This window comes from Siphateles boraxobius, unplaced genomic scaffold (assembly GCF_051911475.1).
Source record: "Siphateles boraxobius isolate OS27281-9 unplaced genomic scaffold, OSU_SipBor_1 22, whole genome shotgun sequence".
NCBI classification, from domain to species: domain Eukaryota; kingdom Metazoa; phylum Chordata; class Actinopteri; order Cypriniformes; family Leuciscidae; genus Siphateles; species Siphateles boraxobius.
The window spans coordinates 24,370,613-24,442,701 of record NW_027508833.1 but is presented as its reverse complement, the minus strand read 5'-3'; the positions used below and the strand labels follow the sequence as shown (position 1 = coordinate 24,442,701).

General features: G+C 40.5%; 1 protein-coding gene across 2 annotated transcripts; it reads right to left on the bottom strand.

Annotated features, from left to right (window-relative positions):
• Positions 1-16,012: 16,012 nt before the first annotated feature.
• On the bottom strand, positions 16,013-67,745 carry bcl11ba (BCL11 transcription factor B a). 2 transcript variants are annotated; one of them, XM_077239245.1, is made up of 5 exons: positions 67,549-67,745; positions 64,861-66,787; positions 52,836-53,219; positions 19,006-20,856; positions 16,013-17,053 (listed from the first exon to the last, which is right to left on the bottom strand). In XM_077239245.1, exons 2-5 carry the CDS (start codon positions 64,916-64,918, stop codon positions 17,031-17,033), a joined length of 2,316 nt encoding a protein of 771 aa, XP_077095360.1. In that variant the 5' UTR covers positions 64,919-66,787; positions 67,549-67,745; the 3' UTR covers positions 16,013-17,030. The 2 variants fall into 2 exon arrangements, with proteins under 2 accessions (XP_077095360.1, XP_077095358.1); XM_077239243.1 differs by having other exon boundaries at positions 16,013-20,856.
• Positions 67,746-72,089: the final 4,344 nt, after the last annotated feature.

Genomic DNA, 72,089 nt, shown 5'->3' with positions numbered 1-72,089 from the left:
TGCTCAGGGACGTGAATTGGCTCGCTCGAACTCCAAGTATGGCAGTGCCACACTGTAAGATAATCTAATTGGGATGATGAGTGTGAGGTCAAAACGATGAATGAAAAATCACTTGTCTCTCTACAAGAAGCCTCAAACATGTTGTACACTGCCAGTAAGCTGTGTATCATGACATGATATTGAAGGTTTTGCTCAGTTTCTTTTTAAAAAAAAACTCAAGGTTAGAGTTTATGAGAGGTGAGTGGTTCTTAAATCAGTGTCTCAATGTGCAATATATCATACCGTGACTTAGAAAACACCTTTCAGATGGCAATGCAGTTCATGAGATGTTTTCCCCCATGCAATTCAGAGTAATAGAGGACAGGTTATGCTCTTCTATTCACACTGTCCTCAACCCTCAACAGAACTGCAAGTGTGTGGCGCAGAGATGTCAAGGCTCGAAGCGGAGATAACATAGAAATAGCCATCTCTGTGCACGCATCTTACAAGACATCACCTCACACACAGGGAGACGCCGGCATGATGTATGTTATTGCTCGAGAGTACTTGTCTATTTTTCAGAAGGCTCCGATTGACAGACTTTCCTTTTGTATCAATACGAGGCTGACTACTTTCTTTTCGCTCTCTAAGAGTGTGAGTTGAAGGTTAAGGGAGTCTGAAACCTCACGTATGGATGTCAAAAGTGCTGTTTTATTCCTCGGTACAGCCGAGCCAGGGGCTAAATATCCATAGAGCAGACAGAAAATTAATAGGCATCGACATTTTTCTATGTATGTTCTGCAAGATGGGTTCAGGCCCATCAAGGCCATCTGGTCTTAATAGAACATCAATTGATGTGAACAGGAAGAGAGACCAATTTGTTTTCTCACCGGGGGGTTTGGGGCCGATTTGTAAATCTTATGTCCGCACTCGCACACACTTGCTAAAACAGTCTTCCTCATTCTTGGCATTGCAAGTCGTGGCTATACAGTAGACAAGCCTGAGGATTCATATGTAACGTGTGTGTGTGTGTGCGTTCCTTTAAGTGGACGCAAACGAGAGAGGGCAGATTCCACACTTCCTTAAGACGTTCTCCGGGCTATTATGAAAGGTTGTGTGCGTATGCATGTGCGCGCATGTGTGTCTGTATGCATTCAGGCGTCTGTTGAGGGTTTTGCCATTGTGAAAGGGGTTGAGGGAAGGCATGAATACCCTCAGTCAGCCAGCTGGCAGTCTCGGGTCTTTGTACAGCCCAGCTTTTCATATTGTCTGCTCAGTTTACAAATAAACATGGCTAGGGATGAGGCCTACAACAAACAGATAGCCCCATTCATTGTGCCTGACAAGCTGCGGGGAAAGCCCGGGTCCCTGTTTCCACAAACCACTCCATTTTAACACACGCATTCAGCCAAAAAACGTCTCCTCCTAGCTTTGTATGTATACATTAGATGGCATGCACATCATTTTCATCACTCACTTCCATCACCTCTCTATCTGGGATGTGTAAATTTTGTTTCTTACATAGTGGGGTGGTAAAAATGTATGCTTCTAATGTAATACTTTATATAAATAATATTGTTTATTTATTGTTTTTTAAATATTTTGAAGCATTGTATTTTATTTTTGTGATCAATTACATCAGCATAACAGTTTTTGTCAAATGTTGAACTGAAAAATTTAAATTCAGAATTTCAGCACTATATGTTGTTTTGCTTTAAAGTTTCATCCAGAAATCATGCTTTTTGAGACCCATTTCATTTTTCTTCCTTTGAACCCACATTAGTTTTTTTTTTTTTATAGCAGAGTGGCCAAGCAACTATTTTCCAATAAATAATAATGAATGGTGAACATGACAGTCGAGCACGATTTTCAAGTGCAAAGCACATGAGCTTTTAAAGACTTTGAATACAGTGGAATGTGAATAGTGTAGAAAACTTTTGTTTACATTTCAATGGTGATTCTTTGGGTTTTTTGGAGCTCAATTCACTTCTCATCTCCATTCGATATATTTGTATCAAAAGGAGCACCATGAACATTCATCAAAACTTTGACATACAGTCATACATGCATGGACAGGAACTGAAGTTTATGTAAGATCTGATCCTGTTCTGCAGAATGATTTGAGACTAATCAAAGAGCAGCTTGTGCTTCAGTTGAAGCAGAAACATCTGACTGTCTTTACAAAGGAGTCACATGATCAATGTAACACATTTGCATATTTAATGAGTGACCTAAAAATAGTACAGAATCTTTACATTTTACATTTATTAATTTAACAGTCGCTTTTATCCAAAGCGACTTACACTGTTATGTAAAATTGTTGTTTACTTGCAGGTTTAAATTAGATTTTATATTCCATATTTTCCATATGCCCTCAGACTTTTGGATCCCACTGTACAGTTGAGCTTTTGTTTTGTATTGCATTAGCCTCATTAATAGCACATGGCCGGCTAGGAGGTTTAAGCACAGATAAAACATGACAAAAGACCTTTTGAATCAAATGCTCTCTTTTCACACACTCTTAAGTACATCCACCCCCCTCTCTCGTTTTTATTTTTTTAAGGGAAATAATAGCTGGTTGTATGGATCCGCCTCCTGGCCAAGGGAGCTACTTTGTCTTAATTACCTCAGGACGGGTGAGTGGCCCCTGAAGCAATCATCTCGGTTTGTTAAAACAGCCGTTATCTGCTTTGGTAAGGTCCATAAATAAAACATAGCCCAGATTACAATGTCATGTTCCTTAGGACTCCAGAACCTGGGAACCGATCACAACAACAACAGCAAAAAATCCCTGAGCGCTGCACACACACACACACATGCAAAGAGAGATGATCTCTGTACGTTGTTATCTGATGTCAGCTTGTCGAGACTGTCAGCGCTGAGTGATCGAGAGCGAGCTGATTGTGAATATCCACAGATGTAAATAACCTCTTTCACTAGTTCAAGGTGGGCCATCTGTCCACTGTCATTTATTTAGTTTATTGCTATGAACTGAGAGACAGCACCAGTGTCTGCTGCGGGCAGGAAAAGCAATAAATAATGACCTTTCTGTCTGAATTATAATCACCAAAGTGTTGCCATGGCACAGATCTGTGGCACTTGCTCTTATCAGCAGGGAAGCATCCAATCATATGTCGGACATATGGATCCTGCCCAGCCCTGGTGTTGGAAATGGCTCCTTATGGAAATAGATTCCAATAAAATACACCATGCACATTTGGGTCTGGCGTGAGTTGTGGAAAGTGTCTTCAGATGCATGTACAGATGAATCCTCAACAGAAAGTGGCATTAAAGCAAAGTACTGCATGAGAAATTAAACGTCTCGGTTACTTATGTAACCCTCGTTCCCTGAGTAGGGAACGGAGACGTTACGTCGGATGACGACGAATGGGGGTTTCGCTTAGAACACCTATAGACTTCGAGTATTACAAAACGAGCCAATGGCGATGAAATGCCATGGGTCTGCGGAATTTGCATAGTGTATCTCCGCCCCACCGCGTGGGTATAAAAGGAGAGATGCCGGCAACGGCAGATCATGTCTTCGCTGAGGAGCCAAGACTGAACTCAGGCGTCTACCCAGCGGTACAGCGGAAGTGGCAGGGAGACATAACGTCTCCGTTCCCTACTCAGGGAACGAGGGTTACATACATAACCGAGACGTTTCCTTTCGTAGTCACTCCGAGTTACGTCGGATGACGACGAATGGGGGTCCCTGTGAAATCACGCCACCTTCACAGCTTGCGAAAGTCTGATCCCCCTGTCGTGATACTTGCACGGACGAAGGAGTCCTACTCAACACAGGAATACCAAGGTACACTGGGAAGCATATCTCAGAGGAAATATGCCGCAGCATGCCTACCCGTAGGGAGGACTTAAGGATACACATATGGCCGGAGGGCTACATATGGAGGAACGCTGGAGTGACCAGCCCGTGGGGTGGCAACTTTCAACTCCAGGAGAGGCAAGGTGGCTTGCCGAGGGAAAGACACATGCTCAAGGAGGCTTACAGTGGAAATACACATGTGGGGGTTACTCAGGGGAGGAACCATGCACACGGATGCACCTAGCCGACGCAAAGGCAATAGCAGTGGCGCCAGCGTCAACAGTGCTGGAGGAACTCAGGGCTTCAGAGAGGAGGCTCACCTGAGGAATTATCGCACGTATCCAGTCCGTGGAGTGGAGTGGCGAGCAAGCGAAGACACCTGAGCGCGAATGTGTTGGGTGTCGCCCAGCCTGCAGCTCTACAGATGTCTGCCAGCGAGGCGCCATGCGCTAGAGCCCAAGAGGAAGCCACACTCCGGGTGGAGTGGGCTGTCACCCCAAGGGGGCACGGTCGGCCTTGCTGTTTGTAAGCCAAAGCAATGGCGTCCACTATCCAGTGGGACAACCTCTGCTTTGAGAGAGCCTTTCCCTTCAGTCTCCCACCATAACAGACAAGAGCTGGTCTGAGGTCCTGAAACACTGCGTTCTGTCTACGTAAGCGCGGAGAGCGCGTACTGGACAGAGCAGTGCCAAGGCTGGGTCTGCCTCCTCCAGGGGCAGCGCTTGCAGGTTCACCACCTGGTCCCGGAAGGGAGTGGTAGAAACCTTGGGCAAATACCCAGGCCGGGGTCTCAGGATCACGTGAGAGTGACCCGGCCCGAATTCCAGGCACGCTTTGTCAACGGAGAATGCGTGCAGGTCCCCTACCCTCTTGATGGAGGCCAATGCAACCAGGCGCGGTGTGTTCATTGACAGGAACTTAAGCTCAACTGATTGCAGAGGCTAAAAGGGAGCCCTCTGCAGGGCATTTAACACCACTGAGAGGTCCCAAGAGGGAACGAGAGGGGGGCGACGAGGATTCGGTCTCCTCGCTCCTCTCAGGAACCTGACGATCAGGTCATGCTTCCCCAGAGACTTACCTTCAACTGCTTCGTGATATGCGGCAATTTTTCGGCCACATACACTTTCAGGGTGGAGGGAGACAGCCTTCGCTTCACCCATCTTGCAGAAAGGAAAGCACGACACTGATCGAACATCTCCTGGGGTCTTCTCGGTGAGAAGAGCACCAGTTGACGAAGAGGTTCCACTTCAACGCATAGACATGTCTTGTGGACGATGCTTTGGCGGAAGTGATGGTAGCCGTCACCGCTGGTGGAAGGGTACTCAAACCTGCCTCGTCCCGTCCAGGAGTCACAAGTGGAGCCTCCAAAGATCGGGTCGAGGGTGCCAAGGGTGCCCCATCTCTGAGAAAGGAGATCCTTCCTCAGAGGAATTGGCCAAGGAGGTGCTGTCACGAGGAGTAACAGTTCAGAGAACCAGGTCCGGGTGGGCCAGTACGGCGCAACCAGAATGACCTGCTCCTCGTCCTCCTTGATCTTGCACAGGGTCCGTGCGAGAAGGCTCACTGGGGGAAACACATATTTGCGTAGGCCCCGCGGCCAGCTGTGCGCCAGTGCATCCGTGCCGAGCGTGCCCTCGGTCAGGGAGTAAAACAGGGCGCAATGGGATGAGTTGTGGGAGGCAAACAGGTCACCTGTGCGTCCCCGAACTGGTCCCAAATCAGCTGGACCGACTGGGTATGGAGTCGCCATTCGCCGGAGATGGGCGAAACCGTGACAGCTCGTCGTCTGCAAGGTTCCGATCTCCCGGAATGTAGATAGCACGAAGGGCCCTCAGGTGCTTCTGACTCCACAGGAGGAGGTGGCGTGCGAGTTGCGACATACAGCGGGAGCGTAGACCACCCTGACGGTTGATGTACACTACTGTCGCAGTATTGTCTGAACGGACTAGTACGTGTTGACCCTTGAGCAACGTGCGAAAACGGTGCAAGGCAAGGCGCACTGCCAGCAACTCGAGGCAATTGACATGCAGAAGGCGCTGGGGTCCTATCCAGGAGCCCGCGGCAGCATGTCCGTTGCACATTGCGCCCCAGCCCGTGGAAGAGGCATCTGTGAAGACAACAACATGCCGGGAAGCTCGTTTCAGGGGCACTCTGGCCCGTAGAAAACTGAGGTTCGACCATGGGGTGAGTACTGACGGCAGGTCGGAGTAACTGGTACTCAGAGGGTGCCGTGTTGCCATGCCCACCTCGGGACTCGGTCGCGAAGCCAAAGCTGAAGCGGTCTCATATGAAGCAATCTGAGCGGCGTACCGCGGCTGCAGATGCCATATGCCCCAGGAGCCTCTGAAAAAACTTCAGTGGAACCGCACTCTTGCGCTTGATAGTCTCAGGCAAGTCAGCAATGGCTGAGTGGAGAAGGCGGCTAAGTCCATACCGACAAACGAGCTCCTCTGCACGGGGCAAAGTTACTCCTTTTCCAGTTGACCCGAAGGCCCAGACGAGCTAGGTGCCGGAGCACTGGGTCCCTGTATTCGCAAACCTGGTCTCAGGAGTGAGCTTAAGACAGCCAGTCACCGAGATAGTTCAGGATGCGAACCCCGTGTTCCCATTGAGGAACAAGGGCTGCCTCAACAAGCTTGTGAAGGCGCGAGGAGACAGGGCTAGCCCGAATGGGAGAACAGCGTACTGATATGCGCGCGCCCTGACAGCAAAAAGTAGTTATGGTCTGAGTCGAAGGAGAACGGAGACATAAAAGTAGGCGTCCTTCAGGTCGATCGCTGCAAAGCAATCCTGTGGCCGCACACATCCAGAAATGCGTTTGGCCAGGAGCATCTTGAACGGCAGCCTGTAAAGGGAGTGGTTCAGATGCGTAGGTTCAGGATTGGCCGTAACCCACCAGACTTCTCCGGGACCTGATAGTTCGGGCGACCCAGCGGGACAGGCTGGGAAGCTCTAACCAAGCTCCCAGAACTGAACCAGCGGGGTCATGCGAACCACAGACATCCCCCCGGAGGGGCAGCAAAGCGGAGTGACCGGTCCAGGCGTGGTGGCATAGCGGCCCGGTGCGGGGGCGCGATCATTCTCCGCGTCCTGACAGAGGAGACCAGGGAAGGACCAGCGTTCCACGGGGGTCTGCTCTGCCAGGGGTCTGGCGACAGAGGGGGACGAGAGTGGTGAGATCCGGAGACGGCACGCACTGTCGTCCACGCCCTCTGGGACAGAGCGGGACGGGAGTGGCGAGGCCCGGGGGCGGCACACACTTCGGTCCGGTTCTGTGTGCTCAGAGACGGGAGAGTAAGTTCTTTGGAGAAAATGTATTCTTCTCCGGCCTCCACCGGGGAAAGGAGTGGTCCTGCTACCAACTCCTGGAAAGAACTGAGTCCCATCTCTGAGGAGCCCGTCTCAAGAGCGCCGCTTAACCCAGCGTAAGCAGGGGGGTGGGACTGGAGAGGGCTGTGGCGTCCGCCTGCGGCTTCCAGAGCGGGCCCGTTTTGAACGGGCGGGGTGGGAGCCGCGGGAGGGCGCCTTCGGCGGTGGTCAGACCGAGGGATCTGAGCGGACGGCGGGGCCGTCGACTCTCACTCTTGCGAGTTCACCGAGTCTCGACCTATATATGACGCAATGATCACGTTCCCAGAGAGAACATGAGTCATCCACGAGCGCTGTTCAAGCATGATCAAAGCCCAAACACACTAGACAGCGCTCGTGCCCATCAGAGTCTGATACCAGTCCGCTGCAACCAGAAATGCACGGGCGAGCCGTCTTTAAAAAGCTCTTTTTTGAGAGGAGAAAAAACTCCGCGATGTTGAAGCGCACAGGGAGACACACACACACTGGCAGATCACTGCACAGATCAGCAGGCACTGTGAGCTCGCTGCAGATCACCGTCACACCAACACCGGAGAGAGAAGCTCGTCTCGTAGAGCGAAGTCAGAGATGACTGTGGAGTGAAGAAATAATCTTGGCTCCGAAGCGAAAACATGATATGCCTTTGCCGGCGTCTCTCCTTTTATACCCACGCGGTGGGGCGGAGATACACTATGCAAATTCCGCAAACCCATGGCATTTCATCGCCATTGGCTCGTTTTGTAATACACAAAGTCGATAGGTGTTCTAAGCGAAACCCCCATTCGTCGCCATCCGACGTAACTCGGAGTGACTACGAAAGGGAACTTTATATTACCATAATGGATATGCAGTGTTGTCATATTGGAAAATTTGTGATTTAAAAGAAAATTTAAACATGTAAAAGTTTCTTTAAAATTTTTGAATAAATAAATAATATTTTGATTATTTTATTTATTACTTTTTATATTATTATAATTGGTCACTGAGGAATTAATAATTTATTAACTTATTTGTAATTATTATTTTTAATATATAAATATATATGTATTGTTATTGTTAACATTATTATATTGTATTATTAATTACGGATAATCAAAAATATATTATCATTAAAATACTGTATATTATTAATCAAATATTTTATTATATAATTAATATATATATATATAAATCAAATATATTATTCATATGTGTGTGTGTGTGTGTGTATATATATATAATATGTACAGTATATTGTATTTATTTATTTATTTATTTTATTAAATAAAGAGACCAAAAAATTTAGCCTTCCATTTTTTCCCGCACATTTCCGAGTAGAATCATTTCTCAGCTTTCATTTAAAATAGTCATCATAAACTCCTCGATCTTGCAGGGTATAAGAATTATGAAAATTATCTTGGCTTATCAACTTTTGTTTCATAAAAGGAAAGTGGAACCAGGTATGTGCAGGAAACAAATTTTAGCAAGAAAATGTATGGCTCTGAGATTCAATCCACTCTTGAAAATCTGCATTCGACAGTAACCTAGAGAAAAACTGGCTGATTTCAATCTCTTGCCTGTGATGTAAACCGAATCACAATCACAGGAAATGAATCCAATCATGGAAGGGTGGTGCAACAATCTAGGTCAGTTTTGGAAATGACTGTTACAGGCAATAAGATTAAGGAGCGCGCCGATTCGAAAGACGAATCAGTAAATCAGCTCTGAATGAGTAACACTTTGCTTCTGTTCTGTGTCTTCTGTGTAGCTAATGTTTATTTTTCCTGCTTATTTTTTTTATGATGAGGGCATTAGAAAGAGGCATTATGTATCTTTGTATCAACACTACAGAGGATGAATTAGAAAAATATATATTTCCCCCATCTCTCGTTCGCTTACACCCCCCTCCCTCCACACACACACACACACACACACACACACACACACACACACACACACACACACACACACACACACACACACACACACACACACACACACACACACACACACACACACACACACACACACACACACACACACACACCTTCCTTCCAATTTCTCCAGCTTAACTTCATTGTCTCAAACCCTTTCTTTCATCTTAAGACAAAGATTTATGTAAATCTTCGGGCCCGGCGTTAATGCGAGCCGCAGTGTGAGAAATAGCATCCCTAAATCGCAGTATTGTTGTTGAAAATGACAAGGCAGCCCCATAATCCCACAATGCGATCATCCAAATGTGTCATAATGCTCTGTGTAGGCAGGGAAATCTGAATATCAAAAAGACACCACGCACCTCGCCAGAGCTTTCAGTTCTTTAGAACTGCTTTTTTAAAGAACTCACCCTGTTGTCACTTAAGGAAAGGCAAAAAGTATAGAAAAAAAAACTAAAATGTGACATTTGAGTGACTGGTTTTGGTGTGCTGTTAAATAAATTTTCTTTCTTTGTCTCAATGTCTCAGTCTCTTTTTTTTCAAGAGTGACCTTCTCAATCCACATCTAGACACAGTGTTTTTCTTCATTGACTTTGATTAGAAAAGTTTGATAACTGACAGGATCACTGATATTTATTGAAGTTTGTGTGTCCTATATGGCGCTATCAGTACATTTCTAGATAACATTGTTTCATTGGATTTTTATTTTATTTATTTATTTTTTGCTTAATTATTTAGACAGGTATGAAGCGGAAAGAGTTGAATCAGAATGGCCTGGTTTCACAGACAGGGCTTAGATTAAGCCAGGATTAGGCCCTAGTCTAATAGGACATCTAAGTAGGCTAGCTTTTATAAACGTGCCTTAACAAACATTACTGATGTGCATCTTGAGACAAAACAATGTCAGTGACATATTTTAAGATATGTCAGTGCAAGTTGCTTTCAGTTAAAACAGCTCAAATATGCATTTTAATTCACGTATGTGCTAATTGCTGCATCAAAGCTCTGAATATTCCCCCTGGTTACACAGACAAGGCTTAAGATAGTCCCAGACTAGAATGCATGATTGAGCTGTTTTAACTGAGAGCAACTTGCACATGCATATCTTACAATATATCAGTGCCATTGTTTTTTCTTAAGATGCACACCAGTAGTTTTTTTAAAGGATGTTTATAAAAGCTACTTAAATGTCCAAATTGAACTAAGGCCTAATCCTGGCTTAATCTAAACCCTGTCTGTGAAACTGTGTTTTCTCAAGCAGAATTACGGATGCATTTATTGTTTAAATGATAATAAGAGTTTTTATGTTTTACTATTTACACTTTACTATTTCAAATATTGAAAATATGTCAGTATATTCCTAGATAACCTTGTTTAATTCGTCCCTAATTACAATAAAATATTCAAAACTGATTTTCTTTTTACAGTTATATTATATCTTTATGCGCTGCTTTCTTGTCAAGTGCCGATGTTTATGCATCTGCTGCAATTCCGAACGACTCTGACTTGAAATGCTACATTTGTTAAGCCTCAAATTGATTTAAACATATTTGATTAGTTTCCTTGTCATTTGTCATGCCGATCTGTCTGTCAGAGCAAGAGAAGAGGAGGAGAGAGCGACTGCTTTTGGAAACAGCCATGAAACAGCCATGCCAATCAATTGGACAAGGACAAGTTGGTTGAATAATAATATTAATAATTACAACACAAGTCTAGGGAATCCCTGATTTGCCATGACTCCCTCATTGAGCTATCTTCCACAGAGACTCCTTCATTATAATAATTAAGAGCACCATTCCTCTTTTTCTTTTCTTTTTCTGCAATTCCCCCTGGATCAGGTACAAGTCCAAAAAAGAAAAAAGAAAAAAAGCAAGAGAGAGAAAGAAAAAAGATTCCACACCTCACTCAGCTCTATTTAGCAGTTTGGATTTGCCCCCTCCCCATCCGACAGTAAAACCTCGGGCCGTCACTTGAAGCCCGGTGGGGGATTTTGTGGGAAAGAATAGCCATGTTGATCTTGAAGTCTTAAGTCTCACCGTACCTGTCAACACTCTGGCTCAGCAGTGAAGACTGTGGCTTAAGTCACTTGAAGTTGCCTTTTAATGAGAGGGGAGGTCTGCACACGCTGTCAGACTGAGCCGAAATAATTCCATACCTTCTGAATAACCCAAGCGTGCCTTTTAATCCTGCTGCTGTTTATGTAATGGAAATAAGCAGGAACAGGTTAATGAGAGGGTGAGCTCTGGCCAGCACACACGCACACGCACTCGCACTCGCACACGCACACGCACGCACGCACGCACGCACGCACTCACACACACACACACACACACACACACACACACACACACACACACACACACACACACACACACACACACACACACACACACACACAGAGACTGGATCTGGTATGAAAGTGATGTGTATATGACAGACTGCTTCTCTCCCCTTTAACATATTCTAATCAAGATGATTATAATATTTTTGGCATTTGATTCAAACAAATAATGGCACTTCCCTTTTCTCTAACTTGAGCCTACAGAGGTAGGCTCTTAATTATGTCTAATACAAAAGTTGTGTTTCGAAATTCAAAATACATATTTATTATATATTATTTAGCATTTTACCTAAAAAGGCAAATGTATATACAAGACTTTGCAAAAGTCTTGGGCATGTTAGTATTTTCACATACACAAACACACACAAAATATTTTAATACCAGTTATGTATATCTTTTCCTGTAGGGTGTCAGTAGGAAATATCAGTTTACATTTCCAAATATTCTATTTGCCATTAATTGTAATAATCCAGTAAGATTTTTATATGCACAAGGAGTCTGACAACAGCCAGTATTCTCTACACAGAGATCTGATCTCACCATCATCGAGTCCGTCTGGGATTACATGAAGAAACAGAAAAACCTGAGACAGACTAAATCCAGAAGAACTGCAGCAACGTCTTCATGACGCTTGAAGAAACCGACCTGCAAAGCTACAGTACTGTGAGAAGTTTTAAGCACTTGTGTAAAAATGCTGTAAAGTTGAGTATGCTTACAAAAACAATGTAATAAATAGATTTTATTCATCAATTAACTTCTTTTAACTAAATCAAATCAATATCTGGTGTGTGACCATCCTTTGCGTTTAAAACAGCTTTTGTCCAGGTACACTTGCACATAGTTTTTCACATAGCTTTGCAGGTCGTATTCTTTAAGCGTCTTGTAGACGTTACCGCATTTCTTCTGGATTTAGTCTGTCTCAGTTTTTTCTGTTTCTTCATGTAATCCCAGACAGACCCGATGATGGTGAATTCAGATCATACCGGCATTTGTCAGACTCATTGTGCATACAAAAATCTCACTGGATTATTACAATTAATGGCAAAAGGAATGTTTGGAAATGTAAACTGATATTTCCTGACACACTACAGAAAAAGATAAATAACTGGCTTAAACCCTTTTTTTTTTTTTTGAGTGTGAAAATACCAATGTGCTTAAGACTTTTGCAAAGTTCTGTATATATAAACTTTCTGACAGTTGCATAGTGGAGGAAGAAAGGAAATTATGGCTTGGGAAGAATTAAAGGAATATAACCATTATATATATATATATATATATATATATATATATATATATATATATATATACTTGTTTATTAAATTATTATTATTATTTATTGCTTGTTATTTAAATGTATTTCTTATATGCTTACCATACTCAAACCTTTGAATTTGTGCTCATTACTGCCACTTTTCAAAGGGTTTTTATCATGTTTGGATATTGATGTATTTATTGTCTAAACGCTAATCAGAATTATTCCTCTTTTCCCTCATTTTTGAAATTTACAAGAATATGTAGAGAATCTGATTTCTTCACAGCCTTCCTCACTTCTCCTTCCCTTCCATCTCTCATTCCTTCTGTATTTTTCTTCTTCCCTGCATTTCCCTCCCTCACTCCATCTCTTCTTTTCTTTCAGTGGCAATAATCCCCCCTACAGGAGACTTCAAAGAGCAGGCCAGGCAGGGACAGGCTTAATTACCCGCCTGCCTAAAACTGATGCCAAATCAAAACTTGCTCTGGTCCATCTCTGTCCTGCCTTGGCAGGGCTAATTGTGGCTTTGGAATCTATGTTGGAGAGTTTTTTTTTTTTTTTTTTAAGAGGAAAAAGTCACAATTAAATCAAAACAAGAAATAAGTGGGCAGCACATCACACATCATCATGTAGGCTGCTTTATATAGCCTGGAGGCCTTGCCTGATTTATGTGTGTGTGTATGTATATCATATTTCATATTTATAGGGTATGATATCATATTTCAGGGTATGATATAATAATTCAGGGTGTGATAGCCTATAGGCTACTGTTAGTTTTTTAACGTTAATCAATTTATAGCCTACATTAATATTCGCAATAAACTAAATATCTCGCAAGGAAAAGGTCTGCGCATGCTGTGTAGCCTACTACCGCGAGTGTTATATTTGGCCAGAGCAGAAAGTAAGTAGCCTACCATAGCCTACTTTGTTCATGTTTTTATCTTACACAGGAGTAATCCAACACTCTTTTCTAAGCGCGTGAAGTTTAAACCTCATCGGGATGCGCCGGGAGGTTTCGATGGCTGGCCGAGGTAGAGCATTGCGTCGGGGTTTTTAACACCGCGGAGAGTTGGATACGAGGGGGCTTAACGATGCCGTAGCAGTCGGGATGAGCGCTAATTCACCGCCCAGGGCCCACGACAAATGGGGCACCTGCAGAGCCAGCCATCAGTCAGCTTACCCACCCTCGAAAGGTCCCGGGAGGAGCTCCGAATCCCTCCGACTCATGGAGTTCTGCCACTCTCCACAAAATGGCCTCATAATGACAGACGAGTGTGTGAGGTAATCTGTATCTTTGTTTTTTCTTTTCACTCTGACTAAATAGATCACACTTGAAAATTGTTTTCAACTAAAACACATACGAATTAAAAACACAAATGTTTATGTGCTCTAAAAAGTCTTGCGTTCCTTTAAGAATTCCCGCACGATAAGGACATGCCCGGGAGCCAGTTAAATTGAGATTACAGAAGTCTAGTTGTATCTGTTTATATGGCATCACAGCAAACAGAATCTAAGCTAGCTGAATATACTGAGTGTAATACCCACCCCCACTTGTGTTATGATTTCAGTTTCATATAAAAGGTTTAATATTTTATCTCAGTAACAAATTTAAACATTATAGTGAATCATGAAGTGTGAAAAAAAGAGTAAACAGCATTAAAAAATCTTGTTTTTTTTATTCAAGACCTGCATACCAAAGTTGCCTCAGTCCAAACAAGGGGCATCAGCTTCTAATGCTTGGGAAATACGGGCGAGAGAGAGAGAAAAAAAGACTAAAATATACACAGAACTTAAGGGCAGCTTTCAAAAACAACTAGTAGCTATAACACAAGTGAACATAATTGTCAGTTTGAGATGAATGTATTGTATGAATAAGTGGACAACCAGTCATACAGAGCTCTCTGACCTCCACAAAGTGCCATATTTTTTTTTTAAGATGCAGATACCAGAGGTTAATACATTCTGGGAAAGGGTTAGAAAGAATACATGGTGGGTCAGGCTGATTGATTCGTGTCTGTGTGAGTGTGGTCAGTTTTAGTAGATCTTAATGACTTTAATTGTAGCCTTTGTTTGGAGGCAAAAAGCTTTGATGTGAATTGCACACAATTGAAGAGAAGAAGATCATACACAGCAAGGTTTGGCTTGGCTATCCTGTTACCTACACATTTAAAAAGTCCCCGGTGTCGAATATTTTAGACATATATTATGAGCGAGACTGTTTCCTGTATGTATGTGTGTGTGTGTGTGTGTGCAGAGAGAGAGAGAGAGAGAGAGAGAGAGAGAGAGAGAGAGAGACCTTCCAAACTTTCCAGACCTTTTTCTTTACTTCCTAATCAGAAAATGATGACACAATAATGGCTTGAATAGGTAAAACATTTTCTATTTGTGGTCTATTCTTCTCATGCTAAAAGACCTGAACTTTACAGGCCCCAGAAATCAGGTATTGCGCCCCCAAATCAGAGGAAAGAAGGGCTTTGTTTAAATAAAGAGACTGCTGCCAGTGCTAGTCAGAACACAACAATTTAAACAAAACAAAAGAAAGGGGGGGGGGGGGGGGGGATGCAGAAAAAGTAAAAGATTTGGCCAAGCATATAAAATTATTTACAACCAAGATAAGAGTGAACAAAACATTTACTGTTGTATATGTAGCTACAGTAAAAGGTCAGACAACCTCTTAAACTCATCTGTACATTTTTTAATTTCAATTTTCACAAATGTATCCTGCCAAATGTGTGTACATATACAGTATATATATATATATATATACACACACACACACACACGCACACACACACACACACACACACACATAAACACATCATAGTGCCTACACATGTATTTCATTCCAGCCATTAAGAAAATTCATTACTGAAGAAGAAACCAGAAAGATACACATGACAGGAACCTCAGTATTTTTCCTGTGATCATCTTTCCATACGTAAAAGTCGCTGGCCCCATTGCAGTTCTCTTTTAATTGATTTAATCATTTATTTTCTTACACCCAAGGCAGAAAAGTTACTAAAACTCAAGACTTTTACAGTTACAGTGACAAAACATTTTAAAGACCCACAATTTAAATTGGACTGTAAAATGAATCTTTTAAAAAAAAAAAAATGAAAAAGACGGAAAGAAATTATAATCGGGGAAAAAATATTTTTTTCTTTTCTTTTCTTTCCTTTTTTTTTTTTTTTTTTTTGTGTAAATTGCCCAGGCATTCTCCAATATTACAAATACTGGTATACTTTTACAGTAAACAAGAGAAATGTCATATATATTTATATATATATATATATATTTTTATATATATATATATACTTAAAATCCCATCACCAAAAACCAATATACACACGCCACTATGGCATTCAGAGAAACTTTATAAGCAAACTTGAAAAAAAAAGAATTGTTTAAAACACACATACACAGAAATATCATTTTACCCTTGTACTTGTTTCAATACTGTAAACGTATTTTAAGACAGAGTGCACTAAACGTTTTACTTTTTTCTTTTTTCTTTTCTGTTTAAAAAAAAAAGTTTCTGTAGTTCCTGATTTTTGTCCAGTCTCTTCTTTGACTATTTGTAGCAAAAGAATCATTCATTATTTTCAAGGGACACAGTCCTGTCCTGAAGTGAAAAATTGTACATATATATTTATATATTTGCCTATTGTGTGTGTTTTTGTGCAGTTATATGTACATATACATACATATATACACACATAGACACACATTAGTATTGTGCTGGCTACTTCTCATTTTGTCCAACTTATTTAAATTACCTACATATCTGTTTTTATCCTTTCTATTCTTTTAGAAGCAGATTAAAACCACATGAACTTAATTTTTTCTTTCAATTCATTGCATCACAAAAGTGTAGCATTTGTCTTATAAGACAATAAATAGGAAGATCAGTATTCAAGGCACACTCATGTCAAATTGAATGGCAGTACAAAAACTGTCCAAATAAATTAATTTCATTTTTATAGTGCCAGCATTGTGAAAGCCAAGCCTATCAACACTGGCACTTCAATCTCAGATGCTCCCTCTAGCAAGGCCTAATAAATCCGTTTTTTAACATAATTTCTTGCTCAGAAGCCGTTTTCGCCATTGTTCTCAAATATGTAAATCAAAATAATAAAGTGCGGGTCAACTGCGAAAAGCTGTGTATGTTTACTTTTCTTTCTCTCTCTCTTTCATTAGTTTGCTTTGCTCTTTTTAAACCACAATATTCCCTCGCTTCAATCGTTTGCGCTGGTTAGGGCATCTTGTCGAAAGAAGGCTGTTTAACTGCCAATAAATCAGTTGGATAGAAGAGAAAAGAAATGGGAAAATTCAGCTGTGCATTCTGTAAGCGTGTTGCTACTTCTGAGAATGCGTTCAACTACACATCACAGGAAGTCCTGAATGAGAGGAAAGAAAGAAAAAAATTGTCTTACTGTTTTAGCACACGCTCAACAGGTCATGACATACACTCTTACTGTGCAATTGACTAATCTGCATACCTGCTGATGGCTTTGACACTCGGGATATGACCAGATTAACCAGATAAGTCAATATCATATACGTTTTTAACTTTAATCAGATGTACTGTGCAGTATAAATTTGTCTCTCTAAATGATTGATAAATATATATATGTACAAAAATGCATAGGGCTGTTTCAAGTGATATAAGAAACATTGTAATAGAATGACAACATTGTTGAACGTATAATTGAATTAATTCTAATCTAATCTGGTTAAAGTGGTGACTCCCTCTAGAACCGCAGCCTCTAATAACCAAAAATGAAACAACAGAACTGAACACAAAATAACAATGTTTAGATTTAAATGTCAGTCAATGGAAACAGAACAGTGATGCTGCCTTGCTTTTGACTAATGTGCTTTTAGGTTTACTAACCCGAATTGGACTGTAAAGACCCCTCTCTCTCTTTCTCTTCCTGCGTGTGTATGTGTGTGTGTGTGTGTAAGTCACCCTCCTAGTGTACAAAAACTGCTTCATCCTCTGGCCTAGATGTCTGTCCCTTTAATTTAACAACAATGTAGTATGACAAGCCACTTTTATGTGAAAGATGGAGTTGATTCATGACATTTAGGGGTGGTCGGCAGTGTAATATGAAGTGTGGAGACGAGACAAGACGAAGGATGTGAATGAGCTGAACCAGAGGACTGGACTGCTTTATCAGAGAAGACGGCTGAGATCACATGGCAGACTTGGCAGAAGTAGCTATGCAGCTCACCCTGAGTTGTTTTAAAGTCGTCTTCCTTCTACCACTATTGTGCTGTTAAGCAAAATCAAATGGGTTTGATTAAGTGCAGTGTCTATGGAAAGGGTGCTGGCGATTAAAATTCACTATTGAGACCTATAGCACAATCCATCCTATGACTAGCATTGTCTGGGTCGGTACTAGGTAAGCAGCTGCCTTTGCTTTTGTCTGTTTTTATAGTCTCTCCTTGATTTCGGGTAGACAGGTTTTCACCCCCACAGTCCTCTTTAGATTTACTGTTAAAACTGATATTCAGTGCTACATTCCCAATTAGATTGACATGCTTATAATCAGTTCGTGCTACAAGGTCTAAGGATTGTTGTCCGCTCATTTAGTATGAATAATAAACAAAAAAGAAAACAAAAAGAAAGACATAGCTTTCTCAATTCAGCTTTTGCAATTTGAAGATTGAATGCGGCTTCTCTTCAAGAAATTACATGTGTAGCTTAAATAATCTACATTGTAAGCAGCGGCCTATGGATTCCTCAAACGATACTCTGTTTTGCTAAAAACAAACAAACAAAAATCTCAGGATGTTGTTTGGGTTAAAAAACAACAAAATCTCAGCATTTGAAATAAATCATAAGATAATGGAATAAAAAATGATGAACTAAAAATTAACCTGCACATGCCAAAACATTTTTTAAATCCAATAAATACAGAAATTATTGCACAGTTAAAGGCTCCATTTAAAATATTGTCTAATGTATCCACTCATTAATAAGGCGGTTTATACCGGCTCCAAATTAAATTTCCCTCTTTTTTTATTTTTTTTTATCTTCTTTAATGTCTTTATCATTCTCAGATGGCAGTTTCTTAGGACAAACTAACTCAAACCATTAACTTGAAAACAAACAAAAAAGCAACAAAAAAAAACCAGACTAAAAAAACAGAGTATCCAGCTACCCATTTTATAATCAAGGAATTGTGAGGCAAAATAGGAAATCTGGCTTAGCTTCTCTCTGCTTGTTCAATTTTGACCTCATTTGTCATCAAATGTTCCCCATGCCACTTTTTCATGTGTTTCTCGAGCGTGCTGTAGACGCTGAAGGGCATTTGGCAAATGTCACAGCGGTACACTTCCTTACCGAGCTGGCCGTGTGTCTTCATGTGGCGGGTGAGCTTGCTGCTCTGGGCACAGGCGTAGTTGCAAAGCTCACACTTGTAGGGCCTCTCGCCTGTGTGGCTGCGTCTGTGCACTGTCAGATTGCTACAGTTCTTGAACACCTTCCCACAGTACTCACAGGTGTCACTCCTCCGGCTCTCTTTCGAGCTGGGCCGGCCTGGTCCTGCCCCCCCACCCAAGTGCGGGGTGCTGCCTCCGCTAGCGGTCCCACTGCGGCCGGAGAGGCCCCCGTCCAGCAGGTCCCCTGGCGGCGTGGAGAATCGCAAGCTGCCGTTCTCAGAGGAGTGCTCCGAGGAGGTGGCGAATGGAGATTGTCTGGAATCGGTGAAGCCAAGAAAGGGATCTTTGATGAAGTGGCGGGATGCTGCATAGCCCACAAGCCACTGGGAGTAGACATTTTCAGATGGGATTAGGGGGGCTGGGGGTATGTCCAAATCCTTTTCGATTTTGATCCTCTTGTTAGAGGAGTTGGAAAGGCTAGGACTGGTGATGGGAGTGGGCTTGCGGGGAAACAGGCCTGAGAAAGAGTCGCCCGAGCCACAGTTCCTTCCGTTTACAGTCGCCCGCTCCATTTCCCCCACTACTGAATCGTCGTCGCCCACATCCCTCTGCCCCTCTGACACCCTTTTGGAGAACGGAAACCTTTTCCGATTATCGACTATTAAGTTATTGTACTGCTGGATGGAGCTGAGCCCTACGTTTTCCACCATCTTCCCCAAGGAGAGGTTCTTCTCATCTGAAGGTGGCTTTGTGCCATTCTCCCTATTTCGACAGAACTCAGAGTCCATACTGAAGTTTGACTCAGGCCTGCTCTCATTTTCCAACTCCTCCTCTTCTTCCTCTTCCTCCTCCTCTTCGTTGTCAGGGCCCATGCCCTCACCTCTGAAATCGCCATCCCTGTTCTTCATACCCTCCCCAGTTACATCACTAGTGCCTGGCTCGGGTGAGCTGGTGGTGGACAGGCCATCGTCAGAGCGCCCTGTCATGGAGCCAGACTTGTGCATGTGGGTCTTCATGTGGCGTTTCAGTTTGCTAGCCTGAGAACAGGCATGGTCACACAATTGGCACTTGTAGGGTTTCTCGCCCGTGTGGCTTCGCCGATGAACAACCAGATTACTCTGAAACTTGAATGTCTTGCCGCAGAACTCGCAGGATTTCGACTTGCCCTGTGTCTGTGGCGGGGTGGTGCTGTTAGGGGGCATGGGAGGCAGCGGAGGGGTGCTCAGAAAGGGCGACTTCGGACTCGGCTGGAAGGGGTTGGGATTAAGGAGGCGATGCATAGGGTTAGCACGGCTTGGTGACAGCGGTGGAGTGGAGTTGTTGTTTCCAGCAAGCTCTCTAAGTCGGCGGGAGAAATCCATGGACTGGGACTCTATGGCCATGGGTGTCATGCGCATCACTCTCTCAAAGGCACTGGGATGCTGGGAGATTAAACCCATTTCCTCTGCACTAAGGCGTTCCAGGCGATGGGGATCTAAGTGATGGCGTGGAGGGGGGCTAACAAAGGGAGGCGTATTGGGGAGGCGGTTTTCCACAAATCCTGGTGGGGGCTCTCGGAGTAGGGGCCCAGCCATCCGTAGGAGGTGGAAGGGGTTGTTGTCCCCCAAAAAGTTGGTTAATGGGGACTGTGGTATAGATTCAGCACCAATGGGGGGAGGAATAGTGATCCGTGGGGTCAGGGAGGTATTCGAGGTGTTGGTCTCCAAGTAGATGCGGATCCCATGCGTGTTCTGAGCGTGCTGCAGAAGGAACCAGGCGTTGGTAAAGGGCTGTTTGCACGTCGTGCATATGTAACTCGAAGGTTCATCTCTACCTGCAACCAAACAGAAAACAACAAAGATCTTTATTTACGTCTCATTCTAAAACCTCTGCGTTCTTTTCCACAACACTTGTGCCATAGGGGTAGACATTTAGTCCTGCTAAATAAATAACCCCCTAAAACCAGATCTGACTTGATGGAAAATGAGACATAGGATCAAGAATTATTACATGTTGTAAAGAACAAACTTTTAGGTATCCGTCACCTCTCTAAATTTGCCTTGCACTTTGTGCAATGGGCATTGTCGTGTGCACATCATGCTGTCACATGAACAGGGCAACTGATACTTAACAGAGCTTTGACAAGTGCATTTTCATACTGCTCCACAAAATGCTGGCACTGTGTGAACATTGCATTCCCCATTTCAGCTTGTCTTTAAACTTCGCTTTTACAAATGGCTGACTCATTTTAGAAGCATAATGCAAGGCAAAACTGGGAAACGCTCCAAGCACCAAGACTGTCCAAGGATGCTGGAGTAATATGCCACCAAATTGGAAAAGTACAATTTAAACTGTGATTTAGAGGACTCTCATCACTATAAAACAAATAAACTTTAGATGTCTCCTCAAAGAATCAACAAAAAAAAAATTTGAGAGAGGAGTGTCTGGGTTGGGGGAAGGGGGAGCGCACATCAAGATAAATGGTTTCAAATAAGGAGTGAAAACACTGCCGGTGATTTAAGAGGCTGTGGGGGGAAAAAGTGAACCAGTGTGAGCGTTAAAGTCTGTGGCATTTAAAACAGCTCAAGGGTATTATTTACTGTTCCATTAAGAATTTCTCAAGATTGTTTTTCTTACTTCCACACACGTTTTTAACTTATTCTATAGTTACACTTCCTGGACAGCCCCCTCCCCCTTAATGACATCATAGTGAATCATTGTTTTTTGAGAGCAAGTTTGATTACAAAAAATGTCTAACCAGTGAATTCATTGCGCAATTTATCTGATAACAATTTTATTCTTCATTCTACAGTTTTAATCATATATTTAAATTCAAGCAAGTTAATGTGTAAAGTTTGCATACACTCTGGGTTCAGGTTAAGTATGAACAGTATCAGTTGTTGGATCAGAGGATGTGTTAAAAAGTGGTTCCTGTGCTTGGTGCGGCTCTGGAGCTTTAACTATACATGACTAATTGATGCTACAACTTCACCATTACATCGGTTCCAGCATGCAAAGGGGACTCATTACCATGGCAGCACAAACAAGCCAAGTGTACTGAGTATACAGTGAACAAGGATGCTAAACCATCTCTGCTGTACTCCTGGGACACTGATCTAAAAAAAAAAAAAAGATCTACAAAGTCGAAATGGTAATTGTGCACTAGGAAATGAGTTTCATTTATTTATTAAATGAAAGCTGGCTGTTCTGACCTAATGCAGCAATTTAGGATACGCAGGAAAACATATGCTGCTGTAATTGTTCAGGTTTTTGATTTCTGGCTGTGGTTTGTGTACCTTTATGAGTGTTTTCATGTATATGTATGTGTGCGAGAGTGAGCGACTGCTGAGAGAACAATGGGGTGGCAGTCAAACACAGGGCTTGGAAAAGCTGGGACTAGGAAGCCCTCATGGGTGTCTATTTCAATCATGGCCATTGTGAAGGATCAAAAAGAGCAGAGAGAATGAATGGTTAGTATCTGTTCTAGCATTCCTTTACATGCAGCCGAAAAGCAATGCTAAACAGTAGATTGTGTTTTCATCTGAAAGAAACAGAGACAAGTGATTATATACAGCAATAGCCTGAAGCTTCATCTTATTGGTATACTGAAATGCAATATTTCATCAAGGAATTTGAATAGTAAGCACACAAAAATTTTAATTATTTAAAAAATAAATAAATTAAAAAAATGAGTAGTGCTGTGCTCATTTAAAAAAATTAAAAACTGCCACATTAACTTTAAAAAAAACTGTAAATGCTAAAATGTGACGTTTTCTTCTGCAGGTACCATTGCATCCTTCTGCACTTAGAGAAATACCATCATCATTAGTTTAACCTTCATGTTCTGTTTGCGGTCTGAGACTCCAATGCCCTTTAATAATTTAAAAAACACATTTAGCATTTAAATAGCATGTTGATTCTGAATGACTTTCCTAACCTAATAAAATCTCATTATAAACAAATATTTTAAACATCTTCTATGAAAAATCTGAAATTCTGTCTCTGATACCACGGATACAAAACATGTTTAAATGAAATAAATGCTCACATGCTAACATCAGTTTCAGATTCGGAACAATACGATGCACAATTATATAAAAAATAATGCAAATACAAATTTTTTATTTTTTATTTTATTTTCCTACTGGGTTTTGATTAACTGGGAGAAACATCATAATTTACAATAATAATAATTTAATGGGGAGGCTAAATTTCAATTGAGTTTCTTACATTAACCATCAAGTATAATGAGACCTCAAATATAAAGCATGAACAGTCACTCTTAACAGAACATGAGGGTTAAAGCAAAAAAAGCTTCTCTCTGATGATATGCATTAGCTGATATATATGACATGTAGATTTTTTTTTCAATCAATGTCCTTCATCAAAAAACTTTCAATGATAATCATTTACAAGCACTTAAATGCATTTTAAAGGTTAGCTTTGGGGTGGGAGGGCTGGGGGTATTATTTATTCCTTATTATGTGGCTGATGTGCATTCATAAGAACATCTGTTTACCTCTACCCTCTAAAGCCTTTGACTTAATTACAGTGGACAGAGCGTAAACTCCAGCACAATGGCCATCTTCCCCCAGCCTCTCAAGACCTACATATATGCATACACACATAAAACACACACACACACACACACACACACACACACACACACACACACACACACACACACAGAGAGAGAGACCTCCAACCTCTTGTGTTTTATGGCAGATGCATTCAAAGACTAATGCTCCATCTAAAGAAAGCCTAGAAAACAAGTAACGTCTGTGTTTACCAGGCACTGTTCTTTTCCTCTGTGTGTGTGTGAGAGAGAGAGAGAGAGAGAGAGAGAGAGAGAGAGAGAGAGAGAGAGAGAGAGAGAGAGAGAGAGAGAGAGAGAGACAGAGCGTGTGAAATGAATGCTGGGTAAAACAATACATTTAGAGAGAGAGAGATAGCCTTTCTCTATGCTAACAACCGGGGCGTAAAACATAGGCTACTGTACTATCTGATCCTTTTGCAGACAAACAGAAGTCATCAGGGGGCCGAATGTTCATTTCTGCCCCACAATTAAGACGAATCAATGGCCGCTGCCTGAAATGGTATTTGTGGCCGTGCTGAAGGGACTCGGGCGTGAGTTTATTGAGAAGTGTTCAGCGCCTGCACTCCCGAGGGGATTGGAGTCCGACGCAGATGGCAAATAAAGTATGCAGCCCGAGGCGAGAGCACATTATGCTAATTCTAATGTCAGCTGTACTTTAATATACAGCTCTATTTAATCACCCTATTATTTCACATTTCCATATGAAAAAAGGAAGAGAGGGGGAGAGAGAGGGAGAGAAAACCTGCAGCACTTCTCTTGCTACCAACACTGAGTGTGCTCAGGTTTAGGTGGATGTATCCCCGGATTTTGTGTCGGCATGGGGCGCTGTAGCTGTTCGCTATCGGATCTTGTATCAACACGTTTGCACATTTATACCTAACATAAACCATAATGAATCATATACACTTAATGATCACAAAACACAAATTTATACAGGTAATATTTTCCAAAATGATGATACATAAATAATAAATGTATCTAATACTAGGTAATGCTATAATTAATAGTTAAGCATTATCTTTATACATATACATGACATATACATATACATTATACAAAAACACACTCATGAATGCATAAAATGCATGCATACAGAAATATGAAAATATAACACAAGCATAATGTGCTTGAACATGATGTGATTTGATTCTAAGTAAGGATTTGTTTTGAATTGTATAAATATTTATATTTTTCATTTATATTTTTATATCAGAAGAAAAAGTGTCGCATATAATTATAAATATATATATATATATATAAATATAAAAGATATTTATTAATTAATATAAAAAATACTTCTGAATAGCATGCATTAATAAATCTAAGATCATATAATCATAGTAAATTTTTAAGAAAGTTTTTAAAAAACTTTAGTAAGTAAAAAAAATATATAATAATTTGGGTGTTAGTTTTTTACACGCACCAATATGTACACATTTACCTTTACAAATACAAAAAGAGCACCACAAATACACTAAACATGACCTATAATTTAGACTTCCACACAGAGACACTTACTGATGTCTTTTTTTTTCTTTTCTTTTTTGCATTGTTGCAATGAATTCTGACATCTTAGATTTCACTGATTTCGAAATGAAAGGACCAAATAGCAGCCTGCCCATTCTCCTGATAAGTTTGGAGTGATTAGTTTCTCATGCTGAGCACTGGCTGATTCTATTTTCAATTAGATATTCCCAACGAGGCCCAGCTGCCGGGCGGGAGAGGAGAACGAGGACGGTATTGTGTGAAAGTGTGTGTCATCGGCAGTATCAGTCGTGCATGCAGACCCCAATTCAATTAATGAGAAATTATCACTAATAACAATCGTGGCTCTCCGCACACATCGACTTAAACGGCATGCAAATGCCGGGCTTTAAGACACATTAACCGAAAAATAAAAAGATGACAGTTAATAGGTTTCTTTGCACTGAGAGGTACAATGAGCCACTTTAGCTTTCATCCTGAAAATGGGGGGGGTTGGGGGAATACAAGATGGATAAAAATTATTCAACATGCATTCTCTGCGATTCTCACATTTTATTTTACAGTTCACAGTCAGTGTCGCAAATTTGCCATGACGATTATTTTGTGGTAGTCGTTAAAAGCAACAAGGCCAATGCATGAATGTAAATTACACCTGAAGACGTGCTCGGTGAACGGATTGTTTGTTGTTCACACCATTAACGAGATTAAAAATAAAACCTGAATCACTATATCATATCCATTTACAATGGATAAAGAAAAAGACACAGATAATTAAAGAAAAAAAGATGTTTGCTTCATTTGCCATATATTGTCACATAGTTTATGTAATTTGCTTTGAAAGGGCAGTGTGTGTGTGTGAGCGAGACCCAACCAGATTGACTTGCAAGGACAAAGGAGCAAAAATCTCCAGGAATTCTAGATTTTTGACACAATAAAGCCGGGTTATAAATTGACAGGAAGGGGGGAGAAAAGGGATATACCATATTTTAATGAGGTGCTCATTTGCTGACAGTGGTTTTCACTATAGGGACTTCATTTAGGCTGTCATTAAGTTATTATCTAGCGTAAAGAATTTTGCCGTCCTGTAAGTAGCGTGTTGGGTCTGGAAGCTTTTCTCTCTCTATTAGTGGAAGCGTGCCGCGCTGGCCTGGACCGCTGCCTGTGTTTTGTTTGGCTGTGGTTCACACACAGCTTTGGCAGGGGGCTTCTTGGATGGCTTACAGAGGAAAGAGGGAAAAGCGCGCGCAGGAAAGAAAGGGAGAGCGAGAAACTAGCTCACTCGTGCACGGTAGCTTTTCTGGGCCCACGAGGGAGTCCAGTGTCCCATTTTTCGGCATTTACAGTTACGCCATCCAAATTTCCAACAGAAACTACAGTCATAGTACAGTAAAGACAGATCCAAAGACAGTTACGCCGCTGACCGAGACGCCTTTGAGACATAAGTGCTTCATCATGGCTGTCTGGAAACGTTTTTCAGCTTAAAACAAAAATAAAATGAAGCTGCTGAAAAGTGAAAAATTACTATAATTGTTAATAAGAACAGGTTAAGGGTACTTGTGTAGAAAAGGCATTTAAGAGCACCGTGATAAGAGTGTAACATTAAAATCACAAGACTGAACCGAACTGTTCCTTCCTATTCCATGCATTTCATAAAAAAAAACACTTCAGTACATCAGGTGCATGTAATTCTGTGAACGCTCCAAAGCGAGACACCCTGGACTTATTACGGTTGTTTAGAGTAAGGCGCCGGGCTTATGAGGAGGCCCTGCCTCATGCGAACGTCTTCTGAGACCTCTCTAATCAGCTCCACCTTCATCTCTATCCCGGCATGTTCTCCTAGAATTTTTTTTATTTTTTTTAATATTGATTAAGTGTAGTCTGGTCCTTAATGATAATTTAGAGGGACTAAACTCCACAGGCCTCAGGATGACTATTCCGTTGAACGATTATTAGTGTGGACACCCTGCTCGAAAATTAAGTTAGATTCTCCTCGGATAGATATGCAGAGCGACGCATGTCCCATTAATTAGGACTCAAGCTGCTGTTTTGCGGAGTAGAGACGGGTCTCGTGAAACATGGTGGCAGCCTCATTCAAACACGGCGTCTGGCTGCAAAGCACCGCGCAGCTGAGTGTAAAGAATCGCCACACGTCTCTATTCAAGCACATGAACGCATCAAACAGAGATGCAATTGTGAAGCAAAATAGTTGTTTATCTGAATCTACGGAGGGAGAGCGAGAGGGAAAAAAGAAGCAAATTAGAGTCCCTTGCGACAACAGAGAAATAATACATGGATACTTAAACGACACAGCACGTCACCTCACGCTAACCACTATACAGTATGAAAGCAACACTCGTGAGGTAAAAAAAACAAAATGAGACTGTAAACATTGGTAGAACTAAGATGATGTTATGGCTGCAAGATTTCGACACTACGGCTAGTCTCCCTTTGAGGAAGGCAGGGTGCGGGATAAGCCTGTAAATGAGGGCCGCGTGCATACAGTAACGCCAGTCTCTTGTGTGATGAATGCCATTGTACTGTAAGGAAGAGGTGGGTGGTGCAGACAGAAAGGGGGAGAGAGAGAGAGAGAGAGAGAGAGAGAGAGAGAGAGAGAGAGAGAGAGAGAGAGAGAGAGAGAGAGAGAGAATGAGAGAGCCGCACGGCATTGTGGGTCTCCCCTGCTGTTCCTCCCTGGAGTACTGTGATGTGTGCTCTTCAAAAGGGCTCCTGTCACTGTCACTGCTTCATTTAAAGTCAGACTCCCCTGAATTTGCATCTTGCAACATCTTACAGGACGTGCCATATGCCGTCCAAAAAAGACAATGCTCACAAATAAATTGGCACCCCCCAACCCTCCACCCCCATCTCTCTCCAGCTCAGAAAAACAACATCTGAGGGTGCAAGAGGATGTTGTTTAAAAGAAGGCACACAACAAAATACAGCCACCGTCTGTAACAAACCAAACAACAAAACATCACCTCAGGTTCAGGGAGAAAATCATCTGGTTTTTAAAAAAATGTTGTTTTTTTTATAATGCCAGTGTTTATATCTGTATGAGGTGTGAGCAAGAGAAGCTGGTTAACACCGTTTCACAGCGCAGATCTGAAAAGAAATATTCAGCAGTGTTAATTTAGCCGGGTTTCCGTGTACCGGAATCCTCTCAGGAGGTGCGCGCTGGCCCCGAGCAGAGACTTCATACCTCACAGCCCAGTCAGAAAGTGCAATAACGAATAAAAATGCTCATTACCGAATGATTTCAGTTTTCTCTATGATTCAATTTGCAGTAATTACTGTGGCTGTGCTAATAAAAACTGCTACAAAACGCGAAGGTCAACTACCAGTTAGGCGTGTTCATTTTCATCTCAATGTATTCATCCTCTGCGCCTAATGGCCCAATTTTCTCCCCTCGCTCTTCAATAAATATTGCTGGAATTACAGGTTAAATAGCTAAATTAAATCATGGCTATTATGGAAGGCTGCACCATTCGGTGAGGGAAACAGGTTTACCTCTAGATCTACAATTGCTGGGGAAGTGCCAATCACTAGACAGTTTACGATTAATGTCAACTGTGTCGAGGCCGTCAAATTACAGCGTTCATTCCCAGCTCGGCGCCCTGTGCGCTGTGAAATAAGAGAAACGTATGCAAATTCCTTATTACGGCAAATTCAAAAGGTTATTTCTTGTGCTGAAACAAATTAGGCTTTTAAACAAACTAGATGAAAGGTAACTTGGCCCAAACATCTGATCTGGTTTTTGAGGAGGAATTGTGTTAAGGTCAAGCTTTTAAATACTTCACTCAAAGTTATTAAATTACTGGGGAAAAAAGACCAAGACGATGATGGTCGAGATGCGCAGTGAAAGGTTTAATTGCCAGCCATTGGGTCTTGGAGGTGTTTTTTAATTGCTTGGGATGAATTTTGTTCCATCTGATTACACAGCATACTCTAATGACCAGGGCTACTTATGACAACTGCAAGAGGTACAGGCTGATATTGAGGCTGGGAGGTAATTTGTGTAATGACTGCAGAGACCGAGAGTGAAGAGCAACTGATTTGGTACCTTCATTCATTCCGGGCTTTCTGACTGGAGCACTAGGCAGTCTGTTTGTGAAGAGTCCCCTCATTATCCATCCTCTCGCCCCTTAACGTTTAATTAATATCTTAACCTTTGGAGTTATTTTTGGAAGACTCTGTCTTTCATGCTGGAGATGAGCAAAGGGAAGAAGGAGAAAAAAATCGGTCACATGGGACTGCAAATCCCACTTCAAAACTGGACATCCTGTTAACCAGGACTTACTCAGATAACCTTGGAATTTCCAGAGCGTTAGAAGTCTCCCTTTCTGAGCCAGAGTCATCTCTCTTTGAACTGCCTGGAGTTTTTCACACACTGGAGTTCTTAAATTATTAAGGTCAAGATTATATTCCTTGTATTTTATGGTACCTGCAGACTAGGCGGATTGAGTTCCTTCTAACAGACTAACTCTCTCCAGCGCTTCGCTGCGTTAACGTCTTCCTGTGAGAGAACTGAAAAGCAAGAAACAGAGATGGAAAACACAAAAACAAGTACTCCGTGTTGGAGATCGATAGCTCAAAATGCCATGAAGTAGGCGGCGCAGGACGAGGGAGCCCGCCGCGTGTGCTAGGGTGGACCTGGGAGACTAAGCCAGACCTGACAGCCCGCTTCTGGGCCTGGGGTGTCGGAGCGCTCCACATTTGATAGAGTCAATGTCACGACAAACTGATTTGCATTTAGAACAAAGATGACATGAGCCTAAGGCACGGGGTGCCTCCCTCCCGTCCGCCCAGCTTGTGGAAAGTTTCCTGACATTTCTTGCATTATTAAGCCAAGGGCTTCATTACCATGTGTGTGATCTGGGAGTCTCCCAGGCCTCTAATTCCTCACCTTGAATTGCTAATGTCTTGTTTATGACTATCATGGCAAATCGGAGGCAACAATTACATGCAAATCAGTCCCAGCACATTGTGCTGCTGCAAACAAAGCTGTGGAGAGCCAGCGCCTGCCCCCGGTTTCCCCTTCGTTTGGAGGAACGCTTCACACTTTTTCGCACGTGACATACGCTTGTAGGAAAAGCTACACCAGCTCCGAAAGCCTCAGAAATGAGAGATAATTGTGAACTAGTGCTGTAAAGAGCAGCGGCGCTCTTATCCACAAAGTTACGCATTTCGGAGAGTGCTCAGTGGGGACAGCACCTTCTGCCTCAAAGACAGTGGGCAGATCTGAGGGGAAGAGATAGCATTCAGCAGGGGAACAGGGAATCATGGGTGATTTACTAAGTGTAAATGAGGCTAAGGAATCTAGAAGCAGCTGTTTTTTTACAGCCTGCTTGACATACTAGTGCAGACCTGGACTGGACAGCTGCAGACCTGGACTGGACAGCGCACAGCCATTTCCCACAGCTAACATCTGCTTTACATTCTCTGCCTCCGATCTGCCAAATCCCCAACTGGACAGGTTGAGTTCAAGAGGATAAACACACTTCAGCAATTTGGACAACACTACTTCACCACTTTTCGCCTACTTTTTCTCCCTATTTTTCCTTCTTTCTGTCAATTACATGTCACATCTTGTCTTTATTTTGCCATTATCGCCAATTTTATTTATAAGCAGATGTGAGAGACGGGACTGAAAATTATGGGGAGAAAGGGGGTCACCCTGCATAAATAAAATATTTTTAATCAGTAGCCTTTTACTTGTTTTTAGATATTTTAACTGGAAAAATACACAAATCCTTGTTAAGAATAAAAAATGTTGCTGTGCACAAGCTGGTTTCAACCTGGCATCTGCCACATAAGCAACATGGCTAAAGTTTGTGCGCTAACCACAAGGCTACCAAAACTTTTTTTCTACTTACCAGTAAAAGGAAAATCAAGTTTGAGTTTGCAACTAAGAGAGTTCTCAAACACATTCACCACAAGTGATCAGCCATTTCGACTTAAGGTGCTTAAGGTGGCGCGTGGAGCACTTGCAAAATGCCAAAACCTCTACTCCCATAAACCAACACAAACGTCCATTATCCTGTCATAAATTCACGCAAAGGATGTTATTTATATTCATTTCTGACAGGAAAAGTGTATGACCGTGAGAACTGACATTTTATATGACTGTCTGTGTAAAAGCTTTTCCCCTGACTGACAAAGACGTGCTCTCCTCTCCTTCAGCTGCATGGAGCGAAATCCGGGTGCATGTGGCAGCGCCGTTGCCCATCTCCTCACGTGAGATTAGGGGAGGCAGGGATTAGGCAGGTTGGGAGGGGGTACGGAGCTGAAGGGTTACTGGCATTATTTCTTATGAATTTAAACGAACGCTGAGCAGCTTAGTAAAATCAGAATGAATTAAATTCATTAACTCACTCAGTGACAGCAAAGTGGCAAGGCGGAGAGAAGAATTAACAAATTTCTCACCAATGAGGTCATGTCATTCCAAAACAGGCCAGCGGTAGATAGGCGGGGAGCGTGTGCGAGTGTGGGTCAGAACTTTGAACATCATGTCAGGAAACCGTGGCTTGCTGGGTCACTGTCAAGCAGAGGGAGCTAGAGGAGAACAGAAGGTCTCATCTCCCTTCATCCTCTCTGCGGACGGGGGAAAGGTGGATGTCAAACTGTCATTACCAGTCCACTGGATTTACTCCCTCTGGAGAACATCAGCTTTTAAATAAGGCTTTAAAATTACCATAAGTGTGCCCGCGTGGAAGTGTGGCCATGTGTGTGCGACAGTGTGGAAAAAGGTAGATGCTTTCAGTAGTTTCTGGATGAGGAACCAGAGCTAATGCGAAGGCCTATGTCAGCAGCTCTGTGTATGAAAGCCTGTGTCATGTTAACAAATTAAAAGGATTAGAGGTGAATGGGACAGACATGGCTTAACACCGGCATCAGGCTGGTCAGCACTGGGAAGAAGGGGGCAGGGAGGAAGTGGGCAGCTTTTAGATGAGATTAGGGGAGGTGGGGGGCAATCTAAACCCCCTAATCCTGCTACACAGGTCTTAAGTAGCAGCAGCCTCACCTGCCTTAACCCTCTGGGGACGAATTGGGCGGTACCGCCCAAATAGACATACTTTTACAAATGTGTAATTATCTTAAAAACTATCAATGATAGAGAGGTGCGGTCTTTTTTAACGTCTTCCTCAGATTTCGCTGAAAACAGTGATAACAAACTTGTAACAAACTAACAAACCCTTCTAACAAACCCGGCTTGTATACACACTTCCTTGTTGCGCAATACCACTACGTCAAAGGCCAATGAAATCGATGTTGTTTGGCAGATTCACGAGCAACAACCAATGGAAAAATTGCCGATGGAGGAATATCAGAGGAAGGTTACCATGACGTATTCTAGCAAATCGGAGGACTCTGTAGCCTTGCAAAGGGTGGTACTATATACTATTACGCAAACAGCGTTGAGTGGCAGAGACGACAGAAAGCGAACGGCCTCATCGAGTATAAACAAGGCTTTACGGAGCGAGAGCGCACAGAGATATGAGAGAGAGACAGAACAATTATAATATATATATATATATATATATATACACATACAATTATAGCATTATTTATTGTTTTAGCACTTTTATGATGGCAAGCAGTAAACGATTTACGGTGGAACAAGCTCTGGAAAAATTACTGGAGAGTGACGAGGAGAAAGCATTGCTTAGAAAATTCTAAGCATTCCTAAGAAAAACGCCTGGGACTATTTGTAAATAAAGTAAAAATTTTCATTGTTCTTTACACATTTTATTTTACAATTACGCATGTGTGCCAAGCAAAGGCTTTGACAAATATGTTTTGTTCAAAAACTGTTCACTATTGTTGTGTGATGTGTGATTTTCAGAAATAAATGCCAAAAATCGAATTTCCGTTTTTGAAATTCTCTAGTTTATTGTACATTTTCACTCATACTTCCTTTATAAACATATTACATGCGTGCGTATGTTAACTTATGGTCTTCTGAATCCTTAGATACCAAACACATAGTCTCCCATCTCCATTACATATGGTTTATAACCCCAAATGTAAAAATAGAGAAAACGGACCAAAAAGAGCTTAGTCCCCAGAGGGTTAAAATGCAAGAGAGAACTTCACAGGATTCCAAATGTTGTGAATTTAAAACATAAGAATAGAATCACAAGAAATAGGTTATATCTCCAAACATGTTAATGCAAAGCAGAGGTACAAACAGGTTTAGACAAAATTCAGAATTGAATATCAAATTTGAATTGAACTGTCCACACCTTACAGGAAGTTGAATTAGCTGAATGACAGGAAGATGAATTTACTGAATTACAGTTATTTAAAAAATCAACGCAACATAACTAATTCATTGTTGGAAATTTAGTTTTCTCCCACCCTGGTAAACAAATATCCGTCTATCCATATATATATATATATATATATATACACTCACCTAAAGGATTATTAGGAACACCATACTAATACTGTGTTTGACCCCCTTTCGCCGTCAGAACTGCCTTAATTCTACGTGGCATTGATTCAACAAGGTGCTGAAAGCATTCTTTAGAAATGTTGGCCCATATTGATAGGATAGCATCTTGCAGTTGATGGAGATTTGTGGGATGCACATCCAGGGCACGAATCTCCCGTTCCACCACATCCCAAAGATGCTCTATTGGGTTGAGATCTGGTGACTGTGGGGGCCATTTTAGTACAATGAACTCATTGTCATGTTCAAGAAACCAATTTGAAATGATTCGAGCTTTGTGACATGGTGCATTATCCTGTTGGAAGTAGCCATCAGAGGATGGGTACATGGTGGCCATAAAGGGATGGACATGGTCAGAAACAATGCACAGGTAGGCCGTGGCATTTAAATGCCCAATTGGCACTAAAGGGCCTAAATTGTGCCAAGCAAACATCCCCCACACCATTACACCATCACCACCAGCCTGCACAGTGGTAACAAGGCATGATGGATCCATGTTCTCATTCTGTTTACGCCAAATTCTGACACTACCATCTGAATGTCTCAACAGAAATCGAGACTCATCAGACCAGGCAACATTTTTCCAGTCTTCAACTGTCCAATTTTGGTGAGCTCTTGCAAATTGTAGCCTCTTTTTCCTATTTGTAGCGGAGATGAGTTGTACCCGATGGGGTCTTCTGCTGCTGCAGCCCATCTGCCTCAAGGTTGTGCGAGTTGTGGCTTCACAAATGCTTTGCTGCATACCTCGGTTGTAACGAGTGGTTATTTCAGTCAAATTTGCTCTTCTATCAGCTTGAATCAGTTGGCCCATTCTCCTCTGACCTCTAGCATCAACAAGGCATTTTCGCCCACAGGACTGCTGCATACTGGATGTTTTTCCCTTTTCACACCATTCTTTGTAAACCCTAGAAATGGTATATATATATATATATATTGAAACCTCAAATAATTTTAATTGTCCTTCCTTACATTTAAAATGGAATTCTGCTCTCTGCTTGGAGGACAGACAGTGTTTGTTTACCAGGCTGGGAGAACACTTTATTTCCCACAATGAATTAGCTGTTGTTGTTGTTGTTGTTGTTGTTGGGTTTTTTTTGTTGTTGTTTATTTTATTTTTATTTTTACTTAAATTCACTAAATTATTCTAAGAATTTCTTGAAACTTCAAATAATTTGAATTGTTCTTCCTTACATTCAATTTGCAATTCTGCTTTCCTCCATTCAATTTCAGAAAAATTTAATAACATTCTCAATTCAATTCTGAATGCTGTACAACTCTGGGCACTAAATCAAACAAAAACATCACAAGTGACTGGAAAGGTAATTATAGATAATCTCATCCATTTAGTGAGTATTAACAATTTTAATAATTGTTAAATCATGGTCTAAATGTTTAAAGCGAGGATGTTTGTTTTGTGCCTATCATGTCATGTTTTTGTCTACCCGGGCACGTACCATGTTTTTTGCATCAGTGCCATGACTGGTGCTTCCACTGTGAATGCAGCATAAGCCTGATTTGCACAGGACTACAAACCAACAGATTTTTGGACAGCCTCTTCAGTCTGCCCCCATGCCAGAGTGAGAGGGTCCAAAGTGTACAGGCCCAAGAGGGAGCATCCCCACATGATATGCTTATTGGCTCAACTCTCTCTATGATGTAACAAATCTCCAGTCGTTTGGAGCCCAGGCAGTGCCATTACATCTACACAGAAACCTTTAAAATGTATATATATACTGTATATATATATATATATATATATATATATATATATATATATATATATATATCATAAAAAAATAAAAAATAATAAATAAATGTATTAATTTATAAAAGTAATGAATGATTTTATCAAGTATACCCTGCAGTAAATGCAATACTCTCATTCAATAAAATAACTAAAATCAGAGAATGCAAAACTCAAACATTTCTTCCAAGACCAAATTATCTAGCCTATGCATATGAAATCAGATTTATTGCTACTGTATAGCAACAATTGCTTAATTATTTATTTTATTTTTATTTCTCCTATAGGATTATTTTGTGAAAATGTATGAGACAAAAATTATACATAACTGCAAGAGCTATAAAAAAAAACCTTTGAACTATATAAAAATGGTTTTGAAGAAGTAAAAAGGAACTTGTGAAACGTTTGTGCTATATATAGGCAGAGCTTTATAGAAAAATCCAGCTCCTGCAGCATCGAAAGTTACTTTCTTACTGGCTATTGCAATTGTCAGACTAATGTATGAGGAAGGTGACTCAAACATCTGCCTCACTGATCAGTCTGTCTAAACACTTTTCACTTGGCCTCAGTAGAGGGTGTCTCCCACGGCAGAGCAAAAATGTGGTTTTGGCTTGTGGTTGGGCATCTTTATTTACCCAGCAGTTAGGCGCAGAGATGCCAGCTTGGGTGAAATTCGAAAGAAGTTTGAGAGGCATTTTGCGGCTTGGATGAGGCCAGGTGATGCTTGCATCCTAAAAAATAAGCAAGATATCATGTGAAGCATAATCAGACTCTAACAGAACCTAAATCGCTTCGAAAAATAGACAGCGTGTTGGACGCATTTGCTTCACTACTGTTAATGCACGTACTCTCTTACTGGGGAAAAAACCTCTTCATTATCTTTCATCAGAAGTGTATTAGCAAAAAAGAAAATCTTGTGAGGTGGGTACTCATTAGTAAAAAGAAATAATAATAATAATAATAATAATAATAAATGGATTAAATATCGTATTTGAGTTAGAAAAAAAATGCTAAAAGTTGTAGCTTATGTTATGGTCAGAGATTTTTTTTTTTTCCTGAATGGCACATAGAAAATGTCCCTCTTATCTGACAAAAATATCTGATAGTTACATTTGATATGCAATCAGACAACTTTGAGGAACTTTGTCAATCATAAGTGTCTAATTCGTGTGCCTGATTTTGCCGAGTTAGACGCGTTCCTGGGTCAACATATTTTGTTGATCCTGGAACAACATTCCTCTTGGAAATGTAATCCTAACCATATCCCTACCCCTAAACTCAACCCTAACCATAAGTTATCCCTGAAATCAGAGGGAAATGATAGGTGAATAACACTGACGTAGAAGCACCTAACCCTGGTTGTAAGCCTAAACAACAAAGATGTTGATCCAGGAACATGTTGCACTTGTTAAAATCAGATTCTGAATCTAATTCACCTAAGTGGTATAAGTTCCAGAATGACTAACATAACTTACAGCACCATTAAAACCTTTAGCAGTCAACGGGAGGCCCTCATAAGTGTATGCGAACAAACTCGTGAGTGTGTTTATGGGGATTGGGAGGCAGCGTCCGTGCGCTTTGGCCAAGGTCTCTGTGTTTACAATGCTCTTCCAGGACACAGTGCGCAGGTTCTCTCTGTCTTAGTAGATTCAGACCAGACATGGGTTAGAGTGGGAATCCAGGGGCTGAAGAAAGGGGGAGGATGTGTGTCCTCAATCATAAACGGCCCTTATAAGGGCCTGATCACATGCAAGCTGCACCTGATGGACTGCACTGAGACAGGGGCAGCTGAGGCTGTTGGACCGCATGAGTGGTGAAAACCCACGCACACACAGACACACTTATCCACGAACAAAAAACGCATGACCTGTGCAAGAGGTGCTTCCTATCATCAGGCAGTCGGGAGTGTGAAAGGCTCGCTTTAACAAGCACCTGTAAAATGTAATCAGGCGTACCAAATGCACCCAATAATCGCGCCAGCCATTGTGTCCCGGCCCACTCTGTACTTCAGACCAGGGAGGAACGGCTTGCAATAACGTACTAATTGCACAAGCACTTGATTTCCGTGGCACTCGGCTGCACTGCAACTGAATGTAAATGTTATTTTAGAGCAGCACACACACAAAAAAAAGACTAACTAAAGCCTTTTTGCAAACTGTATGAAATATTTAAATCACTGAACCAGACCAAACACGGAGGATGATGTAGCTGCAATTAGCAAACAAAACAGAGGTTTGTGTATTGACAGACCGAGAGTTTTTAAAACGCATGCTCGAAGGGGGGCAGGACTGCCTTATCCAGGCAATGTTTTGTATCCCTGTCTGGAGAGCATTCAGCTAGACAAAATAATAAGAGAAATTTGGTGCTCCAGTCAGCATAAACAAAGTACCCCTCCCTGTCAGCACAAAGAAAACATTTTCCCACATGATTATTATAACCGTGAGTCGAAGTTGTAAAATGGCCCTGATGTCAAAGAGATGATGATAATCACATGACTCTCAGCGGTATGGACCCTGGCATGCCCAGCGTGTCAAACCACACACTTGAAAATGCTCGTTTTTCCCTGACAACAAAAAAAGTGTCTCAAAATGGAAAGCGTGATCACAGGAGCCGTGAGCTGCTCTCCTTCTGTTTAATTCCCAAGCGAAAAAGGGGACTGGAAAAAAATGCTTAAAAAAAACTCAAGAAAAGAGCACAGCCGAAAGTAATGCTGGAAAAAACATGTCAGAGACTGTAAATGGAGTAAAGGGTGGTGGTAGTGGGGGGTATGGCATTCACACAGTACGCCTGTCTCCAGTATAACTGAAACCAGGCCCTCTCCCATAACCAGTCCAATCTGTTTTCATTTGCCAGAAACAGAGCTCCTTGAACGCCCCCTTCTCTCCTCCCAAAACCCGGTTGAACGAAGGAAGGACTTTAAATATCAACTCCTCGCTACTAACTGGTCGACCATGGACACTCTAGCACATTATGATTATTGGAACTGAATTCAAAGAGATTGTTTGTTCAGATATACCTGTTAATGCACTAATAGTAATCTGAGACCCTGATAAATCGAATTAATTTGGTAAATATTAAACTAACAGTTCAACGTTTCAAAAATTCAAAAATGTAGTATTGTACCCCTTTGACTTTCATTAAATAGACAAAAACCATTGCAAAAGCTGGCATTTGGAATATGTTTGTTGGTCAACCAGCTAGTGACCAGCTAGAAATCAGATAGCATATTGCAAAACATTGTTATCCACCTAAGGATAAGACGTGTTGAATAGCTTTAACCAATAACCCTCACTTTGTGTGCAAGCAAAATTAGTTGATAAAAAGTACAGTGTGAATTTAGCAAATGAGAAGGTAAACCCGCTTTCATTTGAGAGAATTTACATCACTGCCTGGGAACAATGTCGCAATAAGAGCCAAAATGGACCGTCTTTCCATGATTCCAGCTCCGTGGTGGTTGAGAGTGGCCATGAAATAATGTCAAAGTGTCTCAAATGCCCAAAGAGAACTGTAAGAAAAGAGACAGAGGAAAAAAGGCATTGTGCAAACTGAAAGGATAATGATTCATTCTCGTTTAGTCCACAAAACCGGAAATTACTAAAAGCCAAGAGATTTCTGCCAATGCAACCCTTGGATTTTAGAGGAGAATCCACATGCATGTCATTGCTCTGGCGGGTTATTGATCGTGAGCAGACACTTGTGCGGTCCGCAGAGGAGTCCTTCAGAGGAGCAGAAGGAGCACAGAACGGAGGCCAGGCGGGTCTTGGGAGCCAAAGCAGCAAGGGAAGATGGGGGCCTGTGAGAGCGAATTAATTACACGTGCATTTTTGGATGGCGTATACCATAATGAGACCCAGCTGGTCCAGGCATCCAACTCCCTTTAAATGTAACTATAAAAAGCTTTGCATTCAACAATCCTTTCACAAAGAGAGCAGGGCACTATAAAAGGTCCCTGTGATGTGTGTGCAGAAATGTGCAGGGGGCAGGCAGGGAGTCGTGCCAGCTGGGATGGCCAGGCACACATTTTAGACGTTGAGGGTTGTAATTGCACAGATAACACCGGCTTGACAAGGACACTCAAAATCATGGGTCGGGTGACGTGGTTAAAGTGATGATGATCTCTGAATCAACACCAAAAACTGATTAACAAGGAGATGTATTGTAATGTCATTGTGAAAAAGTTAGCTAGCTGAATATTAAATAAAAGGGCTGTTTAGTTTTACTGACCGACTTCACACCACTCATTTCGCACCTCAGTTTTAAACAGGTTTGATTGATATCACTACCGTCTGAGGACGAGGCCGATTACCTTCCGCTTTATTTCAGCTTTGCTGATTAACTTTAATGATGCTCATTTAGTCTTGCGATTCTTATCTGATTTCTTGGCCCAACTGAGCAGAGAGAGAGAGAGAGAGAGAGAGAGAGAGAGATCGGTGGTTAGTGCCATTGAGGAAGCGATGTTTGGAATAGCGAAAAGAGAGAGAAAGTTGACTCTCCAGACCCAATTAAACTGGGCTGATGCACTGGCCTCCGTTTAATTTAATTTCACATGCTACCTCTCACTTTCAAATTAGGCAGATGGCCAAAGTTCCGCCAGAGGCGAAATTCCACATGGCATCCTCTTTCAACAACATGGGCCACAGACTGCGGACGGAGCGATGCTCCCAGTCGGGGGTCTACAGATCTCTCCCGACCAAGACATGGCCACCTGGGACACAAGACAATTCTGCACATAAAGGCATGGCATAAAGACCTAAGTGAACAGGGTGGCCTAACACAACAACTGCCTAACTGCCCATGTGCAAATAATGCTTTTCTAAGAAAACTCTGGCCTAATTAAGAGGCTAGAGAGGGTAACTAAACAAAAGTGGCACAATTACCTGAAAGATATGCCTTTCATCTTCAATTTTTCCTTCATGGCATGCCAGGTGCATTAACACCTTTCCATACAGACAACAGGGGTGCCATCTTAAAATAACAAGATTCTCTTCTCTACTCCACTCAACCGCCACAAGCAATTTCACTGGATTAACCGACGGGTTTCTCTGGTGGCTTTGAGTGCTGAAGAAAGTGATTTGTTTTCCTGCTTCTAATCAGAAGGACCTGTATTAAAGCACAATAAGTGACTGCCGTTGGCTGAGGTCCAGCATTGTTTACAGCTAAAAGGTCCTTGAGCTAGCAAATGAATTAGCCTGCCAATGGGTGGTTTTGGCTTTCCAACAGGTTGCAACAGCATCGGCTTTTGTCAAATATGAAATTATCAGAAGGGCGCAGCTATTTGACGATTTTTTGTTGTTCAAGTGTTCAAAAAGTAATCCAATTGATTCTAAGCGAAGCAAACGCAACCATAGGCAGCAATATTGTTTTAATGGATTAAAGGGGCCACTATTTTTATGCTATTTTGAATGGAATAATTTGATGTTTTGTTGAGCTCATTGTGTTTTGATAAAGACGGAGGTTGGATTAAGTGCACAAGCCTGAGCCTCTGATGAGTAATCAGGGGGAATGCGATGCTTTGTGAAAGCAGACACTTGCTCTAGTTTCACCACGCTGCCACCCAGACAGTCCTGGTAGAGTAAATAGAAAAGTAACACCAGAATTCACCCGCAGAGGAACAAAATAAACTCTAGAAAGCGACATGGGCCAAACCTAAACAGGACGGAAAGTTTGGAAATGGTTGCAGACTCACCGAACGCCCACTGGTTTGTAATGGTGAAAGGCGAGGGAAAGGGTTAACCTGAGAGTGTCTCCTGGGACGATCGAACGATGCCAGCGCGTGATCCCCTACTCCAGCCAGCGCTTTGATAGAGCGCTTTCTCTAAACTCCACAGACGAGAGCAATTACTGTAAGAGAAGCATGATTATAGGTCTGCCATATCCACACAGGCCTGGCATTATGCTGCTTTACATGCCGGGGGTTTCAAAAGAAGAAAGACAGAGGACAGTATAAAGCAAAGGGGAAGAAAGGCAGCAGGGGAAAGAGAGAGACCCTGGGGAACAAATATCAATATTGTAGGATGCATTTCAGCTTAAAGCGGTTAGAGCCATCACTCTGGCAGGGTGGAATGTCTAGGGCCTGCTCTGCGACCGTTAGCATGTGAAATTGGGTAGACTTAAAACCCCCTAAACAAGGGGATCAACACGCATTCGTCAAGCTGTGCCACCCGCCTGCGCACACCAGCGCACGCAATCTCCATAGAGCGTTCCGGTCCTTCCGAACGCACTCCGCCACGCTTCCTACCTTCAATAGCAACAAACAGCCCCTCCATAGACTGTCACCGGGCTTTAATTTCACTCTCAAAAGCTTCTCCCCCACCTCTCCGCATGATCCACAAACTTTGTATTATTCAACCGCTGGCCCCTAATCCTCCCGAGCTAACAGAGGGAAAAATTAGCTTTTGTTAAGTGGTGATTTCTCCTGCTAAATGGCAACACACTTCTGTGGGAAATATTCCAGGCTTGAGAGGCTTCATTAGACGATTCGGATCCAAACCTAAAAGATGGACTAATTCCCTAAGACGCACCATGTCAAAAAGCCTGAACGGCCCAGGAGAATGTGCAAACGCTGGGAGGAACCTGCGCTAACCTGGTAATCCCATCCTGTCCACTGCTTTCTACACCCGCCCCATTGTTTGCGGCGCCAATCCACTTTTGCCAAAGCCGCTTTAGAGGGAGGTATACAGGGACTGCCATCTAGGCCTGCTTAGACCCAGCCTGAGGGGCTTACAATACGCTCTCGTCCCCGGCATCTCCCCCGCTTTACAAATTCAAACCTTCATGGAGACTAGTTCACAAAACAAACACTGTCAGTTTGATGGAGCCCCTGTAACGATATGCAAAAGGCGAGCTGGGAAGGTGCTCAGTTTTCCTGAATAGTGCCGCAGCTTTCAAACCTGCAAGAGGAGGACAGGGCTAAACAAATGAAGATAAATACGAAATACCATCATACGTATTTGGTTTTGATAAGTGGCTTCAACTCTAAAATCTTAAGAGGATTTAAAAACTGTTGGTTACCTTGAATAATTCTGCACATGTGATGCAGGAGAAATCTGTGTGGAATATACATCTCTGCTGACAATAAAAGAAGCAGAAAAATAAATAAAACAAAGGACAGCATGAGGGCGAAAGCCACCAGCGTGTGCACAGAGCTTTGCCAGCTCTCACAGTCCAAATTAGTGACAAGTTTATTCCCTGCCTGTGGTCGGGAGAGACTAAGATCCCGCCATATGACAGCCACAAAGTGGCACAGGGACTGTTTGATGTCTTCATGTGGGATATAGTAACCTCTTAAAGCTTGTACACAGTCCAGAGCACACAAGATTACTCTCACAATTACAGTAGGAGGGCATTGTTTACTTCTTTACAGATTCATGGGAAATCTGTCAGTCCCTTGCCTGTGTCAAAAACGATAAATTATAAAAGTAATTGCAATTAAATTAATTGGAATTCAAAGAAATTCACAAAACTCTTAATTCTAACCAGAACAAACTTTGAATGTTGGATTGACAACCTTGTTTTCAAAGTTTTTAAAAAAGTTTTAAAAGCCCTGATAGATCTGATTAACACCTATTGAAATGTGTATTTAGTTAATATACTTCATTATATTTAATAAATTAACATTTGTTGACATTTGTGTACATATATTTTCCAAAATACAACCTGGGTTGAATTTATTTGAATAACAATTCACTTTATTCCTCTTCCTGTCATCCTCCTGCAATTCAACTTCCTGTGTCCATTTCAGTAAAAAAAAAAAAAAACCCCAGATAAATTGAAAGGGAGCTAAAAATTCAAATTTTGGCCCAACTTTGCTTTCCTAAATTAATACTTTATAACTTATTTCGATTTATTTTAAAAATAAGTCTTTTGTACAATTTAGTTCTTCTTTCTTCTTTATGATGTTTAAGGTCTCATTGGATGGATGTAACATGAGCTGGATGATTGACTGGTTATGATTACGCTGCCCTTGAGGGTTTAGCTTCGTTGTAGGTTTTTCTCGGCCATTATCACAACGCTGATGGCACACATGGCAGCATTTAGAAAGCGCCAGGCTTCAGGTATGCCAGATCCGTTACACACTCGGTGCATTGCAGCATAGCACTCATATGCTGAGCGTCTGTTGGCTCAAAATCATATCTCTTTATTTTGGATCCGGCCCCAGAATCCTCATGCTGGTAAAAGTTGTGTTTAATTCTGTCGCTATATCAAAATGACAAGGAGACCACCAGTTTCTGAAAAAAGTAAAGGAGAAAAAGAAACACACATGCACACTTCTCAGTCCTGCTAGCAAAGGGCATTCACTCTCTCACACACACGCGCACACACGGTGTCGTGTGATGCCTTTGCCAAACCACAAGTAAGGGGCCAAAATTCCATAGGCAAATGCTTGAACCCAGCAGGGCTCTGACAAAGGGAAAAGAAAAATCAGTGGAAAGGTAACGTTAGTGAAAAGTGTACAAATTGATGTGCTTAAAATTAAGGCAAATCCCTAAGGACTGAATAAATGGAGCTCATTTCAAAGGTAAAATACTAAGTTATAAAAAAAAAAACACAAGCAAGTAAAAAGACACCGCATTTAGAAACATTTCATCAGGATTTCAAGGAGGAAAAGATCACACAAGCCGCGCTAAGTAAGCCGAGAAAAGAAAGCAAAACGTAAACATGTTACTTAATTGCATACTAGCAATAAGACGGATTAAATCAATCAGGTGTGAGACTAAAAATGGGGGAGGAAGAAAAGAGGAAGATCTGGCACAAAATTAAAAATTAAGAAGGTAAACGGTCAAATTTTTCTTTCAATTCTCACAACATCATTCATTTAGATAGAAAAGACACCGAAGCCCTCTATTGCAGAGAACAGTCATCTTGTTTAGAAATAAATAGACCAAACAATAGATTTGAAATGCCTGTCTGCCGTTGAGGGGCTGTTTTCTTCTGCTTGCTTTATGACGTTTCATTACATAGAAAGCCGTTTAAATGACTGCTCTTTTTCTTAGACCAATTACAGGAGATATCTGAGACAACAGCAATCGAGCGATGCAATAAAGAGACCCGCACAAACACACAAATGTGCCATCTCCTCTTTCTCTCCGGTACATCCGACGCCATCTCCTCTGAACCGACCCCCCCACCCCCCCCCCCAAACACAAATACGCAAATACACACTCACTCACACACACTCACACACACACAAATCCCCACATCCACGAGCGCCACCACCACCAATCACAGCCTTGACGCCAGGACATCAATTCTCGCAAGTCGCAGAAAATTACCATGCATGAATGCAAAAAAGCCTGATCAGGAGTAATTAACACGGCTTCATATGCAAATTTTATTAATGCAGAACTACAAAGTCATTATGCAAATGCAACTTTCGTCAAGCCTCTTGACAAATATTCAGAGCTCCAGCCAAAGAACAGGTTTTTCTCTCTCTCTCGTTCTCGGCCTCTCTCTCTCTCTCTCTCTCTCTCTCTCTCTCCAACTCTATACTTTTTTCCAAGGCACAGAGAATGTATAACAAGTATGTTAAGTTATTTTGAACTTGGGAAATCTTTTTTTTATATTCTTATGGAAGTTTAAATCTTAGCAGTAAGGCGATGATGGCCAGGCATCCGCAATTAAAAAGCTGGCTCTTGGTAATGACTGTTTGGCTTTGGAGCGAGGTAATGAACCTGTAATTCTGGGGGAAGCGTGGGGGGGGGGGGCGGATATGAATATGCATGAGGCTCACTGCCTTTGATGATTAAAGAAAATTTTAATATTTAAATGAGTGCATGCAAAGTGATTAACTGAAAAAAGCAACGAGGCAAAAATCTGAAAAGGATTTCAAGATGCTGAGAAGAACATGGATGCAGCTTTCCTTTTTTATGGTCTATTAATGACTAAAACTGTTTTCTCTCGTTCTTTCACTCTCTCTCTTTCTCTCTCGTTTTCAGCTTCTCACTCCTCCTGGCTTTTCCTGTTCTTGCCGCTGCTGGACACAACCCAAATGCGAGGATTTGGAAGGCATTTCAAAAGCCAAGTAAAGGTAGCACTTTCCTGAATTTTGAAGTAGTGGATTAAACACACAGGAGGGAAGAAATTAAAGTCTGGTTCACCAAAGGGGATGGCTTTGGCAGCATAAGGCTATGTTATAACTACGGAGGATGGTTCGACATGCACCGCAGAGGACCACGTTATCAACCGCAGATTAACATAGATGATGGTAAAACCAGACCCTACTTTACATGACACCCACAAAACTAAAAGCTTTAAATATATCATTGAATAGATTTTAGCTTGATTACATGTTGCTAATATAAAAACACAAGTTATTTGAAATTTAAAGGCTTAGCATGCAGTTTAAGTCAGTAAACAAACTATTGATGCACATTTCAAAGTGCATAATCTGGTCTAGATAACATGACAATAAAATCCTTGCATGTTTGGTTTAACATCCCAAAAACTTACCATTAAAGTACAATTAAAAGGGATAGTTCTGATAGTTCACCCAATGTTGTCATCATTTACTCACCCTCAAGTTGTTTCAAACCTGTATGAATTTATTTCTTCTGCTGAACATAGAAAAATATATTTTTTTCCTTACCATGGAAGTCAATAAGGCCCATCAACTGTCTGGAACAACTTGAGGGTTGCATGTAAATGATGACAGAATTTTCGTTTTTTTGGAGAACTATCCCTTTAACATGCATCTAGACTGCAAATTTGAAATACATGCATGAGGGAAAGAAAAAGAAAAATGCTGCATTGTAAATCTGAACTGCCAATGGCTAGTGTGGCTAATACAGGCATTTAAAAAAGAGAGGGGTGAGTAGAAAAAGGGAGAAACTAGACAAAAGTGGGCAATTATCACTTCAAAACGGCTGCTTGGTTTGGCACTTCAGCCTTTATTGAAACAACTAAAAGGGAATAAAACAAGAAGACTGGCAAAAGAGCTATGTCTGAAGCAACATAAAAAATCAAACATGCATCTATCTGTGCACATTGATTCAGGCATAGCCCCTGCACCAGGGCAGGCCGTCCTCCTGCCAAGTCTTTGTGATTCTTAATTGAAAAAATGGCATGTGCATCATATTATGGAAGCATGTTTTCGATATCTCCGCGCCTGTTGTGTCATTATTTATTGAAGAGCCCTCCCAGTGTATATGTTGATATGAAGAGAGGGACATGTACTCTCAATTGAGATGTTCTCCGCAGCGAGGGAGGATCCTGATATCTGTTTATTCTGGACTGTGCATGTTCATCTCTGCTGGGCAGAAAATAAGAAAAACATACCATCTTCTGATGTACTCAAAATTCTGTCTGCTTCATAACAATGTTAAACATCTTATGGGCAGCGCATGTTCTCTCAATTCCACTCTGTAAATATTGAATTTAGACATTACAATTGAGAAAATGAGAACTGTACATAAAAGATAGACTAAACCATGCTAGTCGATGAAACCTGAATGAAGCCAACTACCTACATAGTTACTCTAATACCTAATAACAAACAAAGATGAAATCTAAATAAATGCTAACAATCAAAACAAAGCACATCGTGCACAGTTTACAACGCTGGCAAACCGTCCTGGCACCACACCACTGCAAGTGAAACTCCGAAACAAATCTTTCTGGGCAAAACCTCAAAAATAGGTAGGAAGTGAGGGCACGTAACAGAACCGGCTGGCCAGGCTCAGTATCACTCTGAAACCTCTGAGAACAGAGATAGTCTCACTATTGAGATAAAACAACCACATTTTATTACTGAAATAAAACTTAAAGTACAATGAATATATATTAAAGACTTAAAGGGATAGTTCATCCAAAAATTAAAGTTCTGTCATCATTTACTCACCCTTAAGTTGTTCCAAACATGTATGATTTTCTTTCCTCTGCTGAATACAAAATAAGGTATTTTGAAGAATAAGGGTAAACAAACAGTTGATGGGCCCTATTGACTTCTATAGTATAAAATAAAATAGTATAGTAGTCAATGGGAGCCATTAACTGTTTGGTTACCGATATTTTTCAAATGATCTTCTTTTGTGTTCAGTAGAAGAACGAAATTCATGCAGGTTTTGAACAATTTGAGGGTGAGTATATAACGACAAAACTTTTATTTTTGGGTGAACTTTCCTTTTAAACAAACCCTCAGTATCATTTTTAACATTGTGCTGAATGTAGCATGTAAAGTACAAAAAAAACCTAAAAATGTTCAGTTACCAAAGCAGAAATGCGCACAGTCAGCATGATTAATTTATTCTGTGAGCAAAGGTGTCCAATAAAATAATCTGATAATGTAATTTCTATTCAACTGGCCATGTGATCTCAACATGCAGTTTCCCATAAGGTGAATTACTCCATGCTAAATAATACTTATTTTATGCTACTGATAAGACCGGGGTCTTTTTACACACATTACTATTCATTCCTTTGCATGTTAACATTTTTAATTAAGTAATAAATAAATAAATAAATGACTAAGAGCACATTTAATTACCATTCACAATGAATCTGTGACCATCAAATATGCCGATACTGAAAGTGTCAGGCCACGAACATCAAGGGTTTTTGGCTCCTGATGAATCGATTTGCATTACACCTATAAACGGTTCTGCCACTAGACTCAAGACGGCATTAATGGCAGGTGCGAGCTCCGAAGCGACATGGGCCCGGCAGTGTGATCACTCTCAAGGAGAGGCAGTGTGAGAGAGGAAAAGTGTTTGAGGTAAATTTCTTTATAAATATAGCATGTCTCATGAAATATTCACCGCGACGATCTGGTGAGCCAAGGGTCAGAAATAACTCCCCCTGTCGCAGCACTTGTTAGACGTGTAAAGCTGTGTGAGTGTGCTTGGATGGTGTGAGTGGAGAGAGCTCGAGAGAGGGAGAGAGAGTGAAACGCTGACAGAAACAGGGCCCCATCTCGGCAAAAGACATGTCCACCATCTCACCACGTGCTCCGCTGGCGTTCCTATGGTAATAGAATGCGAGTTAACTGATGCAGCCTGCTGTGAGGTTTTGACTGAGCACTAATGCGATTGTACGGCAATTTTTCAATCATTTATAAACATATATTTACAGTGCTTGCAGTATTGACATTCCTTCCTCAATACTGACATTTTTAGTACTAATCTTAGTATTAAAGTATTAGTACTATCTTAGCGTTAAACTTAATTTAAATAAGTTTAAACTGCTTAATATACATTTAAACTTTGTTTTAAAAAAATTATCAAATAATGAATCAAATGATCTAAAATCTTTGTTCTCAGCATTCAGAATCGAATAGGGACGACAGTTTATTTGCACACTGAATACTGATTATTTTTCTTTCGTAAACCTAATTGCATAGCTGTGATTGGATGGCAGTCAATATAATGTGTAAATAAATACACAAACAAACCAAAAACTGTATCTGTTATTTCCTAATGCTCTAAACCATCACATTAACACAACCATTACTGCAACCAAACATATCTGGACAAATCAAAAACTTTAAGGAACATTCTCCTCTTCCTATTTGTCACTCTTATTTGCATGCTAATATTTAAGCTAACCTCAAATATAATGTAGGTTTTAAATGACACATGGCTGCATCACCACACATTCACACCAACAAGAGCTTGACTACTACCAACAGTAAATACTATTCCTTTATTTACACCCCATCTGAATCCGTTTTCTTGAAAACTTAAAACACTACCATCCCTGTTGAGTACTGTGCAACACAAGTATGACAAACAGAGCTTGACAGTCTTTACTTTCACCACTTTTTTGCCTATTTAAAACATAAAAACTTCCCATCTGATCATTTATACGTCAGTGACTGAGGATTCAAATGCTTATTTAGAGAATTAAACATCAGCAGGCAAAGTAGAGAGACAAATAGGAAGCTAACATTTCCTTAAGAGTTTAGATTATTAGATTAGATTATTCAGACGTGATAATGAGACCACTTTAGACTGAGTCTACCTTAACCAAAAATACATATTCTAGGAATTTATGCATATTATCTCTTTGCATAATCCTTTTGTTTCAGGTTCATGAGATCATATTACATTATTGCTCTTTAATTAAGGCATCCTCACAGCGAACGGTTTCAGCACAATGCACCGTGGTTCATAGCACCTCTATTGGAGATCTATAATTAAATAACACGTACCATTAAATGCCTGGCCAGCTTCAGCAGGCTAAGCCATCTAGATGCATTAAGGGGTGGTAAATGTCGTATTTATTTGTTTATTTATGTACGTATTTCACATTTGGACTGCTTAATGGTGCACAGTGGCAACAGCTAGCTATGTCGGCCATCTCAGAGCTCTATTCGTCAGTGCCACTGAACTGTTTTAACCTTGCTGTGCTACACAAGAGGTGCTCTAGCGGCTCGTGCACGCAAACCAAGCCCTTCCTTTGCCCCCAGCAGCAGTTCCTATTGCCTGAGGGTATGCAGAATGTCATATTTTATTTAATTAGGGCCATTAAATATAATTAAATTCCGCTGAAACTTAAGAAGGCTAAGTGGCAATACAATACGGTGCCGAGCGAGCCTGTGTCCTGCTGATATTTATGCAAGAAATATTGAATTCAACCCTCAAGTGGTTCCTCTTCAATGGCTGTCCCGTATTGTCATAGATAACGTTGACTTTTTCATACACACTAATAAAGAAAAAGCCACTGGGAGAATTATCACTAAAAGCAATTTCAGTAATCAGAATACTTTATCACAGGGTCTTTTTCGACTGATTATAGGGTTTCGGGAGCAAAGCACATAGTGTTTAGTTATCATTACGGAGTCTCAAGAGAATGGTTACGTATGTGACTTAATGAAGTTGCCGTTCAGTACCTTCAGTCAACCAAAAACAAAGAATCACTTGGATGATTTTCTTCCTAAAGGCCCGTAATATACCGCAAGATATGAGCCATGATATTGGGAACGTTAACTTCAGGAAGTAAGACCTGAAATGAGGCTCTTTCCATTGGACTATTGGTGAATCACACGCGAGAGGCCGAAAAGAGAGGGCTGATGTGATGGAGGCTGACATGTGGGAATGAAGCGGTGCAGTTTTAAACCTGTCACAACAGTGCTCGTGTGTCAAGGTTACACGGACGGTTTAATGAAAAGATCAAAATGCCGCTGTGAGGGTCTGGAAGTGCAAGGAACTCTTACGAAAATAATGTTGGTATGATCAGAGTTGGCTTTTGGAATCTTATTGATGGATCCAGAAGTGGTCTTCCTCATCCACATCTCTCTCTATCTATCTCACACATTCTCATGCTCTCTCTCATTTCTCCACTTGAAGCTAGCAGATGGATATATTATAGGAGAAAAAAAAATTCATGAAAAATGATCTGTGCTTTGCCGAGCAAGAGTACCACTGATATTTTCAAGGCGGAGTGGCTGAGTGTTTTTTTGCGTGTCATTTTCTGTTTCACGTCGAGAACAAATGGAACGGGAAAGGTTTAGCATAAAAGAATACTTTAACCTGCTGGGAGGCAATTATGAATACAAGGCAGCCTGTGAGTGTTTAGCTGCATGCTCAAGCTGACATTCAAGCGTCTTAATCACTTTCAGAGGATGTTTCATCTGCCGTCATATTCTTCTCTGCGAACTGCCTCCCTCTCCAGCCCTGAATTAATGAAAGGTGTAAAATTTACTCTTGCCTTGGTAAATCATATTGCAGTTAGCAAATGAGCACCTTTCATTTTCAAATCCCATTTTTTTAATTCTTAAGTTTAAATGAGATTAAAACAATTTTTCAATGCAGATCGTACCACAAAGGTGGCTCGAAATGACGAGAGATTTAGTCATTTTGTATGGCATTGACTGAAATAACATGAATTGGGTAATCACAATTTTTTTAATCATTTTTCTTTTCATCCTTAAAATATAAGCTAATGTTTTGTTTAACATTTTACTCTGGAATACGTAATTTAAAGGTTTGCATCAACAACAAAAAAGATGTATTTTCACAAAAAGAAACAAAAAGGACAAAGATGCAAATATACTCCAAACACCCGCAAGTGATCAGTTGACTTAACATAACAAAAGTGAGGAAACCTATTGCAGATAAACTTTTTTCCATTACTCATTAGGTTTATTTACGTAATAACTTTAAGGCAATGGGTTTCCTCACTTATTTAAGTTAAGTCAACTGATCACTTTTTTACAGTGAAGTGTCAATTGCAAGTGAAATTGACTTAAACTATAATAATTTACAGTCGAACTATAATGAAATTCAACTTTTGCTGATGTAAGCTATGTATCATTACTGTCACTTCAATGAATAACTTATCATTAAAAATGTTCAATTAAGGGCGCTTGCATATCTATTCCATATCTTCTCTCTTTTGCATATATTTTTTTTTTTCAAAAGTAATTCTTATAAATAAATTATAATATAGAAAATATAAAAGGTTCATTTGACTATTTGCTGGTGCACTAAAACTTTCACTTTTGGACCCTGACCTCTTTATTTAGCAAATTGTGTGGTTAGCAAAGCACACGTTGTCAGTCTATAAAAAAAGAAAACATCACTGACGAACTGTAGTGGAACAGTTTGCACGTAACTGTGTGAACGCTTGCATCATATTTCACAACTAACGCCAACACTCTCTCTGTGCGAGCAAGCCGAGCAGCCAGCCAGTCAGTCAGTCTGGGAGTGAAGTTTGCATCATGTGAGGTACTGAGTAATTTAGCAGCGGCCTCATTATTACAGACATTTAAATACACGAGGCATTGTGGTGGCACGGAATAAATTGTCTCCGATGCCTCGGGTAACTTTCGCAAATAAGGATTGTGAGGCATTAAAAAACGACGTTATTAAAAACCGAGGCAGTGTCATAAGCCGCTCCCCTGCGTTTCCCCCGGTAACTTTGTCCAACCTAGAATATTATTTTATGAGACCCATTTCCCAAGATCCCTACGGCTTCTTTGTGAAGGACTTGACTGCGCTGTTTTGTAAGATAACTGGGAGAGTTCTCTCCCTACAGCTGGACTAAACTAAACTGCCTCTTTACCCCTATTCAATAGGAAACTCACTCTTTTAATCCTACTCCATTTCTTTCCTTCTCTCTTCTCCTTCTCTCTCTATCTATCTCTCTTTTTTTTTTTTTGGAGCATTTGAATTTTAATGAGCTTTTCACCTTTTAAGCAGATGGCTCAGGCTTGATTTCTCCATGAAAGTAGGGTGAGTTCTCTGTCACGTCTTGCACAATTTGTTTCAACTACCAGAGTCCTTCAGGGGGTTTTAGGGCTTTGAGTCAGTAATGTGATGTTTCACTTTGCACGGCGTAGGCTCCCCTAATGAAATCAGCTGAAGGAAAAACAATCTCTCTTGAGGCTCGCAGATGAGCGGTATCACAATCACTACAGGACGCCCAGAGTCCTACCGAGGTAAATGAGTGCATGTCTCCCTTTGTCTGCAACTCTGCAGGCTGTAAGTGTATGTTTGCGCACATTAGTTTTAGAAAACACGCTGGCGAGAGAACGTTCGAGTTCATTAGCGTCAGCTTCTTATGCCTGCTCGAAACTTTTCTGGAGAGAGTTTGACCTACCTGCCAGGCCACTTTCTAGCTTGGGGCAAATTCCTTTTGGGGGCGTCAACAGTCTCTCGTCCTCCTCTTCAGGTGTCACCTGGATTCCAATTTCGACCGGTTCCACCACTTTTCTCAGCTCGGCGCGGGGCGGTGAGGGGCTATTGCGGTCTGCCATCTTGTCGTAGCAGCCGTGGCCAGCCGTTAGACCCTGGCATTGCTTTTTCTTGTGCTCGATGAAGAGCAGAATGTCCCCAAGTGGGAAGGTTAGTTGGCACTGGCCACAGGTAAGGAGGTCGTGGTCGCCCAACCCCGGAGGCAGAGTCCCAGGCATGCTGGGATCCAGCAGCGGGTGAGAGTGGAGATCAGCCACGGCCACTCCCGCATCCACATGCTCAGCTTCCGCTACAAGGAAGACCAAAAGACAGAAGTGTTTTGAGAAAACATGAAATCTTAATAAAATCTCCATATGTGCAGTGGTCTAAACAAATAAAAAATGGTTAATAACTTAGTCTACTTCTGAAATTACTTTTCTTTTCTGCATTTACAAATGATCTTTAACTCATAATTTTCCTCTTCCAGATCCATTAGCCTGCCTTCTTTTGTAAATAGAAATACATCAGTATGGGAATTCAAAATAAAATATTGGCCACTTGGATGAGTGAAATTATTAACCAATAATAATAAAACTACATTTTTCTTTTCTTGCTTAATATTCTGTTTCACTCTGAAATGCATCACTTTATGCAAATTCAATGCATTCACAAATGTTCGTTCATCTTTTACTCATAAGTTAAACTCACATCTTTAACTCATTAGTTGCCACCGTATTATTACACAAATTTATGTGGGGGAAAACATTTATATATATCAGTATGGGAAATTGAAAATAAAATATTTTCCGATTCGATGACAAAAATGATTAACCAAAGCATAAGATGCCCTCACAATCCAATCAAATAAAATTTCACTTTAAATTACTTCCTGTTTAATATTCTGTTTTACTCAGAAATACACTAGTGACTTTAGGTAAATTAAATGAGTTGATAAATGTCGATTCAACTGAATCTACATCTTCCCATGCATTTTCCCTCCAAAACTGCATCCCTTGCCATCTTCATTCACTAATTCGTGAAACAAAAACCTGACTTGAACACATCTGTGCAGGAAAATTGAAATAAAATACAAATGGCGTGGAACTTGATACATAATCACACATTTTCTGAGTTCAGGGTCAGGTCATTTAGCATTTAGTTATTTGGCAGCTTGTTAAAATAAAGAAAATTAATGTTGGGGCCCATTTAAGCATTCACCTATGTCCCATGACAGTCCCACTAAACTTCGAGAGCAGAAAATAAAGGACAACTTCAATTTAATCATCCCAGTGGCCACACACGAGGCACCTCACTCTCGTTCGGCGTGTTCTGTCCTGTAACCAGCCAACGCTTGATAAACATCCATATGTGAGGCCAAGACCCAAGAGCAAGGAACCGTTATTAATATACAATACAGTACTTGTGAGGCTGAGAATGAGTCCGCCAGGCTTGAAACAGAAAGAGAGTGAGTCTGAAAAAGCAAGAAGGAAGGAGGGAGGGCTCCGTTTTTGGCTGTGAGAGATATTTGCACAGCCATGAGAGCAAGAGGCCCTGCAGATCTTCTGGTTGATTCTGTCACCTAGATAAACAGTGCAGTGCGACGGGCGTTGAAACCACAGAGTACCCCGGACAACCTCAGTCCCTCTCCCTCCATTTTGAAATTTCAGCCTCACCTTTAAGTATGCGGCCACAATTGGCCCTTTGTAGCCCAACGCTGAGTGCAAGAGCAGTTTTATCAAAGACAGTAGAGGCCCTTGACAAAGCCCCCTCGGGACCCCCTGACAGACAGCTCTGTTGATGTTACATTTGACAGCTTATCCTTGCGCCATACTAATCATAAGATCTAGACAAACACCTCTCTGACTGCCACTTTACACTCTTCAGCTTCCTGTCACTGCTTTCATGCTCTCTCTACTCAACACACTGCATGATTTGGGTGAAAGCAGGGAAAAAGAAGAAAAACACTACCATAGCAACACTTAGAGCAACACAGCAAGCAGGTGCAGATTTTTGAAGTGCACATATATCTGGGAAGAGAATGAAGGAAGGAATTCTCAAATTGTCAGAGCCTAAATGACAAATGTGAGACTTTTTTTTAAAGAAACAACGATCATGTGGAACAACCCATAAGAGCACATATTAAGATGCAATTTGTTAGATTGTTTTAATTATTAAATTTTGTTTGTGCATGTTTTTTGCTTTTCACCAGTACGGGGCCTAAAAGCCTCTCTGAGGCCAGAGAAGCAAGTGAAACTGGAACGGCATGAGAAAAGACAGACGCCGACCGAGACAAAGATGGAGGAACGGAACACTCTGCTCACACAACACAGGTAGCCCTGTTTACATCTCCCAGAGGAACCGCCTAACCACTAATTTTCGATGATAAATTACGAGCAGCCTGCACATCCATCTGCAATTTGTCCACGGTCCAAATTATGAATGCGGACAGATTTGTAATGTCAAGCTCGGAATGCAGCTTTGAAAACGACACCACTAAACTCCCTCTTATCTCCATTTCAGACGAATACGAACTACATTAGAGAGACTTTAGATCTGCATCCTGTTAAACAACAGCATCAACACTTTGCAATCATATTAAGGAAGCATTACAGTTAGCATAAATCATTAAAATAAATCTTATTCAAGCACACATTGTCACTGGGTTCAGATTTTGCACCATAATGAAGGAAAAAACTGAAGATGACTAAGCTACTTCAACCCCCCTTAAATCCAGCCCCCCGACCCCGAGTTAGATATATAGGAGTGGAGCACAGACCACCTCAGGGCAATATCAGACCATCTGTGCATAAGATAAGTCTGCATGTAAATAAAGAGAAAGGCCTGTGCAGGGACTCATCAACCTACACTGCACTGAAATTATGACTGTGACTTCCATGCGTTGACTTATTTCAAATATATATCTTTTTTTTCTTATATATATATATATATATATATATATATATATATATATATATATATATATATATATATATATATATATATATATTATATTTTAAAATATATATTTTCTAAATATCTAATTATTTTTTTCCACAAAAAAAATATATTACCATATACATATAAATTATATTACCATATATATATATATATATATATATATATATATATATATATATATATATATATATTAATTATAAAAAAATATATAAGATTTGTTTTACCCCACAATAAATACATTTCCCCATTACTGTGGGAGGTCTCACAACAAAAACTGTTTTACATATATCTGTAACATTTAGCTGTATTTGCACCTGTGAGCACATGCACAAAAAAGCATATGCATTTGAACCGATAAATGAAGATTGCTTGCAGGCATGTACGTGAGCAATATGTGTGCATGTGCGCAGTTTTGTGTGTAACGCATTTGTGCATCCTGGGAAGCTGCACCAGCAGAGACACACACACACACACACACACACACACAGGAACGACTAACCCTAACATACACATCACTACAGGAATAGGTAATTTTCTATGATTTATAAGTTCAAAAAGACAACATGAACCACAGTGTATATATTTGACATTTGTAATAGTCTAGCTGTAATTTGCCAAACAGGTAATGTACAATTAAAAAAATGTAAAAAATAAGCAGTTCAACTCTCAGACTGCGTAACAGGAGGTGAGAGTGAGATTGCAGCCTCTCTGTACTGTGGGAGAGAATTTAAGGTGTGCCAGTGGAAAGCGTTAGTTTAATGTGTCATAGGTCTAGCACAGACCTGAATCAAAGTGACAGCTGGAGAAAAAACCCTGAGTGGTTAAGAACGAGCGCAGCTGAAATTTTCTCTCTCCCTCTGTCCCCTTCTTTTGCTCTGTCTGTGCCAACCACAGGAAACACGCTGCTTGCAAGCAACGCCGCTAGTACGCACTTCAAAAGAAGGGACCCCCGTACACACAAAGTCAAGACACACACACCAGGTGTTGTAATCATGTAAACATACGGTACAGTCTTGGACTTGGACGGTAGAGTCTGAACTAATTCATGAGGGAGTAAAACACCATAAATATGTCATTAATTCACCCTCATATCATTCAAAACCTGTATGACATTTTTTCATCTAGAATGTTCAAGCATCTCTTTTCAATACAATAAAAGAGAATGATGACTGCAAAGAGAATTTTGTGTAAATAAAACTTCAGTCGAAGATTCAGAATATAGAATATGAACAACTATGATGGTGCTTTTATGGAAAAGAGCAGCTCCTTCATTCTTACAAACATCTCCTTTTGCATTCCACAGAAAATAAAAAGACTTTTAGGAGATCTTTTCTTTTAAATAAGTCTCTTGAAGGTACGAGATTGAACTATGCAGGCCCGATCCGGCGGTTTGCGTTTCCTGCTCTAGGCAAACAGGTGAGAGTCTGCAATTCCTCACAGTCACACACACATACACACACACACACACACTCTCATCCACCAGCGATAACAATGCTGTCACCAAGGTAACATTACAGCTCATGATTTTCTCTGATCCCTCAACAAATACTCCATATAATTCTATCAGGGCCACCGAAATGTCAAATGTTATTTGTCTTTATCAAGCACTCTCTGGCAGGCGGAGAGAAAGACAGTGAGGGACAGTGGAAGTAAGACAGTCTGAATAATATTTATAGGTGGCTAAAAAAGGATGATATGAAATTAAATCTCGACTTTGGATAAAATACACTTACATTTTTACCTCAATTTCATTTTGAATGAAAAAAGCACAATAAATACAGTAGGCAATATTTTTCATGCACATAATACCTTAACATCCTGCAATTAGTATAACATGGAAATGTTAAAAATAAGCCTCATTCACCCAAGAAATCAACATTTATATGAGTCACAATGAACGCTAATGGGATTTCAAGAAAAAATAAAAAATAAAAAAAGACATGGCTTCCAAAAACGAACATCACAAGGCACGTCTTAACACAGTTCTGGGATTTATCCTTTTCCATTCTGGATTTGCGCACCATTGTTCATGGGCCCTCTGACTCATACTTACGAAGTCTTTTTGTTTGTGAAGAACCAAATTGCTGTTGACAGGTATTTGGCTGATCACGGTACAGTCTGGCTTTCCCTCTAAAACACACAAAGGTCTGCGTGTTACGTAACAGCGCTTTAGCAGCCCAACGTTAGCGTACCTTTCATCCTCGGACAGTCGCCCTGACCTAACCTAACCATTAACGATCGGAGCTATTTGGCTCACGGTTGAGCTGTTGAGATTTTCCGTATCGATATCAGGACGAAAAGTCTCAGACATCTTTCAGGGTTTTTTCAGCCATCGCTAATGTTAGGGCCTAATTAGACAACACACACCATTTAACGGATTTCATACTGTTTTTTACTGGGTCCATATTTTCGTATTTAAATCTTGAAAGACTTTATAATGCTGTCCAGATATAAAGATTTACCCCATGCCAATTAAAGCCATTCACAGAACTGTGTGAGCGGAGGGTTGAGCGTGCTGAAAATGAAAGCCAGGGAAAGGGCCTAATCAAACAATAAAAAGCTCCGCTTTACTATTTGTGCGTTATTTTCTTATGTTTCCCCATCAGCCCAAGCTGCACAAGAGCAGAAGCAGTGGGTGGGGGCTTCGCTGTTTGCGCTGCTACGTACGCAAACCTCACAACACCAGCCCACAAACTAAAATTGTGAAATACCCACTCCGAGCCCCCGCTACCCAAGCACATAACAGAGATGCAGGCTAGCTGAGTAGGACAGGCTGGATTTGGGTTGAGCCTTCCACTCAGATGGCATGCAAATAAACACACACACACACAAACAGATTGACAAAGAGGTAGTGAGTCAACAGCAGCAATCTTTCTAATCATTTCACGTCCGTCTTGCTTGCAAAAGGCCTGTGTAACACATGCACACTTATCAGAGGCGCGTACAGGAACTTATCAGGAATTAATAAGTCTGTCATTAATCTGTAACCTACAGTCAAGCGTACCAACGCTCAAACCGCAAACCTCCGCTTTGCGCTAGGCCTCTAGTTTTTCCTGTTTTCTCTTGCTTCTCTGTGACCTGTTTGTTTAGCTAAATTTGTGTCTAAATGCATTACATAAAACACTCTTCAATAAGTGACGCCATCATGTTTTAGAAAACTGCTAGCCCGAAGGCCTTCGCAGATCTTATAAAATAAAAAACAAAGAACATGCACAATATATCCTGAATATCCTTGTTCAGGATATTTAGATGCTTTAGCTTGCAGAGCGCTTCTGTGCAGATGCAAAGCGCCTCGGCGAGGTTTTGAAACACTAGTAAATGCGTGCGCTGTGGTGGCGTGCATGTGTGAGCGCATAGTGTGGTGCATGTGCAAATGAAGCTGTTAACAAGAAGAGAACAGGGATCATCGTGGCACACGGCGGCGGTGGAATTTTAAAAGCGTGATCCTCGGCCGCTGCCATGGCACTAGTCCATTGTTTAATTTAAAAAAGGGGGGGGGGGAGAAAATGAGTTGTCTTGCAGGTAAAAAGAGATTAACATGATGGTGTCCACTGGGAGCCTGTCTAAGCATCACTAACCCTTTATCTGCAAATCTCATCAGGGAGATATTACCTAATATTTTCACAAGGAAAGAAGATGGGAGGAATTATGGGTAGCTGGAATGACTAAATATCACCTGAAGCTTAGCTTCTCTCTGTTTTACCCCTGCAAACCTTTTGTTTCTAATCAAATAACACTAAAAGGCACGTGCTGTATATCACAATCGCAGAACTAGTAACACATTCCCACACAACACACGCATCTTATGCTCAGGAAGCGGAGCATTTCCATGCTTGGAGCCGGTCAGAACTCAGCCAGCTGTGGGACGTCAAACACTCAAGCCACTATTATGAGTGTCTGTCTCTCATAAATCAAGCCATGGAAAACTATGCCCACTTTTGATGCCGTCCAAAGGAATCAAGTCGCCTTGATACATTTATACTGACAGACGGCTATAGACTTCTGTACATTTCATCAGAGAGGGATTTCTGTTTCTCTCTCCCTCTCCTGCTCGTGGCGCAAACAAAAGGCACCTGAAACTGAAAGGAAGAGAGAATATGCAAGCATATTAATCAAATGTGCCAGGCAGACATTTTACCCATTGTTATGTGGAGAGTGTAAGCTCTGTAGAGGCTACCATTTTTTATATCACAGACTCAAATTTATTTATTTAGATGGCAAGAACAATAGGTCCTCAGTCAGTGCATGGGGCCCACAAGTTCCAGAGACACTTCATCATTCACTTTTAAGCATGCTTGGAAAAATTAACGAGGTGACGCTCAACCTAAATTTGTTTGTTTTGGTGTCACGCTTGATGTCCTTTCTATATTTAAAGCTACACCTATCAAATACTTATTACACATCTAAATGAGCACTGAGAAGTGATCCAAGTCTCACTGTAAATTATTAAATAAGTGCTTGAGCGCTAAAGACAAAGTAAAAAAAAAAAAAAAAAAAGCGAGAGAGAATGACAGAGCCATCATGTTTTAAGAGCAGCTGCTGCTGTGAGGCGTTGACAGTTTGCATCTGAGCATGTGTGTTAATGGCAGTATCATTTGAAACATCTATGCAGAGTCGTCGGAAGCCGCAGCCCCCTATTTCACTCGACTTAACCATTTAAGTACATTTAGGAAATATGTTTTTAGACTTTTTCAGAACTGCCTTCCACCCCCACTGGCAGACTTAGAGCTCCCCCTAGCAGGTCATGGCCAGCAAACTCTGCACTGCAAATGCAAGGAGGCCCAATTCAGCACCCAGACAAAACGAAAATAATAACAAGGACAATTGATTTCCTGAACTATAAAAGAAATTCATAAAATGAGCAATTAAAAAAGAAACTTGAATATATTTTCAGACCTGTTTAGTTTTACTTAAAATATGCTATTTAAATTAAAAAAAAAATAATAATAAAACCCTGCCTATTTCATACATACTTTTGCAAATTACAAATAAATAATCAAACATTTTAGTAAAAAATAAACAATTAAAAAGGAAAAGACGAATTATTATGGATTTCTGAAGCTGCACACCTGCATCCAAATATCTGGACATTTTTAGTTACTATAATCAAATATGTTAATATCTTAGCTTTAATCAAAACACATTCTTGCCTACTAGTTATTATCATAAATTAAATTCTCTCAGATGTGGTGACATGAAGTCATGGCTAAAATTGAATTCCTAAACACATTCAAAGCAAAGTTCCGAAAGACAGTTTCCTGTCTTATGTGAAACATAGATCTCAAGCAAGAGCTGAAAATTTATGTTACAACTTCATAATTCCGCAGCTCACCGGAGGAAAATTACCTTCTCGCTGTCATCTGATTTCATTCATTTGAAGATGACATCTGTTAACTCGCTTTTAGATTTATTTTTAAAGCACTACTGTATAGGCTATAAGGCACTACACTGACATGACAAATTGAACAGGTGTAAAAATCTCATTTAAATTCAGCTAAATCAGTGATGAAATGATCACATGAATACTCTCAGTGAACGTAAACATTAAAAAAATGTATCTAAAAATTACAGTAATTTAGAGAACATTAAGGGCTTGTACGATACTTAATTTTCATAAATAATTCTTATTATAAAACGACAAAATTGTAAAATACTGATGAAAATTTCAACATGTATAAAGAAAATATGCTAAACACTGCAACCGTTCGCATTTCACGCAGAAATAATAAACCACTGGGTTTATAGAATATGTGTTTGAGTGGCATGATATAGCACACAACCACAGGCTGATAAACCATTAAAACTACTGATGTACAGCACTGCAAAGTTTGCAGATCGCTTGCGCCGAGAATACATAAATTACCATGTGGACGTAGACCACACACACACACACACACTGTCTCTCTCTTTATCTCTCTCTCTCTCTCCTGAACACTTGAGCAGACAAAAATTGCCACTCACTAACTCGAGGCTAATCCAGCTAAGACACCGCGGTTAACAAAACTAAATACCGCAGAAGACATGCTGACGAGCAGACATGCACACACACACCCTTGTTTACAGCTCCAAATATGTCCTCAAAAATGAAATTTTAAGGTTGGGACCTTTCTGTTTTTGACCTTGACATTTAAAGCTAAATTTGACTATTACAAAGAAAAAAAACAGATATCAACTGTTGTCCACATTTCATTGCCAATTTTGCTGCTCTACAAGAAGCTTTTTTCCCATAATCAGCCACAAATCAAATAGAGTAAGAGTGATCAAGCTGGCACAGGGTCTTTGAGCTTGCACATTTGCAAACTAGCATGCATGAAAAATGTTAGTACTAACAAAAACACTCTTTACATCAAAATCATAGCCACAAACTCGTACACATCAGCATGTGATGAGAATTCCGAACGTACCCCTGAGCTCAGATGACTATCTGCTAGCACCTGGCCTACATGCCCTCTGCATAAAAAAAACACTAAGGCACGATACGTTTGAGGAACCTCTCTGAAGCTTATATATTCATTTACCGGTGATGCAATGGACACCTTTCAATCTCTAGTTTCTGAGAAGGAGAAAGTCAACCACCTTCCTTTCTCTCTCTCTTTTACAGTGTAAAAAATACACAAAAGCTTGATGTCTAAACTGGCGTCTGCTTTAGTCTGTGCACGTCTGCATTTGTGTCCGTTTGTGTGTGTGAGGGAGAGAAAGCACTCAGGGAAAGTTCCTTGGTGTAACTGGAGCATTCTGAAATTTAAAGCCCAAATTAATAACGACAGCAATTGTACATGCAATGACTGATGGGACATGTGATAACTATAGCGACAGAAATTCAAAAAGGGTCATTTTCTACTAAACCAGAATGATTGTTTTACATGCGTATTGAACTGATGTTGATGTTATTGATGTGATGCAGTAAACAAAATCGGTTTGCACGTGGTGGTGCACAATTTAATATGAGAAAGAGATATAAACGACTGTCATGATCGCATATACGGATGACACACAAAAAGGGCAGCGGATGCCCTATGGCAAACCTAGCTACATGCAATGCAAACAAGATCATGTGCATTAAGCTTTAAATAACATCTCAATTCTCAGTCTGTCATAAGGCATAGTCATATTCGTAAGATTCAGGCATATTTGTAAACTCAACAGGAAATTCAAACACACAAAGCAAAGGCATGCTTAATGTTTACAGTGCAACCGCGTACATATGTGCACGAACAGTAACAGATTAAGCCATTGACAAAAGAATGGTGTGTGTTAGGGCATATATGCACAGCATACATGGCCCTAACCCTGCAACACAAAACAGATTTGGGTGGTATTACATCACTAGGTTCTGCTATGAATTATCTATGCTCTGTAGACTACACTTAAGCATGAATATGAAACTATATCAGGACAGATTTCATTGTCTTGTGAGTTATCTGATATGTTTTACTACTACAGTTGCATTCTAGGAAAAATACACATTATTTAAATGAGTTGCTGGATGTGTATATATATATATATATATATATATATATATATATATATATATATATATATACACACACACACACAAACACTGTCTCCTACAAATGATGTAAAAGTCTCTCAAGGAAAATCTAAAAAGGAAATTATCATCAAGCAATCGAATATAACTCTTGTCTTTGTTTGGAACTTTGTCACGAAAAGTCTCTCTATTTCAGTATCTGCCTCACATTATACGCTGTACAGTCACAACCTTGACTCGGGGGCAAAGCTAAGTGTGAGAAACATTATTAGACCTATGCCTCCTTTGTTTCTTTGTATTGTGCAAACTTCTGTTTTCTCCATAAAAGTACAGGCATTGCATAAAAAGTTGAGTTGTGTAAGAAGCCAATTCAAAAATGTATTTTCTTAATTAGTATAACAGCCAAAGTTAAAGTAAACTTGACATTTGTATCGCCTACTTTGAGATCAAGTTAAATTTCATTTAAATAATTTTCCTTCCTCTGACACCTCTTTTCCTTCAAGTGCACATCTAAGATTTAAAAGCACAAATGTTGCACAATTACAATCAATTTAACCTATTTTTAAAAAACAAGTTCTCTGCAACGGTGCAGTGTGTGCACTGCAAAAATAAAACCATAAACCGTTCATGTGCTCGGTGGTTACAGGTAGCTGCTCACCTTGAGAACTACTACACATATCTTGTCAAAAAGTCAAAAATGTCAAAAATGAAACATGATATGAAGTTATACTGCATTAGGATTTGAGAAGACAGGCCTACAACTCCAGCAAGCCTTTTTTGTAGGCAAAATAAATTTTATTTTATCTTGCAATAAATTATTTTAATGATCATATATAGCCTAATAAAATGTCCAATTCATATATAGGGATTAAACAAGAGAAAATAAAAATAAACCATGTTCACTCTAAATTAGCATCATTTATGAAATGATGTCTAAATACTAAAATAACATGCACATCATTCAACCTACTCTTCTATTTAAACTAACTGAACTTAACTTTACATAAACTTTGCAAATACTTCAATAATCAAAGCAATTTAAAGTTTTCAATCTCATGGCCTGCAAACAATTCTTACATCAATCCAAACTATCTGATAGCCCATAAATTAAAAAAAACACAACTAATACAAAACATACTAAATGAAAGATTTGTATTTTAAGGTAGTCCAGAAAATGGTTATATTAATTCTTTAAATACAGTTTCAAGCAAATCACTTTTTAATTCTTTTTAAGTAGCACTAAGTATATAAAACTGACTGTTTGGTTAAAGCTGAACTCATAAATATCTTAAGAATTAACTGAATTAATTCAACTGTTCCGATTCTGTTCTTCTACTTGAGAAGATTATAACGATTTAACGCATTTTAATGTAACACCATAACACAACGAACTCACACACCAATCGTTACTCTCATTATTAAACCGATTAAAAAAATCGCTAAACAAGGCTTAATAACCACCAAAACACAAAAAAATAATAAGTAAAACAAAAGATTGACTTACGTGTTATAATTTCTCTTTGCGACAAATGTTGAGGGTTTCCCTGCTTGCGACGGGACATTGCCCTGGCATTTACACTGGCATCGCCCAGAGACCCGCACAAGGAATAGTCGGCTCGTGTCTTCTGTCCTCCGTGTCCGTGGCGTGAGCTTGTTTCCTCCCTCGGTAACAAACTTTTTTCCTGGGACTTCCAAAGAACTGCCACAGCTCCGAGCCGTGGATAGAGATAAGGGGTTCCGTGAGGGAAGCGAAAGTGTCTTTGCGCTCCGGCTTTCCAGATGACCAGAGACGCGCAGACGCTCAGTACCTCAGCGACACATGCACTTCAGCTGTGCCGCGCGAGATCTGTCCGAGGGCGAAAATATCCTTGACGAGTGACAGTTGTGAAGAAACCACTGGAAATGTCTCAGAATGTGATACCCGGTGCGTTTGGATAGGTTGGACCCTGTGGTGGCACTCTCTTCGTCCGGTCTGCGCCTTGAGGATTTGTCAAAGGCAAGTCGATTTTTTTTTTCTCTGAGTCAAAATAATTCTAAAAAGGAAAAATAGTCTACTTATTGGATTGGATAAAAACGAATCCAATTTCTCCTTGAGTTGGCACTTGATTGTGCCAAGCACTGGACAGTTCTTCTTCTCTCCTGGGCTCGAAGTGCATGCGATGCCCGGTTACTTTGCACTCTCTCCAACTCTTTGCACTTGCTCCCCTATTCGGCTTTGCGCACTGGAGACCAGGGACATGGACTTGCCACCTCCTTTCCAAATGAATGAAGCTTTTTTCTCTCCCTTTTCTGCCTCTATGAAGATTGCGGAGTCCTGCTTCTCCGGGAGCTCTCTGTGTCTCTGTGGCGAGGGCTGCCTCCGTACAATGGGATAAAATTCAAGTTCAAGTGCGGACGTGACGTTAAGTCTACAGTGGGAAAGAAAATTGGAGACTGCAAGAGCACTGGGGGCGACTAGTGGTGGCTTTTCACAACTATCGGATCACCAGAACAGTGGTGGAGAGCGTGGACATCGCGAGCCGCTGTCTTACACACACACACACACACACACACACACACACACACACACACACACAAACACACACACATACACACACGCGCGAGCGCGCGCGCGCACAAAGACACAGCACCTAACAGACCGGCGCACTGCTTGTCTGTACCCGTTTTAGTGCAAATAAAACAATGCAATATTGCATGCACAACAACGTTAGCTTTTTTTATGTATAAGAGTTTTTCCGTGCCTATGGTATTGTGCATTACATTTAGATATTTTATGCATGCAAATAAATAATAAAAATAGGGAAACTGTGATATTGATAGTCATGCATTAACAGTACATATTCAAAGCAGAAAATCTCAAATTATTTGATAGAAAGATTCAAGCTTGAATGCATGCACAAATAATACACTTCAGCAAGACATAGGTGTGCTGTTTTCCTCACAAGCAATAAATTACATGAGACAAGACAGGCGTTGATATACTCACATCACATTTCTTCTTTATGTGTTTTATGTCTTACAGAAATGACATTATTGAATTAAACACATTTTGAGAAGGAAAAAATCTGAAGGAAGAGAAAATATTGTGAAGTGTACAATGTAAATTTTTAATCCGTTTTAGTAGGCAATCTAATGTATGTTTTTTATCATTTAAATCCACATATTATTGTTGTTTAATTTTTTTATCACATTTTCAGTATTTGAACAAATTAATGAACACTAGAGTTGCATGCGTTGAAACGCAAGACTGAATACTGGAGGAAATGAAAATAGGGAGGTGTGTTGTGCAAATACTTGCATGATTTGAGTTTACTGGGTGAAATGCAAGCTGTGTTCCTTTGCTTCTGTTTTACACTCAGCGTGCATCAGTAATATGAAAGCTGGTCATTTGGCTCAGATTTTTGGGATAATTTCTCACTGAAATTTGAAAACTGTAAAGAAATAAGATGATATGCGAGATATAAGTGAATAAGCATGGTCAAAATTAAGGTTCTTCTGTGGTTTTTAGGTTTAGCAAAAACCCGTCTTGTAAAAAAAAAATGACATTTTTGATAATACATTTTTGACTGTATATGATGTTAGGCGGCAGGTTCTTCAGTATTGGTATAGGTTCTTTAACATTGTGTTTTAAAAAGCTAAAAAGTATTTTATCAGGCTCTATACCTTTTTTTCTCATTAGAACCAACCTTTATTTGTATTAAGTCAAATCACCTGACATATGTGACAAATAATATCGTGATATAACTATTTTAATAAAAAATAAATTCCAATGAATCATGCTTTCTGGGTAATCTACTTTCAAATACTCAGAGTTTGCATCTTTGTTTTAAAGTTCAAGTTTTAACCGGGGCTTCTCATCAGTGTCACTCTATAACCTGCTAGTTTGTTTAAAATGACACTTCAATTAAAAAATTTGAGGTCACACTTTAGTGTTCATACATGTGTTAACACTGAGGAAAACTAATGAGCTACAAGCACAAAATATGTAATTATTTTCTAGAACTGCGTGTAATTTTGGCATTCTTTTTGTTATTGCTATAGCACTTAATTATAGTAACATGTAATATGTGAACATGTTTAGTATCAATTAGATAGACATTTCGAAACATGCTGTGGAAAAGTCAGCTAATGGTATGGGATTGAGAGGGAAAAGGACAAGTTATTACCATTTTGATTCATATTGAGACTGTACCTTCAACAGTTCATTAACTTGGTGTGTAAAAGAGCCAAAGGCGCACAGAGGGTCCGGCTTTTGCCAGTTCAGAGGCAGGTAGTGCCCAAATGAGAGTGTGTCTGCGTCAATCCATCTGCTCATTATCCATCATGGGATGTGATGCTGGGTGGCACAGTCTCGCCAACAATGCTGTATATCCTGCCACTGTCTCTCACATATCCTCCGCCCCTGAACTCTGCTAAATTACACAACAACTTTCAAGTAAAGTCTTTGAAGAGATTAATAGATAGATGGATAGATAGACCGACATGTAGATAGGCAGATGGATTTCTTGTCACATATCAAGGAAACTGATTCTGAGTTAAAATTACATTTGAAATACCAGGTGTTGCCAAAAAAAGACCTTTTTTTATGATTTACAAGAATGTTTAAATCTGGAGACATCATCTTCCTGGATATCAAGGTTTTTGCTGATATGGGCTCTGCTGCTGGATTATTCTCCCTATAAAAACATGAAATGTTCTCTGAAAAGCTTTGGTTGCCCACAGCTGAGAATCCTATTTTATTGCATGAATTCATTGGACACATCCATTACTTTGCTCAGTATCGTATTGACATTTGTCTCTATAACGATAGTTTTGGCTGAAATTACAGGGGGGAAAAAAAGAAAGAAAACACCCTGAGAACCAACTTTTTCCTCCATACATTACCAGTGAGAGTGTAGGAATAGTGTCTTTCATTCTTGTTGCCTGCAGCAAATGTGTGCACATGTAGATTGAGAGGATCTAAAATGGTTATTTAAAAATGATATGAAACTATTTTACACATTTTTGTTTTAATGGTAATAACGTTATCTGTATTGTGGGCCACATTTTCCCAAGTGCTTAGGGAATTTGGACACATGAGCATCTTTATTTATGGCTAATTCCACAAAAGACAACTTCCATACATGTGCCTATGGAAAAAGGTGGCAAAATGATATGAAACTCATTTTGTGCATCTCAATAAAGTCCTAAATGCTGTTCTTTAAAAACAGAGTACAAATAGAATAAAATGCAGACAACGTTGTTTTTATCAACACAACCTGCCTCTCTGTAGTGAATCACAAATCAAATATTGGAAGCACAAACTTTAAATTTAGTTAACTTCACCAGAATTTAGAAACAGCACACCATATTTTATATTGCAATGCTCATGCAATATCTTATCAATATCTTCATATGTAATGTCAAACCCAGACATTAAATTCTTAAAATTTGTGTTCAGTTATAAGGACTAAGTGTGTCCCCCACACTTGATACGATATATTTATCTATGTGCTGAACTTGCAATGCAACAGTACCCTCTATTGGCCAGTTATTGCCATAGAGAATTTACAAGCTTGGATCTCAAACAACCATTTCCTTCAATTTCACATATCATAATTATTTTATTTCATTTTTTTTAAATTCATGCCAAAATGAAACAACCAACCTCATTTGGAATAGCTAACATGTATTCTATTGGAATTAGCTATCTACATATGTTTTTATGAAAATACAAAATTACCCCATTTGTACAGAGTTCTCGTTTTCCCTTCATCTCCTTTGTATTTAATTAAAATGACGGTCTAAAAGTTTCTTTACTTACAAATTAGTTTAATGATAATTCAAAAACTGATGTTTTCTCTTCAAAACTTTATAATAAAGACCTGAACAGACTTGTCGTATGTTGAAGGATGCCATCTAGATTGAATTTAATTAGCATTTAGTCACCTTGGTTTTACTTCACTACTTGGAAAACTCCTCACCTTATACTGTATAAGCCAATTAAAAACATATTGGATGTGTGTTTGCTTGGAGATAGCAATATAACAAGTGTAAAAGTTATTAAAACAAATGTGCTGATGAAAACTGACAGATTTAAAAATCTGCATGTTGTTATGCATGATTGTAGATTGTAAAAATAGCCTGATGTGCACTATCAGCCTTCACAAAACAAAGCATTGAAATGTTAATTTGTGGAAATGAACCCAAGAGGGACAAAATCTTCCTACATTTTTTAAATTCAGGAACACAATATAAAACCCACTAAAAATCACAACGAATATGAATACACATCCAGCATATCCTTATCATAAAGCTCATTAGGATCAGTCTATGAAGATTCATCTTACTTCATCTGTCCCCAACTCTCTCTCACCCCTGCTTTGTCACCATCAAGAGAGAAACATTAATCTAGTGAATCTGAAGGAATGTCAGCCTTAATTGCGGTTCATTGGGGGGAAAAAGAGATAAAATGGAAAGACATGGCTTTGTCAAGCAATAAAAGATGTGAGCGATAAGACCGTCTGATAAATCACATCTCAGCCTCCTGTCATCACTCAGCTCAAGGCCTGGTGGCCATCTTGTGGGCGGCTCTCACCTCAGGCCTGCAAATGAAACCAAACAGTTTTGTTTCTGCCCATGGGGCTTTCAGGACGTCTCCTATCTCCAACCCCTGTTGGGACGGCACATCCCCAGCACTTTCCTAGACCTGGCGAGGGGGTCCAGGGGGGTAAAACACGACTGTTTGAAAAGAAAAATGGCAACAGAGTGTGACTAAATCGGTTTGCTTGGCAGCCGGACAAAGGCTTGATTCCACTGCTCCCGAGAGAAAACGCGGGGCCCGCGAATCCTGGCATCAGATCGGAAAGTTGAACGTTGCCAAAGGCGCACATTCACAACAATTAGCTACCTTTTCAGTCCCAGCCCCGTGGTTATCCATCCCCTAGGTGGTTATCTAATCGCCTGCTTTTGTTTAGAGGAACAGCTCTCTTTCACTCTGGGCTGACATCATTTACGCCTGCCGGCGCTTCTCTAAATCTGCAGAGGAGCGCGGGAGTGGCGGCCCATCAAGGAGTCTAAGTAGATAAACAGGGACGTACCCAACCTCTTAATGCAACTTCATAAGCCTCTAGTGCTCAAAGAGCACCACAAATGGGGCGATCGTCTAGTTTCTAGCACGCATGCAAGACAAGCTTTGCTGGAGAAACTTTCAGAAGAGGTGTAAGAGTGCCGGGCCTGTCGACTTAAAAACACCGCGGAGAGGGAGATCTGGCGTTTGAGGAGACCACAGGGATTAAATCGAAGGAATGTGGAGAAGATCTCGTCTTTATCCTTTAGCTTCTTAGCTGGTGTCAGTTTTGCTCAGCTGTCCCCTTTTTCAGTTTTCCCCTGGCAGCACATTTCATCACTGTGGTGTTTGTGGCATAAAGCTGTCCATCATTAAGTCTACTATAATCTAATGGCTCATATGCACTCAGTGTTGGTCAGATGACCGTGTGTGCTAAGGTTACCGTGAGGTGTGTGTCTTTACAGTGATGAATTGTATGGTCGCCATCTCCTGCCGTCCTTACACAGAAGTCACTCCCGGATTCACACCGATAATGCCGCTCCTGCCGCAAATATGGGGCTCATTTACATCAAGCGATGACAAATGTGTGTGTGGGATTGCGTACACGCGTGTGTCCTCCCACGGAGAGCTCGCGGGATGGTTCGGGGCTGTACCGTATCAAACGGCCTGACACGCTTTCAACAAGAAGACCAGGCGCAACTGCTGTAAAGTACAAAAATGATGACACAAATGAGTTCTTATTGTTTTCTTGTGGGCATGTTGCAATGATGCAATCATAAGCAATGCTCACATTGCCATTTTTGAAGTGTCAGGGTACAAGAGAACGATGGCAATCTAGTTACCTTGCTATCATCCCTTCAGGAACGACTTGGAACAGCTTTGCCACAACCATCCTTATATCTGCAAGATGAAATAAAGCAGTAAGCGACAAGAGGTCATGCACTGGAATGATTTTTCCAAAGTTAAGCACAACATAAAGCTTCTGTGTCCTTAAATGGGCGATTACTTTTATAAAATGGAGGCAACAACAGTATGAATAAAGATCCCAATGGTCAACAAATAATTTCCGCATCAAACTAAAATTAGAAAAAATAATGACCACTGTACTGTAAGTCAAAACAAATTATTAAAATATTATCTGGAGAATATATTTTTTCTACCCAGTAATAATATGAGATATACAAATAATATGAGATGTATAAATAAAAATAAATTATATGAAAAATAATTAAATATTAATTTATAAAATATTTCCAGAAAAATAAATAATAAGAAAGAAAGAAAAAAAATACGTTGACCTAAAAGCATATTGAGACAGTATAGGCCTACTAATATCAAAATAAAATGATCAGATAATATTAAATATCAGATGTACTAAGAATGGTTGCATTAAACATATTTAATTCACATCTAAAGTTAACATGTTAACTTTGACAGCCCTACAAAAAAAATTGTTTTTCTCCCTCAAATGGTCCGCAGACCCCCAGCAAGCAAACCCTTTCAACCAGAGTTTAAAAAATTGGTCTGCAACAAATTTGGTACATTAACCTAGAATTCAATTAATCTGCGGTCACAGCTGTACATACATCAGACAGCTTTGAATGTGGCTCATCCAATCAGATTGCAGCTTTAACTTTTATGAGGTAAATCATGTGTTTGGCTATCATAATGTTCAGAGTGCAATT

Excerpts from the sequence above, each read along its gene's own strand:
- bcl11ba (XM_077239243.1), bottom strand. The coding sequence starts at position 64,918 with ATGTCCCGTCGCAAGCAGGGAAACCCTCAACATTTGTCGCAAAGAGAA. Across the intron at positions 53,220-64,860 it reads GCAAAGAGAAATTATAACAC|CGGAAGCTGAGCATGTGGAT; the intron begins GTAAGTCAATCT and ends TCTTCCTTGTAG. Across the intron at positions 20,857-52,835 it reads GCTAGAAAGTGGCCTGGCAG|GTAGAGATGAACCTTCGAGT; the intron begins GTAGGTCAAACT and ends GTTTGGTTGCAG.